The sequence below is a fragment of the Mya arenaria genome, chromosome 6 (assembly GCF_026914265.1).
Source record: "Mya arenaria isolate MELC-2E11 chromosome 6, ASM2691426v1".
Lineage (NCBI taxonomy): Eukaryota > Metazoa > Mollusca > Bivalvia > Myida > Myidae > Mya > Mya arenaria.
Window position 1 is genome coordinate 43,181,602 of NC_069127.1, and position 72,089 is coordinate 43,253,690.

The following is a 72,089-nucleotide window of genomic DNA, read 5'->3' on the forward strand; positions in this document are numbered from 1 at the left end:
ATATGTTTGATTATTATGATACATCTTGCTATATGTCAGCTTATCTATAACTAGTATCAATGGCTATCTAATAAGGTTTGATTCTCGTTGCCCGAGCAATGTGACAGTTCTTGTGAGAAGATAAGAAGCCTGCCTAAATTTTACATTAATCAAAGTTTATGGATATTGATTCAATTTCAAACTATGCAAATTATTACAATTAAGGAAATAAAAGGTTTTGTGTTTTTACTTAAATGAAACGGGGATTTCAGAAAATCCACTTTCATTACGTCACCTGTTGCAATGAAAAAAGCAAACGCGTCTATGCGGTGCTGGTCATGCGAAATAAATCCTTGATCTTATCTTATAAACGTTTATTACAGACGATGGAGAAAGTTTTCCTCTTTGGGCGACAGTCGTATTCGCAGTTTTCGGGGCAACATTAGTTATAGCATTCTTGCTGTTGGTTCTATTAATTAGGTAAATAAAAAATTACTTAATTACTGATCTATTTCCGTAATGCTTACAACACTATCACTGCCATTATTCCTATATCTGTACAAGACCTTTAGATAAGTTCTAATATCACCAGTTACTACGAAGTGATAATGGTTATATCCACAATACTGAGACGTGTTTGCCTGTATATTATTAAGATCTGGCGATGTACGCTCGTTTCAACTTTATATAGTTTTTGATATACCGCGGAATACTTTACGTTGAACGCCCTGTCACTGAACTATTTGTGTGGTTAAAATATATGATCTCCTTTGTCGGACATTACTTGCTTGTGTATGTGTTTACAGGGGCAAGAAGACTAGGGAGAGGACCGAAAATGTCGAGGAGAAGTTCACTTTCAACAGTGGAAGTTTATCTCCATTACAGTTCTACGATCTACGGCACTCGCAACCACGGGGGACAGTTGATACCTTTATACCAAGGACCGACCATCGTTACGATTACAGGAGATATAGTAACAGAAAGCCGAACTTTAATTATTGTTAGATTATTTTACAATCGTATGTGTATATGAGTGATTTGACCGCGGTGACATCTGACTGAAATATGAACGATTGCATATACTATATTTCATTACAAATATGGTTTTGCAAACGATCAAAATAGTTACAACATGAACTATAATTATGTATGTGGAATCATGCAGCTGTATATACGATACATGAGTTTACTTTATACCATATTCGTTGACTTTTCCCACATAGTACTCTCATCTGTCATGACATTTTCCTGGACTATCATTAGTAAAGGTCGCCTCATACAATTATTTCCTAGACCTCATTTGTTGGTTCATTTATATCTTTAACAAAATCAGTACGAACGATAGAATAGAAACTATTTTGTTCCTTTGTTGATTGATTTAATAAATGGACAACAATTGTGTGACAAGACAAAATCATCGAACATTTGCGTGATTTTGCAATACTTGCTATATTGAAGAGGTAATAACTGAGATCCACATAGAGGTAACATGTGTTTCCGTTAAGTAATTATTATAAATTATAAGCATAGCATTTGCTTTCTTTTGTAAATATAACTTTCTTAAAGGAGTTTCGTTGGAATTTTCTGGAATGTGACTTCAGCCTCACTCAGTTAAATAATATGTACCGATAAGTAATGAGTTCAGTTTTTAAGTTGTACTGTGGCAATAGAAGATTGGTAATATGAAAATCCTGTCCAAGGATGTATTGTTAATTCTTTGCCAAGCTTGAAGTTAAACGCATATCTTTCAAAACATTAACATAGAGCTCAATATATCATAAGTATATTAATCACAAAGGTTGAAAGGATTTTTAAAATTACATAATTTTCAATCATGTCCATAATCTGTCAGGGAATAATGGAATCCTTCAAATAAATTCAATTTATTTAGATTAGGAGCTCTAGTAACTGAGCTAACCTGGTAGAGTATTCTTATCCATCAGGGCTTTCAATTGACCCGAGCTCCCGGGTTTTGACACACAAAAATAGAAAAATAACTCGAAATTGACACAACTTACTGTCAATTCTAATGAAAGTGAGAGGAGAACTGCGTAAATCATTGTCAGTGTACAGTAAATTTCTATAACATATTAGTTGTTATTAATTGTTATGCCTTTTATGAAAAATAAAAACAATGTTGCAATATTGACGTTGAATTTTTTTTACTTCCGTAAAAAAGAAAAACGTGAAAACTGAAAGTAAAAGTGAGAAATATGTTGTTGCAACTCAACAATCGTTGGTGCATATAGGATTCTGACAAGGATGCATAGGGTTACATAATGAATACTACATGCATAATACCTGTTTCACTGAACATGCATTAAATAAATAATACATTCATAGGAGTCAGAACATATTTTTCAAGTTTTGACCCCTCGAATTGTTTAACCACCTAAGAGCAGGAAATAAGATGTTTGTAGCAAGTTATTCTATTAAGTTATATTGATCAATTTTCTCCTGACTTGAGATTTTTCTAGAATGAAAAGTGGATTAAAACAGCTGATCTTTATAAAACACTGGATTTTTTGTTATATATATACATGGGTAAAAGTTTTCCGGATTTATCCGGAAATTCCGGATTTTCGTATTCCCGGAGGGTCGAATTTCCAATTCGTCGAGATCCGTTGAGAAAATTGGGGGGGGAGGGGGTTAGGCTGGGACCTTGAAATATATTTTCCATCGCTTATTTGATGCTTCGACGTTTGTATAGATCTGCGATAACTTATGTTATTATTGTCTTATCCGAACACTGCGGTATTTTGAAACGACGCTGTGACGTATTTTTCACGGAAATAGGCGGGAAAACACGACTTGCTGCTCGACTAATCGAATCGATCGGAAGATTAACGTCATTTAGGAGAACCACGAAAGTTTCCATATATGGCAGACGCGGTCCTTAGTCACAATTATATTTTAAAAAAAGGCGCGAGTAGAATTTTGTTTGGTCAGCGATGATATCTAAGCAAGCTTAAATCTCAGTTTCAATCTCAAGAAATTCGAATTGAATCTCTCTCATGAGCTTTCCGTGACAGAAAGCATCAGTTTCCGGGTCATTTCTCCAGAAGTGTGTGTAGATCGTAACCTTTGCAATACGTTATGTGCTATTTTAAGCATTTTCCATATAACGTAATCCTCTACTTCCGATACCGAAAAACTTACAATAGGCCTCTCAAAAATAACCGCAAACTTGCTGAGTTTACTTTCGCAATGACAGAGAGGTAGATTTAGGTCTCAATAGTGGTAGTTTGTGTTCAAAAGCGGTAGAATTTCTAATTTCTTAAATTTTCAGACAAAAACAATGATGGAAACAATGTAAACAAAAACTTGATATTTGTTACTATTTTTAGATTTTCGGAAAATACGCATTAAATACGTCATGGTTGAGACTTGTCAAGTGCCAGTGTTTTTGATTGAGAAACAGAAGAAATATTACCTCTGACTTGTAAAAACAAGTTTATTATCAGAAGTGCTGCTAAAAAAATCAAACCAGACTGCCAAAACAGGTCGGAGTGTAAGTGCAGACGACTGCAGTACTGTATATGTCAAATTTCCCCCCAAAATGTCGTAAAATTTTATACACTGTAGATAATTTATAACACCTTAGTAATGTTGTTTTCTTTATGCTTTGACAGTTTTATTATGTCTTTGATATTTACAAAAATGCTGATTAGTAGGATGCCAATTAACAAGAATGATTAATGGTCTTTTGTACCGTACCGGTAACTTAGCAACGATCTCGGCCGAAGTGCGAAGTGATTTGACAAGTTGCTTATTGCACCATGTTCTTTAAAGTGACAGATTAATATGGTATTTTAGCATGGTTAATTTTGAGGTTTTTAAAATAAAATTAGTAAATCATGATTACTGGCTTGCTTATGCAGGATATTCTCTAGTATGTAGTGTCATATGTATATCACTTATCAGTATACTTATTCATAGTCATATTTGTCTGAAAAACCTTATTCCAATACTCCTTATTATTTAAAATTAAAGCCTGGAAAAGGCATTTCATATCCACTAAAATGGCTATGTTCAAGGAGCTTCCGGGGGCCTCTGGCCCCCTGGACCCCTGGTCAAGACTTCGCCCTGGACCTGACCGGGGGCCCTGCGACCCCAAGCATTTTTCAGGATTTTCAAAATTCTCAACTTTTACCCATGTGTATATGTTTTGGAAAGTATTCAACTAAGTGTAGATAATCATGTACCTTGCAATGCCACCTTACTATGTATGACAGATGACAACTATCATTTATGAAGAAAGACCAAGAATTTACCAAAAAACCCAAACTAAATCAGATCTCAAGAGTCATTGACTCTTGCGTTTTATACTCTGTTGAAAGCCCTGACCATGCACATATAACACATCCCATCATTTATCTTCTGTACTATCCTAGCACTCAATCATTTTACTGCTGGAATCAGTAAATTAACTATGGAGAAAATATTTGCATGATAAAAAGCTCTTAACCCACTACTGCCAGAATGCTATGACAGTGCGTTAGCCATTACCAACTGAGCAAAATCAGATACACTATGTACACTTAGCATACTGGACTTGATCGGATATTCCTTTGCAAAGCATAGCTTTCATAAAACATAATGCCGAAATGAATAAAGTATTACATCTGTTTGTTTTTGACATCAACTGTCCTAAATTCAGATACTAATTTTCAATTATGATTATCAAAATATCGTGGTTGTTAATGGGAAATTATTTACACCAGCAATTTGTTTTATTTCTTGCTTTAGTTTCAGTGAATGCAAATTTTTTGGACATGCTGGACATTTTTTTTTGTCTGATGTCTGTAGTTTATGCAGGACATTTTCATGTCAGTTGGACATTTTTCAGTAAACATTTAAAAACTCAAATTTGTTGTATAGTAGGTTAATTGTATAACAGGATATGACTTCAACTTAATACATTCATTGACATACAAATAAACAGTTCTGACCTGTCACATGATCAATTAGACATCATTTAAATAACAAGGAATAATTGAACAAATGCTGGTTTTGTCTTAATACAAATTCCAATGGTGATTATGAATTGGGACTTCTCAGAGTTTGGACTAAAGATGTCCATTTTGTTGATAGGAGTGTATTGAAGTTGTACATTTTCTGAAAAATCAGACACATGCCAGTTATTTGAAGACAATTGGTTGAATAATAAGTTTTTTAAATATTTTGTTTTAGGTAACCCGACCCTCCCTAATAAAAGCTGCCGACCCTAGTGATTTAAGAAACAACAACAAAATAATTCTTCCCACCATAAACACATTTGGAAGAAAAAATCCCTCTTCCCTACCTAGTAATTTTGGTGATGTTACCCTTTTTATAGCCCCTACAGCTTAACCAAATCATCAAAAATGTTTTGATTTTGGGGAAGGGCTGCATTTAAGGTGGATGTTTTCAATGTTATTGCTGCCTGTGATTGAAATCAGATCATTTTCACTTATTGCATTCACTTCTATGAGATTGTACTTTTCTATGAGATTGTCGCAATCTTTTAAAAAGGCATTGTTACTTTGGCAAGTCCATTTGTTTATATTTAGGAATAGAAAAATAGAATCTCAGTACAAAACAACTTGTACAAGCAGACAGTTTTGACATCATTGTTTTAAGCACCTTCCAACCACTGGCAAGAGTTTTTAAAACTAATAATAAAGTTCAAACATTAAGATGTTAACTTTCATCTCAATGTTGACATTTTTAACTTGTGTTTATATTTTTGAAAAAACTCATCAAAAGCATATTTCTATCATGGTCTAATGAATAAAAATGACCGTTCAAAAATAATTTAGTTTGCATTTTTTATGGGATTTTGTTTGTTGGTTGTATCACATTATTTAATCTTGGGATGAACACATTTCCAGTGCGATGTTTCTGTAGCAGGCAACAAGAAGTGTTACAATCCAATACATCAATTCATTTAAGAAGTCTTTCTTTTTATTTCAAGCCTATACAAGAAAATCATATAAAATAATATTAAATTAAAACAATATATGTATATCTCAAAAGGTGTAGGTGTTCCGTTTCAAGAAAGTTATAGGTATTAAATGGACGATATGACGTGTTAATCCTCTTTTATTTGCCAACCTGTTTTGCTTCATTTATGGCCATCAGGGCAAATCCCAATGATACAATGTGATTTATTACGCCCTTTATTCAACATATGAAAACAGACAAGCGTTGGCCCTCTTCTTAACATTTATATATTCAATCTGTGAGAATGCTTTTATTAAAGTGGAATGTGTTATGGAACCAATTGCTTAAAAGCACTTTAAAAAAAAGTGTACTGAAGATTTGTCCTGTAAAAAAATTTAAAGTTAAAGGCCTTGGACGATTAAAATGTGACCATAATATGACTTTTTCAAGGTGATTAATATCAAGGGCCCATTTTCTCTAAATATCTTAACAGGTTTGTCATATTTACTTGATTCAAGTTACTTAGGTAAGTTGATTTTATAAACTAAAACAAAGTTTTTCATGTTTATCTTAGTGACACTCTTATTCAAAATCATTGTCTTACAAACATAAATTTTGAGTGATAAACCTTTAACTACTTACTAAATAATGCATTTATGAAAAATATTAATTACTGATAAAGATTGTAACCGTGAATTTAATTACTGAGAATGCACAAATATTAAATGATTAGTGAGTGCTATAAGATTTACAGTGATCAACAGGACTCATAAGGTAGAAATATTGTGTTTTCTGCACCTTTCTTTCAAATTAAACACAGTATCCTACACAAGAACCACTGTTTTTGATATGTATTCATCCTTTTGGGTGTATTAATTGTGGTCCATCTTATTTGGGAGTAAGAGTGCATCTTTAAAAATTATTTCCTAAAACAGTGATTTTTTAGGTAATTTTCTGCCTTCTAAAGGCTGTTTCCTCTTGCGAAAAAATGTCCATTTTTCCCAAAATTTTATATATTTTTCCCAATTCGATAAATGCAGATTATGTTAATGAATAAAAAAGCAATGAATTTCTTGAAATATAAACAAAATATTGACAAGACTTACTCTTTCACAGCATAATGTATGCATAAAAAAAGTTAAAACATGTATATTTTTCATTAGATTTGCTAATTTTGCCTAATTTTGTATTTTCGACCTTTTTTCCAATTTGCAAGGCACAAGCAGTAAAAATAATTTTAAAAAAATCACTGTTAAATGGTTTTCTTAAAAGTTTGAAATTACATCAAACAAAGATAGTTACAAGATATTATGGACCAGACCCACAGAGAAACATTCCAAATCTTAGGCCACACCAAATGACTCTTTGTTGGTCAGATTTGCAACTACTTTTCATTAAACTATTTTTCACCAAAATGTTTAACTAAAGAATTTTGAGGTTAAATGCTATTAAAGTATTATATTAAATGCTTTTTTTCAAGCTATGTTGCATCATATAACCCCATTTTTCATTGTATGTTTGCAAAATTCAGACAGATTGAAGCATTGTCAGCAGTTGTATGAAACAAGTACTTCATGAAGGTATTTGCATTTATCCGGACTGTGGAGTGACTATTTAATTCATATTGTATCAGGAACAATAATATTATGCTATTAATTTGCACATCTATCTTGAAATATAAATGTACAAGGATACTGTCCTCTGTCCGTTTTTTTTTATCAAGCACATGTTCTTTATTTCATAACTGACCTTAGAATGTATTATAAGAGATATTTTAGGTAAAGTCAGCAATAAAGAATTGTTTTTTATTGCCTAGTTATGATTTTGGTGTAGTAAGAAAGCCAGTTTTGTCACTGTGGGTGACAGAATGTCCACAAAAATCATCAATAGTGACAGGCAAAGTGCTTTGCTGGTAAGGTGAATGATTGAACCTTTTCTATTTCCTTCTTACATGATGGTCAATATGGTAGATTTGAACTGATTGTATATTTTAAGTAGCCTATGTGCTCAACTTTCTTTTGATCCCCTTGAATTTAAATGGGCAGCATGGAAGCCTACATTTAGCCTGCCTGCATAGTGTAAGACCCATGCAGCAAACTTAGGAGCCTTTATGTAATGTAATTTGTCTCATTAAACTAATATGAAGACAAAGAGTGGATTGGATTAGGAGAATGGTGCAACTGACTTGTTTTCTTCATGAAGTAATACAAAGAAGGGAACCCTGCTTTTAAGATTTGATTGGTTACCAAATAGCAGCCTCAGCTTGTTTCTCTTTTACAGTAAACATGTACATGTTTGACATTACTAGTCCTTAAGAATGTGTTTATTGTTGTTCACAATACAATCATTATATGTGACGCTATAGCTGTGTGCATGTCTTTAATTGCATGAAATTTATGACGACTAAGCATAACACAAAGAGAAGATGTTTAAAGTGACTTATGACAAGTTTTGTCAGAAATCAATTTTTATTATATCACTGGAAATGTGAACAAATGCTAGTTTAAATTATAACCATCATCAATTTTTTTTCTGAAAACTGATTCATTTCGGGTCTGGATTTACACATTTTCAGGTTGTGTTTATAAAAATACATAAAATCACTCAGTCAATATTGTTGCAAACGTAAAATCTTTGAGTGGGTCTCTAATTCTTTCCTTGTATTGAAATAATTAAACTGAACAAAAAAGTCAATTCACAGTGACACTGGGAGCAGTTTTGATTTGATAGAGGCTGTTTGTAAGCCCAACGCTAATGCCCCCTAGGGAGGTGAGAGTGGTGGGAGGTGAGAGTGGTCTAGTGGTATAGGTGTCCTCCTCTCACCCAAGAGGTTGTGGGTTCGATCCCCATCAGGGGTACTTTCTCATGGCCTCTCAAAAAAGGACACAGTACTGGTTTCTGCCCAGGAAACGGACTCGAGAGTGATTCTATAAGCTTAGCTTTCGTCACAATCGAGCTAAAATGAATTTGTATATACTAATGCCCCCTAGCTCAAGCGTTTTGTTCCGCTAAAGGTCTTGAAACTAAGTTGTTTGCTTTTGAATTTGGACTCTCATTCAGATTTAGGCTATCTGCTTAATGTTATGACAACTTAAGAATACAGTATGCTCATCTACGATGATTTTTTACTGATTAAGTTAATCAGTAAAGCCTTATTTACTTTAAAAGTACATCTTTTACTCCATTAAATCTATCATTGAACATACGGTACATGAACATGTATGTGTGCTTTAACCACATTTTGAGATGATAGCTAATTTATTTATTTGGTTCTTAAGCCACACTGTCAAGTAAAACATAACTATCTTTGAAAATGTAAATAAATATTTATTTGGAACAAAATAAATATGACAAACAAAATCAATATGTAAAAGCAAAAACACAAATAAATAGTTCACAAAAAGGCAGTCATGTTAAAATTAATGTCTTTTGTGCTTGTAACCTTGATTCTTCATATTGATAATGTTTCTGTAATGTTGGATGTGATTGGTTCTTCTCCATCCAATGAGAGTCCTCCTCTGTGGTGATGACTTTGTAAGCCTGGATTTGGTTAACAGACAGTTTGCCATGTGGTTCTTACATGAGACTAAGGCACATATAAATAGGCATGCCCATTGCCTGGCAAGTTATCATTTCACGCATACGCTCATTGCCTGAAAAACAGAGAAAAAAATGTGTTTTTTTATTCATTTCATAAAAAATATCAAAATGATACAACTTTTCTTCGGCAAAGTTAAGGTTTCATTTTATACTCCTACTTAGCTGATTCTTAACATTTTTTTTTATAATAGTGATGCTATGAAGTGAACTGAAAAAGAAAGCTTTCTTTTTTTAAAAGTATGTGTCCAAGACTATTATCACAAACAATTGTAACACAATTTTCAACCTCTTTGATCATCAAGAAAAAAACATTTACACTCAGTCTTGCCAAATTGTTAAAATGGACCTTAACACTTTGTGATTGCCATGACTATACGAAAAGAAAACAATAAAAATAATAATGCAAATATGACATAGCACCTACCTCCCATTGCCTGCATCATGAGGATATTTCTCATTCCTCCGCCAGCGCCTAGCAGGGCAGCGAGCCCACCCATACCGCCGGCAGACTGTCCTGCCATCGGGTTCTGTCAAATGTGCAAGAACATTGTTAAGATTATGTTTCAGACTCAAGTAAAAGCAGAAAAATCAATATTTTGCTTTATTTATATAACTCAAGAAAAGTTTATGATGAGAAAACTGTTAGTTATATGCAATGTTTCAGAAAGACAAGTGTGTTTGAGAAATGAAATGAATTATTTTTCTTGCAAAGGTAAGGGCCACTTGTATAAGCCTTTTTTAGAACAAGGCATTAAAGTGTATTATATTTCATAGAATTTTATGAATGTTGCAAAAATGATCAAGCTTCTGCATATCAGAAAAAAATGATCTTGTAAAGCTAATAACTAAATGGGTAAAAAGAATCCTGTTTTGTTAGTGTCCCTATCTGTTTTCAAAAACGTTAAGATAGAAAAGTAATACACAAAATGAAGGACAACCCTCCTGTTTTTAACAAATCTCTTAGTTGTTTGGAGTGAAAAAAACAACACTTTAGCAACAGGAAGATGAATTTTACAAAAGAACGTAAGAAAGTAGCAAAAATTATTCAAAATGTCCGCAATACATAGAAAATGAATTAGAAAAAAGTAATACAAAAAAACAGATATTCAGAAGAAATTCAAGCTTTCATGATTATTTAGAATGATGAAGAAAGTACAAAATGACATATAAAAGATGAAGTATTAAAAAGAAGAAATAAAAAAACTTACACTTTGAGCAGACTGAGCTGTTGCCAAGGCAACCAGGCAAGCCAGAAGAACACAGCAGATAACAGCCTTCATGTTGGTAGAAGATGGAGGTTTTGTGGAAACTAAATCCAAGTTAACACTGCTCAGGCCAAGTTGCAACTGTGACAATAGGTCAGAACTGGCCAGTTTATATAGGTGGGATGGGTGAAAGGTCATAAAAATCACACCAGTCCTGTCAGCTGTTGTCTAAGAACATGCACGGAAATTTGCAAAATTTGTCTGGGTTTGTGCATTATTAGCATAGAATGTATTTGGTTTGACACATAAATCACTCAGGGTGTTGATTAAGATGTAAATATTATTATATGTTGACATTGTTGACAGCTCATTAGTGTTTTCAAAATTGTCAAGTCGTCAAGGATGTGGAACTTTATATATTTGATTGACAGTGACTGTTACTGTATCGTGATCTTGTGTAAGTGCAGGTAACGAGGTAAGCTTCATCCATGGAAATCACTCATATTATTTTCCATTATTTCAGTATTTGATGAAATTTATATTCATGTACAGGGAGAAAGTATATTGTTATTTGTACAACATAATTATCTGTCCTTTCCAAATCTAAAATAGCTGATTTACATTGTCGTTTCAGCACAATTAGCATTGAAAAAACTCTTTAATTTCTTGTCTTGAATTCTTCACAGTAATGTTAAAATGCCTTTTGTACACATATATGGCTTTAATTGGTTTCCTTAAATAAACTATAAACTGAAGTTTTTAACACAATAAATTCTTATTTATTTTCATTGCTTTGTTGAAATGCACATTAGTAAATAGTTATATCTTCTGGAAGTGCAGACTTCTGTATTGCCCAAACAAGTGAAGATTTCAGAATCTTTTCTAGCTGTTGAATCCTTATTCCTCATTAATGTCAGAAGCATGCTTCAATGTCATCTCCAGATGTTAGTAAACAGGACAGGGGGACATAACATCATATCTAGTTGTAGGAACCATGAGAGCTTCTGTGTGTGTGACTCCATTTTCAATTGCAGATATCTGATGATGAGGATGACACCCACCCAAATATTGACACGCCCAGCTTGTTCAGGTGGCGCCACCAGGCTCGGGTTGAGAGGATGGAGGAACAGAAGAAAGAGAAGGAAACCTTTAAGTCCGAGTTGACCAGGTATGGTGACATATTACACTTGTTGAGTTATGTTTTGGCGCTGTGGGCCTATAGAACAGAATGCATATTTTTTAGACTAAATTATTTTTAAGTAGAACATCACCCAGGTTAAGGATGTAATATTTATACTTTCCTAAGAAAACAATTGTTTCTTTTGCATGGTGTTTAGTTCATGTTTTTCTTCGTCAAAAAAATATTTTGCTTTAAAGTTTAATTTCTTCAGGAAGTTTATTTTCTTTGTTTCAGTCACCAGCAGAAAATTCAAGATATGAAACAGAAATTGAAAGAAGCCGAAGAAAAGGTAAGTCTTATGACAGAAGAAACAATGTTAATTAACTAGATTTTATCCACCATTCTCTCTGAAGGATTGCAATTATGCCAAATGGAAAGTAATGGAGAAGTGTTGGCATCTGAATGTATGTCACAAATTGAGCTTCTTGGTCTTTATATTAGTATGGCTTTGTTTCCTTTTCATGACAACATTGTACTCATTGTGCAAATGTCACATTATGTGGATATAATTTACAATCAATTATTACATTTAAATTTGAAACTGTTCAGTTTGAACATTTTATTAACTGGGAAAAACTGAGTTGTGTACCCACTCTTGGGCTCTTGTTGTTTTGAGTGTATACATGTAGGTGTCCTTCAAGGTTCCATTCTCAGACCTTTTCTATTTAATAATTTCTGTCTGTGTAAACAATATTACTTCAAAAATAGTTGAGGAACTGTTGCACCTTCAAGTCCTGGACCATCTTAGAATATACATACTGGCTTTGATATCAGGCTCCAAAATCACAAAAATAATTTCTCAATATTAACTCTTTTTTTCCACCTAACAGCTGACTTCAACATAATGTTTGTTATTTCTTATTTTCTTACATAATGGGTTGATAAGCATAATTGTTCAACATTTGTATTAGAAGAGTTATTGCAGAAAGAAATATACTTGAGTATAATCATCAAATGTTATATGCATTAGTAGCTTTATTTAGATATAATAATAGGACTTCAAACAATCAGAATTGATTTCTGTTTCTTTTTTCTTTTTCTATTATAAACAAGATGTAAATATTAAACTCAATTTAGTCATAACCTTAGTATCATGCTGTTTGGGGCCTGGTAGCTGTGTTCTTATGTATATCACATATCCCTGTGTATACTTGCAGAAGGCTCTTGAGGACCTTGATGCCCTGAAGAAAGAGTTGAAAGAAATGGAGCAACAGGAGACGGAGTTTAGGAGGAAGGAGGATGAGTTGAAGAAGAAAGAACGGGTAAGGCACACAGTAGGGCTAGTTCACATTCATGCCCAACTTGTCGGATCTTTATACCCCACTAAAATGGGGGAGGGGTATATAAATTTGCCCTTGTCCGTCCGGAACTTGTGTCGCTCATACCTCCCAAACTGTATCACCTTCAATCAAGAAACCTTAGTGGAATTGTATTATTGATGAAGCTTTGCACCTGGGTTTTGTTTCCCGCTGCACTCAGTAAAACCAGAGATATAGCCCATGCATTATCAAAATTTGGCATTTCTGGACTTGTGTTGCTCAAAAGTCCAAACCCATATTACCTAGAGCCCTGAAACCTTAAGGGAATGTTTATGGGGTGATGAAGTTTGGACCTTGGGTTTAGTGTCCTGCAGCACCTCGTTAAACCAGAGTTATGCCCCTTGATTTAGCAAAAATTGGCATTTCTAAACTTGTGTTGCTCAAAATCTAATACTATATTACCTAGTCATAAAACCGAGTGATGAAGTCGGAGTTATGGCCCTTACATTTGTAAATATTGGCACTTCTGGCTCTCAAAATTTTATCTCTTTTCATGCTTTGTTTTCAGCTTACACCATGGAATGTAGACACTCTTTGCCATGATGGAAAATCCAAAACCGTGAGTACATAATTATTATGTGAAGTGCATACAGCAGAGGGGATGTTAAAGTGTTCAATCTACTGATATGTGTCATATCACTTAAAACCTTCTTTATACATACATTTTTCTTTGATGTTTGCATATAATAATTTTGATGTCACCTGTCAATCATACACGGTACGACCTACTGTCACAGCTGTACTAACCTGGTTTCGGTGATGTCATAAATCATGCAATTAGTATCAGCTGCACTTTTTATACCCTGTCAAGTAAGAGATGTTTTTAAGGAAGATGCAATTTATCATCAGAGCATGTTCTGAATATTAATGATTTCAGTGTGAGGCAGTGTTGGGAAGGTGGTGACCACATAAACGTACATGTTTACATGCTTTGTCAGTGAATTACTCATTAGTTGAAAGTGAAATGATGGTGCCTTTTTAATTTCAAATAGGATGTTTTTTCTTTTTATTCTTCGACTTAACCCCACCAATAATATTTTTCTTATTCTGTAAAGGAAATAAATGAAACGTTTTGCCTCAATAAATGAATTAGACTAAAAATGGAATTGCCGCTAATTTTGAGTTAAAGAATAAAAAGTATGTATTTCATTAAGTATAGGCAGTATAAAGTGACATAAATACATGGAGAAACATTATCATAACAGGAACATGCTTTTATTTTGAAATACATTTCTTCAATAAAAAAACTGTTTTCATTCCCTTTAAATGATAAGAATCTTGTATGAATAGCAGTTCAAAGAAACAGAAGCTCTTTTAACATTATGTAAACTTCCAGCAGTCAGTACTTTCTATCTTCATCTTTTCCCTTTAGTTATCATGATTTTCAAGTGTGGATTTGTCTGCTTTCTTATTACAGATTATCAACAAATATGAAAAAACAGAGGAAGAACTGACGGAAGATGAAAAGGCTGAAAAACAGGTATAAAAGTAAATTCCAAGGATCATACAGAATGAAGCGATACAAACTACTTTTGAAAAGGGTTCTTTTGTGCACATCAGCTAAATATCTAGTAGATAAAGTCTTCCTTTAGCTCTATTATCAAAGGGTTTTACTAAAAAGTATGTGGCTGTTCTATCTGCAAGCTGCAGTAACACACTTCCATGAGAACTGCTGCATCACTTAATCATCAGCTAAATACATGGTAAAGAGAAAAGAAATTAACAGTTTCATTTTTTGTGATGATTTTAAAAAGGTCTTAGAATAATGTAACAAAAGAAACATTTGAAATAAGTGGTGGAATTATATCCTCACAAAACTGTTCTAAAGGGCACCATACAGTTGGTTGATGCCCTGCCAGTCAGACGTTCTTTTGCCGTTTTTGGTGTGAAGTTCTCCAAATATTCAGTACCTTTAACATGACTTTTACTGATAGCCATTTTGGAATAAGTGGAGCGAACCTTTTCAACTGTTATAGAGATTCAACTCTGATGCTTGGTGCACATTATCACCATGATGTGCAGTAGTGCCCGACATAACTTTCATGACTAACAGCTGACTCATCTTAGAGTTACATGCCCTTACACATGATTTTTACGTTTTTTTGCCATTTTGGACATTGTGGAGTGAACTTATCCCAGAGTTTCAGATATATCACTGCTCTATTTGGTTCCATATTATCATAAAGATTGTTCGTACTGCCAAATATTTCATTATCTAAGGTCATTTTGGCTTAGGGTTATGCCCTTGAATATGATTTATGGCTATATTGGAGATTATTGAGCAAATAACTTTCACAGTTTGAGAGGTATCATTCTTCAAGTTGGTACTTTGTACACATTGCCACCATGATGGCAGTGATACTGTTTGGGGTTTTCTATAACATTCACACCAAAATAGCTGATATAATAGCAAACATTCATGTTTCAACATCTTTTTTGCATATACTTGTCAAAGTGTTAACTGGCGGGTTTTGTACAGATGTTTTATGTTTATGCCTACTGTTAACAGTTACTTGTCAATGCGTTAAAGTTAAGTCATTTTTGTTTATATCTAAATCAAACTTTTACATTAGTTTGATATTCATAAGAGCTTTGTTCCTTTCTAAAACCAGCCAAATCCTACAATGAATCACATTTTTACTTTTTCAGTTGAATTTCAACAAAAACCACAAGGCTGACATGAAAAAGTTTGGAATGTTCAGCAAATATGATGACAGCCAGGAGTTCTTGATGAGCCACCCTGAACTGGCCTGTGAGGAGACGGCTAACTACCTCGTCCTCTGGTGTATTGACCTGGAGATTGAAGAGGTAATTTGTTTTAAATTATGATATATTTTTAGCTCGACTATTCGAAGAATATGGTGAGCTATACTACTCACCCAAGCGTCGCGTCACACCTTGGTTAAGGTTTTGCGTGCAAGCACACATAGGTTAATATCTCAGCAACTTCTTGAGGTTTTGCATTGAGACTTGATACAATGGTACTCAACCATCCAACCTACTTAATTAACCAAGTTAGATAACTCTAGTTTGCATTTAATGTAAATAATTGCCCTTTATTATTCAACTAAGATATTCTGGTTAAGGTTTTGCGAGCAAGCACACAAAGGTTAATATCTCAACAACTACTTGAGGTGTTGCATTAAGACTTTATACAATGGTACTCAACCATCCAACCTACTTAATTAAGCAAGTTAGATAAATCTAGTTTGCATTATATTCAAATAATGGCCCCTTTTTTAGACATTGAAATTCTGGTTAAAGTTTTGCTTGTTACCACTTTTAAGTCAATACCTCAGCGAATACATCATGTATTGCATTGAAACTTTACACACATGCTCCCAACCATTTAACCTTCTTCTTTAATCAAGTAAGATAACTCTATCTTTCATATTAAATAATTGTTTACCCCTTTATTATGTGACTTAATTCTGGTTAAGGTCTTGCATGTTAACACACATAGGATAATATCTCAGCAACGACTTGATGTATTGCATTGAGACTTTATACAAATGGTATTCAACCACCCAACGTAATTGAATAACCAAGTTAGATAACTGTATTTTGCAAATAATGGCCCTTTATTATTAGACTAAAATTTCTGGTTAAAATGTTCCATGTAACCACATTTATGTTAATATCTCAGCACATCATGAATTGCATTGAAATCTAATCTGACAGTGATCCATGCATGTTTCGCCAAAAAAATTCAATCCTTACACTGAAAAGCGGTGGAATAGTCGAGCGCGCTTTCTCTGAGACAGCTCTTGTTAATTTCATTTTATGTTAAGAAGATTTTTTGCAGAACACTTTTGAAACAACCTTCACCGAGCTTGTGTGTTAGATGACTGCCAACTACCCTGTTTTCTGCCACGTTGATCATTAAAGTAAAGAGGAATGTGGTGTTCATTTCTTTTTGTGGATTTGGTAGAAAGGAAAAGCTTTAAACGATTCAAACATCCTTTTATAAATACATGAATAGACTGCTAACTACCATGTTTCCGATGCACTGTTCTGGAAATTGAGAAGATAATGGACATCAAAAACATATTAACAGGGTCACAATAGTAGTATGTGAGTTGATGGCTATCATTTGAATCTTCTGACCTGAAATCATGAAACCTGATGGTGAAATATGGGAGGTAAATTCTTTTCAGGGTGTTTAGCATAAAGAAATTTTGAATGCTTAGTGTGTGTGTACAAATCTATTTAAGTACAGGTAGCCTCTGGTTCATTGACAATCAGATTGAGGAGGTAAGCGGTTGGTTATCTTATGTGAGAAACTCTTTTTTAAACGCATGGAATGTTATACACAGCCAAGTAAGTGCATGATGGTGTATAAGTATAAGAGCTGTTTTTTATGACGCCTTTAATGCAAAGTTATTTTGCATAGTTTATAATCTTTAATTTCTTCTGACTTATGTTTTTTTATTTTTTCAAATCGGTCCAAAAATTCTCCATTCCAGAAACATGCGTTGATGGCACAGGTGGCTCACCAGACCATTGTGATGCAGTTTATCTTGGAGCTAGCCAGGACAATGAAGATTGACCCTCGCGGATGTATTAAACCTTTCTTTACTAGGTGGGACACCAAGGAGTTAGCTTCTTTGTTTTTCAAAATGATAAGAGTTGAGGTGTTGTCATAGACATTATTGTTCAGAAACTTGGCCATTTAGGAAATCTTCAAGATATTTACATGAAACTTATAACACATATCACATATGATAAAATCTATTAGTGAAGGCAAACAATTCTGGCTTAAATGATTGTTGAATTAAGGGTCTTGACCAAATGGGGAAAATTGACATGTGTTGGGATCTGCTTTGTTCCAAAGGAAACAGTCAAGAGTATTGTCAAACCTGTAGTCCAGGTATTGTCATGGTAAGTTGCATCCACCTTGTAGTCATACAAAACCCTGACTATAGCACCATCACTGTTCTTGCTAGTCAAATAAAACTTGAAGCTTATGATAACTAAAAAAATATGCAGATCTTAAGCTTGTCTCTTCACCCAAGATAAAATTGATTGATTATCGAGTATGCCTCTTCTTCAACCTAGAGACAAAAGATGACTTAGTTCCCTTGTTGTGCTCATGTCTGAAAGATGTTACTGATGTAAGTTCAAATATTTCATTGATGCAATTTCTGTAACTTACTGATTCTATAGAAGAGACCTTATATTAACCACTGCTATACTACTAATGTTCCAGAATCAAGCAGGCTCAGAAGGAGTACATGGACGCATTCAATGACGAGCTGAACGGCTTCAAGGAGCGGATACGGACACGGGCAAAACAAAAGATAGAGGAGGCCATCAAAGAACATGAAGAGGTAGGCTGGCAATACAGGGTGATATCATTTGTTTGAAGTTTAGTATTTGGATTGGAGAAATATAAAGTGAGATTGTTGTAATTTATACATTTAAAAATAAAAGACAATGATATGGCTTCAAATGTTAGGTCACTTAAATGGCTTACAGTGTAATGTCATATTGATAGAGAACAATGTAATGTCACTTGAAAGGCAGTGAAAGGATTACAATGTTATGTCACTTAAAAAGATTGCATTGTAATGTCACTAAAAAGGCAGAAAAAGGATTACAATGTTATGTCACTCAAAGGGCTAACAATGTAATGTCACTTAAATGGCTTTAAATGTAATGTCACTGATTCTGATGACCAATGTTTATAGTACTCACTCCTGGCAAATGATGCAGACAGGAGCAGCATGATAGAAAGCCCCGCTCATCTTCATTCAAATCATGCACCATAGTAGCACCATAGTAATAATAACATCAGGATTTGGAAATTTGTGGCTAAATAAAGAAAATGTTAATTACTATATTTTTAATAGAAAGACTTCCCTTGCATAACAGACAAGTGTTTCTTTATTTTTACCGTACCTGGAAATTTCTGTCTTCCCTATTCTGGGTAAGACAACTCTCGTGCCTAAATGCGCCATTTTAGATTAGGGCTATTCCATTTAAACATATAACCCCCGGGGAGAAGGCACTTTTAAATTATGCCACCCCACTACAGAAGCAAATTTACCCTAGATGGCACCAAATTAGGGAAAAAGGGCACCCACCTATATACCATTTAAAAAATTGCCTTCCCTCTGTGGGTTATATGTTTTACTGGAATAACCCTTAATATATAAATGGATAATGATGCTCAATTGATGTTTTAGATGGGGCACAGTCAAAATGATATTGTTAAAAATATATGAAGAAGATTTTTTAAAACCTTAAAACAGTATTGTCTCCGGAAATATATGATGTTAAAATTATAGCTTGTCATGACATTGACATCAGTAAACAACTATGCACACACACTTTACAGTATAAAACAGTATTCCATGTCCAATACTCGTCAAACCTCATGCATATGAAAGATACTATTACTCTATGTTTTGAACAAAAACTGAATAATGTTCCTTGTTTCACAGGAGGAGAGGCAGAAGCGGCTTGGTCCGGGAGGTCTGGATCCTGTGGAGGTGTTTGAGTCTCTGCCTGATGTAAGTAGTGGAGGCGTATGTAACCACTCAGTAGTGTGTCTGTGTGGGTATGACATGTTTGATAGGGATAAATTTCTCATTTTGGGTTTCACATACTCTTGAATAAAGTTGTTTTTTTTGTAGATCATATTTGGATTTTTATGCCCCCACAAAGTGGCGGCATATAGGGTTGCCCTTGTCCGTACGTACGTCTGTCCGTCTGTCTGTCTGTCTGTCTGTCTGTACGTACGTACGTCCCGAAGATTGTTTCCGATCTAATTCTTGAAAACCGTTTGTCCAATCCTCACCAAACTTTAAACACATGTTTGTGACCATAATATCTTGATCAAGTTCGATAGTCATGGAAATCGCTTTAGTCATTTAGGAGTTACGGCCCTTTTTTGCCAAAAATACTTCAAAAATATATGTTCCCAATCTAATTCTTGAAAACTGTTTGTCCAATCCTCACCAAACTTTAAACACATGTTTGTGACCATAATATCTTGATCAAGTTCGATAGTCATGGAAATCGCTTTAGTCATTTAGGAGTTACGGCCCTTTTTTGCCAAAAATACTTCAAAAATATATGTTTCCAATCTAATTCTTGAAAACTGTTTGTCCAATCCTCACCAAACTTTAAACACATGTTTGAGACCATAATATCTTGATCAAGTTCGATAGTCATGGAAATCGCTTTAGTCATTTAGGAGTTACAGCCCTTTTTTGCCAAAAATACTTCAAAAATATATGTTTCCACTAATTCTTGAAAAGTATGTGTCCAATGTGGATCCAACAAGTTTTTTCCTGCCTGAATGGCGCCATATAACCTATACAGTCTTGCGATGCCGTAAAACCCAACTCAACTCAACTTATCCTATATGTGCAGTCTCCTGAATAATCATTATGGCTTATTTTCTGTGACAAAAAATCGAAGTGGGGGCATCCGTGTCCTATGGACACATTTCTAGTCATTCCAATATTTCTTAAATTTTGACTTTTTTCATGTGTGTTTTGTTTTTAAAAATGAAATTCAAATTATAAATAATCCTTACAGTGTCTGTTGTGAGATCCTAAATCATATATTTCATAGAACATATCATATGGTAGTGTTAAACAATTATTCCACTTCGGTGAGGTTGATATGGTGATCTATCGCCCTATATGGTAGTTTAAACAATTATTCCACTTCAGTGAGGTTGATATGGTGATCTATCGCCCTATATGGTAGTTTAAACAATTATTCCACTTCAGTGAGGTTGATATGGTGATCTATCGCCCTATACTGGAAGTGCAACATTTGTTTCATAATTAAAGATGCACTCATACTCCCAAATAAGATTTACCATAATTAACACTATTGTTTAAAAATACCAAAAAGGATGAATGAATGTCACAAACAATGATTGTAATGAAGGCTACCGAGTTAAGCTGCGTTTAATGAGACAATAGTAAATCACAGTAAATCTTTTAGCATTAACCAATCATTTAATATTTTCGTGTTTTCAGCTATTAAAAAAACTGTTACAATCTTGCTATCAGTAATTAATATTTTTCTTAAATGCATTATTCAGTAAGTAGTTAAAGGTTTATAATTCAAAAATTGAGTTTGTTATGTATGTAATTGATTTTGAATAAGAGTTTCACTTTAAATACAATGATAAGAACCTTTTATCATTTTAGATGAAAATCAAATTTTTAAACAAAACAAATTTAACTTTCATGTTGAAATCCCTGTTAACTATAAAAGAAATATTTACTCCCATCTATTTGCTGTATGATGGCTCTCCACTATTGAGAATGATACCCTCCAAAGAAAAATCATTTCGAGAAAATTTCTCGCTTGGTTTACAAGTTATTTTGATGCATATTCTAAGGTTTAGCGGCATTCGGTTTATCCACTTGGCTGTTTTCTTTATCAGTTGACAGCAAAATAGTATTATGCCACCATGTTATTTAAATCAAGATGTGACACATTCTCATTAAAATCATATCGTGACATTCACTTCATTTCATTATGGTATGTACACATAGCGTACTGTTGTGAAGTTTTTGGGGATCTGATTTTAAAGAGATTGTATGTGACATACATGTAGTAACAATTTATACTCAGACAAGTGATTTCAAATGAGGGCAGTTTCATTGAAGTCAATACATGCTTTAGGATTAGCCCTTGATTCAATAGGACTATTTATAGGAAATTATGTGACCATGTTTAATCAAATAAGAATCACAACCAGTATGATTAAATAATAAAACATAATTAAATAGTTAAACATTCCTTCCAAATTTCTTATGCAAGACATGAAGGATTGCTTTTGGGGTACATTTATATTGCAGTTCATGAGGAATTGCTTTGAGAGTACATTTATATTGCAGGTCATGAAGGATTGCTTTGAGGGTACATTTCTATTGCAGGTCATGAATGATTGCTTTGAGAGTACATTTCTATTGCAGGTCATGAATAGTGAACATTTATATTGCATGTCATGAAGGATTGCTTTGGGGGTACATTTATATTGCAGGTCATGAAGGATTGCTTTGAGGGTACATTTCTATTGCAGGTCATGAAGGATTGCTTTGAGAGTACATTTTTATTGCAGGTCATGAATAGTGAACATTTAAAATGCATGTCATGAAGGATTGCTTTGGGGGGTACATTTAAATTGCAGGTCATGAGGAATTGCTTTGAGAGTACATTTATAATGCAGGTCATGAAGGATTGCTTTGAGGGTACATTTCTATTGCAGGTCATGAAGGATTGCTTTGAGAGTACATTTTTATTGCAGGTCATGAATAGTGAACATTTATATTGCAGGTCCTGAAGGATTGCTTTGGGGGTACATTTAAATTGCAGGTCATGAGGAATTGCTATGAGAGTACATTTCTAATGCAGGTCATGAAGGATTGCTTTGAGAGTACATTTATATTGAGGTCATGAGGAATTGCTTTGAGAGTACATTTATATTGCACGTCATGAATAATTTCTTTAAGGGTACATTTCTATTGCAGTTCATGAAGGATTGCTTTGAGGGTACATTTATATTGCATGTCATGAAGGATTGCTTTGAGGGTACATTTCTATTGCAGGTCATGAAGGATTGCTTTGAGGGTACATTTATATTGCATGTCATGAAGGATTGCTTTGAGAGTACATTTATATTGCAGGTCATGAAGGATTGCTTTGAGGGTACATTTCTATTGCAGGTCATGAAGGATTGCTTTGAGAGTACATTTCTATTGCATGTCATGAAGGATTGCTTTGAGTGTACATTTCTATTGCAGGTCATGAAGGATTGCTTTGAGGGTACATTTATATTGCATGTCATAAGGGATTGCTTTGAGAGTACATTTCTATTGCATGTCATGAAGGATTGCTTTGAGGGTACATTTCTATTGCAGGTCATGAAGGATTGCTTTGAGAAGAAGGACATTGAGATGTTGAAGAAGGTTGTGGTTGAGATGCCGAAGGAGGACGCTGAATATCACATAAAACGGTGTGTTGACTCTGGACTCTGGGTGCCAGGAGGAGCGGAGGGGGAAGGGGAGGAGGGAGCAGAAGAGGAGGGAGCAAAGGAGGAGGGGGAGGGGAAAGAGAAAGATGAGATTTATGAAGAAGTAAAGTGAATTGAGAAGAGAAATGTTGCAAATTTCTGAATGTGATGTTTGGTAGCTATATCATGTACTATGTTAAGAAATATTTTGCGTCTTAAATGTCAAACGAAAAAATTCAGAGAAATTGATTGTCAGGATTATGGTTTAAAAATCACTGAATCCTAAGACTTATTGGAAAAAATGTTGTCATTTCAATATAAGTATCTATCATGTGTTTCCGGTACGGATAAAAAATCGGACCTGAGGGTACGCGTGTAAGCCGGTTAAGAGGCTTGCCGAGTTACCGGTCACGCAGCGTGCCCGAGGGTCCGATTTTTCGATCCGAACCGGAAAAACATGATTGATATTTTTTCTTGCATACCTAAGATTATGAATTTGTGGAAAAAATGACGTAAAAATTGCACTTTTGTACATTTCACCAAAAAGTGTGTGCGATGTTGTGACACACAGTGTACTGACGTCATAAAACGCAGTAATTTTAAATAACTAAAAATTGTGTGTTTTACGATTATTTTCAATTTTAGTTTAAAGACTTGCATACATATATATTTGATTGCGTTTTTTTGAAATTGCATACTATTATTTTCATAAACCATGCAATAAAAGAAATAAGAAGTGGCGCGTTGTTTCGCATGACTCATCTTACATGGGGTATGTAAGATGGGCTTTTCCAGCACTGGCCACATGACCGGAAACACACGTCCGGTATGCAAGAGTTTACAATATGACATGGACAAACATGTAGGATAATAACATTGAAATTCTTTTACCATAGAATACCATTATATTCTTTTTGCCAGTTTCACATAAAATTATTATACTTTTTAATTCTACAAAAAGTTTGCAATTTTCGTTAGATTTTGCAGTTGGTGAGAACCTTATACAAGTGTTATCTCATGTCATATCACTAGATATAAGTATTTACAGTGTTGATATCACATTATTACAACTATTCAACATTTTGCATGAGTTTTTGTTTGTGTTGTATTGGAAGTTAAGGAAGTCAACCATAACACACTTTCATGTCCTTCCATATGTCATTGGTGTTAAATTGGCCTAGGAATATGGAATATTGCTTTGTTGTAGCTTTGATGTTGATAATAAATAGTAAAAAATAGATATAAGTTGTATAAGGAGATGTATTTTGATATGGTGTTTATGGAACGCAGATGAGATCAAGCGTTGCATGTTAGTAGATCTATAGTATGCATGAGTTACACATCTTGCATGCCATAATACTTGCTACTGTTGATGATTGTTGTTAAGTCTGTACAAATGTCACAAATGGCAACCAGTTAGAAAAAAAATATTCCCTCATCTTTGTATTTATTTATTTATCATACTGGTTAAACTTCAATTCACTGATTTCCCTTTATGACCAACATTGACTAGGATCTTGGTTGATAGGTTCCCAGACTTCTCAACCAATCATAAAATCACTAAATCAGCAAATCCAATTAAAAGGATTAAGCCTTATCCCACTATTTGACATTTATTGTCTAATCTTTGAAGAGTTTCAAGTCAAATTATTTGAATTACCACAAAATCCAGTAAAATCATGTTTTAATAAGGTTTCTTAAGCTAATTTATGTCTCTTGCCTTTATTTTAGAAATTTTGATAGAAATAACACTAAGAAAAATCCCTTTGTTTGCCTGATCTTAGATTTTTGCTATCTATTACAGCAATTTTGATCTTGAAAAGTGTATTGACTATTCATAATGCAGGTTGAGCCATGTTCCATTCATAAACTTTGTATCATTTTTTTGTTTATATGTTGCTGTTCTCAAATCCTATCATTTAAGGACATTATCGTTGATGGTTGATGATTGTATAGCATGTTGTTTAAGAATGTTTTGTTTCTGTTTAAATTGAATTGTACATAAATATGTTAACAGTGATGTGCTGAATCAATGAAGTCATATTTACATGTTTATTGTACAAATTTCATATTCTTAAATGTTTCATCACTCTTGAATAAATTTCATTACAAATGTTTGATTGTGTTGCTATCATATACTTATAATCCCATTCTGTTGTTTCTTCACAACATTTTGAAGAGAAGGATAAATAACACATGAACCACCAGAAGCAATAATCCAATATCAATTGAATGACATTTTTTTTAGAATGGAAGTCATTCTTTAATCGAGATAAAAAAAATCTGTGAAAAAAGACACTAAAATGCTAAATGGAAGAGTGCGGAAGGCGTGTCTCTGTGTAGAGACATTTAAGCGTATTGAATAACTGCATTCCAGGTTAATTTAGTTATAAACCTATTAGATCTTGTGTGAATGAACACTTAAGTAAGGAATTTTCCGCATTTTATGTCTTAATGGTAGTACTTTCAAAACTGAGCTATCTATTTGGGGAAAAAACATTGCTGTATCCGTTTTTTCATAGCTGAGCAAGAAAATATGTTAATCACAAGATGGTTGTGATGGGATAAACAAGAAAATCGTACCTAGTAAGTCGTACCTCTATGAAGTTGTACCATACTTGGGGAACTGGTCACATGTGTATTTTTTTCTTTAGATACTAAGTGTTAACAATATGGTGGAATGGAACAATATTTGGTTTTGGACTTTTAGTGAATGTTTATTACACTAAATGTCTAAACTTTAAAAATTGTGTGCCATTATACTAAATTTTCTTAACTTAAAAAACCTTGGAATAGATATATTTTATTCTTATCTTTCATAAAGTTTTAATATGTAACATAAAATAATCAGAAGACTTCTCCAAAAATGATGCAACTTCGAAATGGTGTATCTTTGTGTTATTACGACTTCTCTTGTAATCATTATGAGAGTGGAATTGGTCTATAGGTTAAGGTTGGCGCCTCCTAGTTTAATATAGAAGAAGGATAATATTGTTCTTTTTCTAAGTACTCACACATATTTATTTGTGCACTTGTTCCAAACCTCTTATCACATGTAATATAAATGTCTCATTTTTTTTGTGAAAATCTGGAGAACAACAACAGGGAAATTAACATAAATATGCTCAACAGGTGTATGTACACAGCATTATTTGGAAAACACAATTAATAAATGTCTGATGAATGTACAGACCTGATCATGGGCATAATCAAAATAATAGTTCAATTATCGAAATTCAAATGCTTTTTAAATTTTATATTGACAATTTTGTGGTAGCGATTTTATATTGGGTACGAATAAAGAACGGAACGAATTATTTTGAGTACGATTGATCAAGGGAAGTAACCAGGGTCAAACTGTAAACAGGTGCCATCCGATTGTTTACCTGTAACTAAGCTGTAAGTGTTAAGTTTTAGGCCGATTTAATTTATGACACTTTTTCTGCTTAAGGTAAACCACTTCAAAGACCCATAAATCTGGCCTGAATGTCAACAGAATGTTGAAATTGGTCATAAATTAAGTATTCATATCTAGCCGTTTCGTACACAGACCTTTTCACTCCATTCTGAACGTTTGAAGCTGGAAGTGATTTATTGCATCTTGATTATTGTCCATCACATTGTTATTAAAATAACTGAAGAACGTTAATAGAAAATGCAGAGTTTGATATTTCGGTAAATAATTTTGCAAATTTGGTCTAGATTTATGACAAGTTATGACAATATCATATATATGTTTATATTATACAACTGTTGTAGGTCTGTGACATAACTAATGAATAAGCTCTAGTCCAAGCTTCTTAGACTCCTTCACTGGCATAAGTCTCCCATCTTGTCCAAGATTGTTGACAGTCATTTCATACCTTAGCCATTTTAAAACCACATTTTTTCAGTCACTTCTCACACTTTAGGCAGTCCTTTTGAAATTTGTAACCGACCAAAAGTGATTCCATAACCGCAGTGGTCGAAATTAGCACAAGCCTGCAAGCCCTGCACTGGTAAAATGTCTTCCGGGCTTGCTCAAATTCTGAAGTTTATATAGCAGGGCTTGTTCAAAACATGATTCCATGCAATAGTATAAGAATTCGGGCTTGTTTATCTGAATGTCTAATTTCAATGACTGTAACCGTTATCTACTTATGTCTTAAATGTTATTATTCAGGTACAATAGACTCATTTAATGTATATATAATACTTGTATGAATCTGAAATTTGAGTTAAATCAACAGCAAGATCTTAATCTGCTTTTTTAAGTTTTTTAATTATAGTTGGGATGATATTATATATAATATTATTTACTCTGTATAGCGATGACTATTTATATTTTATAGCAGGGGCTTTTAATGAGTGTCTTTGCAATTTGCAGATTCTTCAAAACTCTTGAGTTTTCTCCCTAAGGCGACTATAAATCAATTGCTAGATTTTCATCCCTGCCCGCCTGCCCCCTCTTTTTTCCAATATCCCTTATATTTTTTTTTACTCGTAAAAAAATGTTGAACTAGGGTCTGTATTGGTAAGGTATTTACGATCATGTTTAAGTTTTGTCTTGAACACACATATATAGACCCTTATGCAATATGAAAGAGCATGAACACATAATCAACGGTGAAACAGTCATCTAAGAAAAAAATAAGAATAAAATCTCACTTCCCGCCCCAATTTAAAAAAAAAATGGATGAAGATCTAACAATTAATTTACCGTATATTGGCCGTACTGTCTTCATGCTTTTATGCCTTGTTCAATTAAAACTGTTTATAGCACTTAAGTTTTTTTTAACTACAATTGTTTTAAGATAATTAATTGTACATATTTTTTTTTACAAAAATGTAAAATATGCTTAGTGTTGAAATTTGGGTGTTGAGTCTGGTGCCAACTTGATTGTTTAGAAGATCAAAATAAGTTGTCTTAGTGACTGCGTTAATTTTTCTTGGCTAGTCATTTTAAATGCACAAACTTTCAAAATTTTCCTTTTTAATAATAAACCAATAAATGACCAAAGGATTTTTGTTGGTCATTATCATATGAGGCCTTCAGAATGATAAAATAAGAATCCACTCAGCAGTCCAGTCGGCGGAAAGATACCGTAAGCTAAACAATAAAACTCTAAAACAATTGAATATTCATTTGGTTTAAGCAAAAAACTGCTAGTTATTTTATGTTATTATTCAAATTTTGGCATGTATACAAATGCCTGTTACACCCCAAGGGATGCAATACTTGAACACTCTCTTGTGTTATCTAGGAGGGACTTAATCTTGTGGACCCTTGTAAGGTTCTCTAATTCAATTTAAACAAATTATTTCACAACTATTGTGAAAGTTTTTACAACATTATATTAATCACTCTTTATTGGCACGATGTTACATGAGAGTCTGGTCTTGTATTGTGAGGGAAACCGGAGTAACCGGAGGGAACCCACTTGTCAACCTTGGTGACTACAAACCAAAAAGGAGTTATTTACTTAACAGAAAAGCAAATAACAAATTAAAAGCCATGATGGAATATATGATTTTCTACGTTTGGAAACTTGTATGAAAAAGATGGAAATTATTTTCCATCATTTGATGAAATAACCAGTAGGTGGCGTGTTGTTAGTTGTACATGTGTGGTTTTGTGCGCTAAATAGTCATTCTGTTTCGCAACGTTTGACTGAATTGATCAAAGTTCATAAAATAATTTGATAAATTATATTATTGTAGTAATTTTGATATGGAAAATTGTACCAGCAATTAGTATTATTTAAGATTATGCTTTTATCTATGTGTGTGAATTTAAGTGCAGGCAAATATTATTTGCTTCTTGAATTGATTATATCACAGAATATGATTTCTGGAAGACCATGTAGATGTTAATTTACTCAATTATTTATTTGATATGTTTGAATGTTATATACTAGTATGATAACCAGTAGTGTATATTGACATGTATGATTGTATGTCTAAGTCAACCTCTACTCAATTCAATATTTGAATAAAAAAAATTTGAATTGTAAGTGTGTTTGTCTATTAAACTTAAGAGAGATGGGAGTCCTTGAAGAAAGATAGCTGCTAAACAAGCTTTAACTAGCTTTTCACAGTGAGTGTCCTGAATGTATAAAAACTTGCCTGTCACTCAGTTAAACAATGCTTTTTCACAAAGCCATTTTGCGCCAAGGAGATGGTCAGTTTGTACCACCCCAGTCACATAGTTTCTGTTACAACGCAGTGCTTGCCAGCTTCATTTAAATCTATGATTTAATTAGCTGAAGTGAAAACAATGCAAACTGTACATGCTTTGGGGGGTAATGAGCCCGCCTCTTCAGAAGTAAGATCCAATGGTAATAAATAGGGATGGCAACGAGTAGTAAAATTGGTAGAGTACTCTGACAATCTTTCGATCGAGTACTCGGGTACTCGATTTCTCGGAAAAAATGAATTTGTTTTTGGGAAAGACAAGATGGTGTATACATGTATCGCTATGGCGTATATTATGCGTTGGTCGTATAATTGGTCATTTTCATCTTTAAATTAGACTTTCATTAAATACTTTAACATAAAATTAAATAAAAGGAAAACAAATGCTGTTTCATGCTTTTAATTGTCTTTTTTCATTTCACTTTAATGATTTTACATATGAGAATGCACTGCAAATTAGCTACAATAAAGCTGGAAAGTTAAACCAGGATTTTATTCAAGCATCTAGATAGTCGAGATTTTTTATGAACATCAATCTGAGTTACAATAAACATAAATTAATAGCTTACATAAAAATAAAGAACGAATTACTTCGTACTGTGTTATTGTTGTTTATCTCATTAATATTCATAATTCTTGATTTAAGATATCAACCAATCAACTGTGATAATCATTGCAAAAATAGTTAAAATAGGCCCATTAAGAAATCAATGCTCGTAACGGTCGCTACTCTTTCGCTCGTTAGCGTCCATTGTTTGGTGAATGGATTATAATTTGTAAACAAAAGAATTGTGTAAGTGAAAGTTCCACTATCAAAACTTCGCTAATTGACATCAGTGCTAATTGGAAATAGGGGTCCTTTGCTGACAGTTTGCAACTCTCAACTAATTTATTAGGGTCAATTGTGTCACACAGCGCGGATTAGAGGGACCATCAATTGTCCTCTTGGCAACTAACCAGATCCGTTACTTCGTCTGTAAATCGTGTATTTTGTGATCTTTATAGACTTTTTCCGAGTACTCGAGTAGTGATTTGGTACTCGAGTACTCGGACGTTCGATCAAGTACTCGGGTACTCATTGCCATCCCTAGAAATAAAATAGGCACATATCACAGTCTGCGTTTCTTCGATGTGTGAAGATTGTGATTGACATGCCATAGAATGATGTTCATCTTGATTCTTGACCTGGTGGTTTGGGGTGGATTCAAAAGCCACATACATTCAATGCTTTAAGATCTTGAAATGCTGAGTTCATTTTTGAACAGTAGTTTCCATGCATAAGAATTGTAGTTTTCAATTAAAAGATTGATGAAAAGTCTGGATATTCAAAGACAGTATTCATTGTATTAATTTATGTATCAATATTATTCCACAGTGTTGCATAGTTTAATCCCATGTATTTATTGTACTTTGTATTTCTATGTATTAATGCATGGGGATTAAAGATCTACTGGAAGAATGGCAACTACCAAACGCCTTTTAACCCAGTGTGTTAAACCATATGGTCTTATTGAATATATTAATACCATGATTGATCATCTTTGTTTTGAGACAAATGTATAACTTATGGATTTGAATTTGTCATCATGTATACTTTGATATAAGATGTATGGATAGCGACTAGATGTGATTTTTTTGTGTGACTGTTCAAAGTACAGGATTTTTTTTTAAGTGGAGGGATATTTTATTTGCATTTTCAGTTTTCCTGACCAGAACTTTCATTTTTCTTTAAACATTATCTGTTTTATTTATAGTTTTCAAAGTTACTTTTATTATGTCAATCCTTTGACATGATTCAAAACTGTCATCTTAAAATTACCTAGCATTTTTTATAAATAAACTAAAAGTATTTTTTCTACTTTTATGATAATTAATTATTTCATGTTTTCAAGAGGGAAATCATAATTTGCATAAACTTTGGATACCTTTCATTCAAAAGGTAATTTATAAAGTTAACAATATTGTCACCGGGCGGGTTTCTCGTCCCCAAACTATAGCTTATTAACACGTAACTCCAAATACATTCTCCATATTTTATTCATATATAATACACTCGCTAAGTTGTGAGAGGTCTCTTAACCTTCTCTATCCACTCCCTAACAAGAACTCCTTTAAAACTTACAATACAACATACAATTTCTCATTAGGCCACGCCCATATAATTATAAACCAACCATACAAAAACACTTATCAAACTTCATTCATACCAGCCCCTAATGTAACCTACTATTGTCTTTACCTTCAGACCAGAACTCATAAGAATCTAATTCACACCTTCATGTTATATGCTTTGATCTAAGTAATGACAACTGCTTACCAAGTTTCCTTCAATTAATTATGGAAGATACAGTATGTCCAGTAATTAAGAACAAGACTAGCAGATGTCTGTAACTAATATTTCAAAGACTATGAATTAGTACTAGACCATAACAAACTATAGTAATTAGTAACTATGATTTCCTCATGTGGACTTGTAGAGAAATCCTCATTCAATCAATTTGAGAAAAATAGAAATAATCAATTTTGATATTTTAAATAATGAACTGTTTTATAACTCTGTGACAATATATGCATTTTTGTAAGACAAATTATTTTTAAGAATAAATATTCAGGCAGTTATCTTCAAATATCTTGTTATTATCATATCAGCACAATTTTGAAACCAAAATCTGTTAAGAAGACAATTTATCTTGTATCATAACATTTTTGGAGTGTTTTATCTTTAAATATTTTTGTAGCATATGATGAAATCAATTCAGATGTGCTAAACCTAGGGTTTAAATTTAACAATGGTTGCTAGATTGTGCAAATCCTGAACAAATGCGACCATCAATTCTATTGTGAAAAAAATGGTTATAAATGAGTACTTGTAATTTATCATGGAACTATTAGCTTAATTTATGTTGCAAACTGAAATATCTTGAACATTCAGGCTTTCATAAATAAAGAAATAACTGTTTTCAGATGTTTAATTGTTGAATTTGTTTAGTAAGGGAAATCATACTGAATGTAGCTGATGGTCTAAACTGCTTATATCAAGAAAATCTATCTTAAATAAGAACTGAGTTGTGAGTTAATCTGTTGTATTGACTCACATGAAGGTCTTGTATATGTTGGAAATGTACTATAATCTTAAGGCCAATATTTACAAATTGCTTTAAAGCTGCAGAAGCTCTAATTGGACTTTTAAAAGTAAACAAAGATGTTTAATTTGCTTTCCATTGAAACAGAGATTTTCTTTAAACAGAAAAAAGAGTCAATATTATCTTGGAGATAGTCTGTATATTGTTTTAAACATTCTTACAATTATTGGCTTCATATGATTCGAAATTAAAGAACATGCTTGAGGATTTTATGTTGTGACATTATCAAGATTTGTAGGAAAGATCTAAATATTTGCATAATAATTGTCATTTTAAAACATGTAATCCTACACACTTGATGCTTGTACAGTTCCTGAATTGAAAATTGATCCTTGTTATTTAAAACGGAGTGAATTAAACCTCGATCTATCGATGCTTCCAGCTTTTTATGGATTTACAATTCTCGTTCATCAGTTGTGATTGATTCTGACATGAACAGGAAAGGTTGTTGAAGAAATCTATCATTTGGTTTTCTCTTTTAGCGCTGACCTATATTAGATATTGATGGGAATTGTTTCATGAGATGGAAAACTGAAAATGTCGAATAAAAACTTAATAGGTTGTGTTTAATGTGTTACTGTGAACCTTTATTATTATCATTATTATTATTATTACTACTATAATAATCAGTGTGAATTCAATAAGAAATTTTAGGATTTTCATTCATTTAGTTCTGTGATTGACAGATGTAAGAGTGATTTATTCAAGTTAATACTCTATGATTAATAGCAGTAATAAGTGACAAGAAAGACTATAAGAAGCTTTCAAGTGATAAATCATGGCGGACTTAGATTTTGACACTAACCCTCGATACAAAATGAATGGATTACCGGTAAGTCTTAACTTTACATATGGAGTAACCTTTTCTATCCGAATCATCATCTGAATATTATTAACTGACTGAAGAGACTAAATCGTACAAAGGCTGGAATTACTACTATTTGCAAACAAACATTTTTGTCTGTCGGTTAAACAATTAAGCTGATGTTCACATTTCAGTTTTGCACCTATGATAAGGTCAAGTAAAACCAGGCCGACTTAACGTTTTTGAAGTTGTATTTAAAGTTGCTGTGCCGCGTTGGCATTCACAGTTGTGTCCCTATAGGGGGCTGTCAATCTTGTTAGCGGCACACCTAAATATCTTAGATTTTAGTTCATTTGCAAAGAGTTATAACACAATCCCAAAAGCCCTTTACTTCCATGTTTACACCTGCAAGTGCTAGAATTCAGACTTGCTGATTTTATTGGGGTACCAGGTCATGAAGTTTCGTGCAAACATCGTCCATACAAGCTCTGTCAGGGTCCCCTTTTGTTATATGCAGACTATGGCCACACTACTAAGGAGATATTGTTAGGCATCTGGAGGCCATTTATGATTACTTCATAATCAAGTGTTTCTTTTATACCTCATACAAAGCTGTATTAAGGGCAATATGTAGGGGAAGGTGATGCATTTGCAAACATTTTGACCTTTAACCCCAAATTTTAGGTGAAGGTCAACTATTTGTTTGTCTTCTTAAGTATGAAATTGGAAACTGTTGGATGTGGCAGTGAGCAACTAACTGTTCACACTATTGCACATGCATAATGGACCTAGGTCATGATGACACTCTTACTACCTTCTCTCGCTCTTGTACAATAGAGAAAGTAGTCATTTTGATACATCTGCCAATTTTGATTGTGTTCACTTGCATAGTACATTCAAATATGGTAATATGACACTGTATCAGGGTTTAATAAGGACCATTTGATACTGTTAGCTTACACAGCTAAGAGTAGGTAATTGAAACTACATCATTCTGTATGAGTACTGTTATATGTATAGCTACAGTATTTAATGATTATGCTGGCAAATTTGAGGTGTAGGCCGCTCATACTATAAGTATTATATTAAGTTAATACATGTTATCCAACTCACCAGTACTACTGTTATAGTACTTTTTTATGTGAATGAAATATTACAAACCCACTAATGTATGCAGCAACCAAAACATATTCAGCTTCATTTAAGCCTTGTGGTGGGGTTGTTCATCAACACATCTGACAGATTGAGTCATCCGTCATTCACTCGTCTTACAGTTGTTTTTTGCTTTTTTATGTATGCAATATTTTAAAGTTTTGTGATTATGAAAATTGCCTTGGCATTATAAGGGGATGACTTTTAGGAATGGAACCCAAAAATGAATTAGTATAAATTAGACATTTAATAGTAATAAAGTATAAAATATAATTGTCATATTTACCGGTAGAGTGGTGAGCTAACATCAACATGTGGCGCATCATGGTGTGGTGTGGTGTGGTGTGTGTGGTGTGGTGTGGTGTGTGATGTGGTGTGGTGTGGTGTGATGTGGTGTGTGCAGGCGTCATGCATCAGCTTGCGTGTGTGTGTTTTTAAGCTGATGGTTTCTGTTATTTCCCTGTAACATGATGTGAAACAAGGTTAGGGCTCCCAAAACAACACTAACAAACATAACCAAGAAAAAGTGTGATGCTAACTAAAAGTACACAATTTTTATGAACACAATTCCAAAATTTTTCATCATGCAAATTGTCATCTGAATTGTTGCTAATTAGTGGTATTTAGATTTTCTCCTGATTTTTCTTGTATGTTTTTGCCTGCGTCCTTATATATGATAGTGTCACAATGATTTATGGTACACGATTTTTGTTAACACAAGTCCAAAAAATTTCATCATGAAATGTCATCTGAAATGTCATCTGAATTGTTGCTAATTAGTGGTATTAAAGGGGCTGTACTCCGTATGATGAAATAGCAGAAAAAAAGAAATTTGTCAAAACTGACATAAACTTGGTATCGATGTGTACAATGCATTGAAACTTACTAACTGAAATACCACATAGTTTAAAATTAATTAATTTTTCACAGTTTTTTTTGTATTTTTCAATTAAAAAAGATTACTAGGTATGTCTTCATTCCTTATGCGTGATTGGCTAGTCGATGTTATCATGTGATATTACCAAGTTAGATATATAGCTTAGATATTAAGGGTAAGCCTTGTAGCACAGTGGATACAACACTGGACTGCAATTTTGGCCACACTGGTACAAACCCGGTCTCCGACTCGATTTTTTTTTTACATTTTGGTATTTTTTTTACAATTACGATATCAAAGAGTAAAACATTTTATTAAATTATTGTCCTGAGATTTGTTACAGAAAAAACACTTTTTTTGAGCCAATCTTGTGTACAGTCCCTTTAAGGTTAATTAATTTTCTCTGGATTTTTTTCGTTTTAAATATTTTTGCTTGCATCCTTATATATGATAGGGTCCTATTAGTGATGAAACGATTATCGAGTACAATCGATAAATTGTCGCTGACAATGCTATGTCGGCGACAATCGATAGTGGTTGTCCAAAATCAATGTCGCTAATGTATTACTTCTGGTAACTACATATTTTTTTGTTTTGTGGTAAAAGTCGAGTAAATGTAAATTTTTCTTTCAGGTAAATTCTCGTTGAGTTCATTTAAATAAGAGATGTCACTCTCTTACACAAATCCGGTGAATGTAAACACTTTTGCTTTAAAACTTACAACCTCTGCCAAAATTACAAATTAATCTTAACTGTTTATATATTTCATAAAACATTCTTCAATAACCTGTCTATGATGTAGTGGGTCGGGTCTTTCCTGTAAATGCATTCTGTTTTTGAAACCATTTTTGGTTTGGTTAAATGTAATTAACTAAATAACTTTTTTGTTGAAAGTTTTATGAAATTAAGATGTTCTAATGAATTTTAAATTAAACAGGTTCACAAAAAATTAATATACATTTAAATGAATAAAATATTAAGATAACTTACATGTTCCAGTCTGCATCATTTTGCAGTATAATGTGCAATTTTCAAGTATGTGTTGTGTTGTAATGTTTTTTTTCCGTTTAGTTGTTAAAAGACAGAAAGGGGTTATGGAAATTTACTTTCTGTTGCAAAAAGCATGTCCATAATATTAAGCATCACACGTACTGAATCCATGTTTAACCATTTAAATGCTCGTGATACTATGTATTAATAATGTATTCCTTACTGATATTATGAACTTTCGATTATTGTCTGATAGTAAATCGAAATGCATGGTGCGATTCGATTCGATTATTGATAGCAAATGGAGTCCGATTTTCAAACACTAAGGTCCTATACACAATGACTGATGGTACACACTTTTTGTTAACACAAGTCGAAAATATTTCATCATGCAATGACATCTGAAATGTTGCTGATATCAGAAGAAATAATAAAATGTTTTCAACTACTTTAATTATCTCAGATTCCATATGGTGATTGCATTTTTGAATAACTAAAAGTGTAAATTATAGACCCAAGAAAGATTTTCCTTCATAATATTAATTTACATGAATGAAATGAACCATTATCTTCTTTTCAAAAGGCAAGCAAAACACCTTGGATTACAAAAACCTTGAATTTATAGTTTCACTATTGAAAAATGAAAATATGGCTGTTTGCATTGTAAAACATGTTTTGTGATTGCAATGTTCTCCTACAACAAGATTGTACCCAGTTTCAAATGCCATTTCAATATCATATATTACATGAATGAAAGCATAATTATTATTCGATGGTCTTTTTAATGCCAGAGAATGATATAGAGTGAAATCTACTGAAATAATTTTGTAAAAATTGTGATTTATCTCTTGAATAGGAATAGTTCTGTTTTCTACAGTCATTTTTACATTCTTTTATATGTTAAACTTGGAATATTTTACTTGGACATTTAAAACAAAATCATAATGGCTTCAGGTGATGAATTTGGATATGGAAACAAGAAAACAAAAAAAGTTGTGACAGTTGATGTGATGGTAATTACTTTTTTGGAATATTTTGTATGGAGCTTGTGTGACTGTAATCATAAAATTATTATGTATTAAGTAATTTTCATTACTTATATGCAGATGAAATCTCTGTATATTTTTATTATTCCGTAGCATAAGAGGACTGTTTCAATAATGAAATCTTTGCCAATTCTTAAATCAAAATTTTTTTGGTGACATAGTTTCATTATTTTTATATATATATTTGAGTGAATTGAATTAAGCCAGTTTTAAGATGGAACACAAAGTTGAGGAAATATAAAATCAGAAATGCCATTTGGGGCGTTAATATATATTTAAGATTATTGAAATCCTTTATTGAAACAGGGCCCTGTTATTTTCATAGAATCTAAGAAGGGGCGTGTACTTTGTGCATTAACATGGGGCAATTTAAAACGGGCATATAATTTTAAGGCAAATGTCCGTCTTCCTGTCTGTCGGTCAGAAGACAGGTGATCTGTCTTGACACAATTAATTATACAAGAAGGGTTTGTCACCTAGGACCATAGAACTTGTGGTAGGTTGTCCATGACCAGGTCAAAGGTCAATAATCAATGCAATTCAACCAATCATGATACAGCCTTTTGTTGAATCAAGTAAATAACATTTTTTCAAAATCCTGGACTTAAAAGACAATATTTGAGCATATATCAACATTTGTTGAAGGGTTTCAGCTGTCAGTATCTTAGTTTTAACACTCCTAATGATTTACCACACTTGATTTCATAATAGAAAAAAAATCAGTAAAAAGTGCATTTTACAAACTAGGATTGTTACAAGTCCCTTTAAAACACCTGGATTTTATAATCCTCAACATGTCTCTTACAAAGCAGGGCTGAGGGGGCACAGTCTCTTACAAAGCAGGGCTGAGGGGGCACAGTGTCTTACAAAGCAGGACTGAGGGGGCACAGTGCCTTACAAAGCAGGGCTGAGGGGGCACAGTGTCTTACAAACATCTTTTGTGTTTATATAAATCAAATAAACTATTTATATACATATTAAATATTTAGGTAATTCACTCCTTATTTTATCTATATTTCATAATTTGAACTTTAACTTAATGCTTCCCATGTTTGAGTTGTTGTAAACTGGCATGTTGAAAAGATAATTAGCTATAAACAACGATCATAAAACATTATAACAGTCAATCGTTGCAAAAATCTTTCCCTTTGTGATTTTTCTGTAAGACGCCTTTTGAGTTAACTTATTCATTTCAGCGAGTTGATTTGTTTATTAATTGAAATCTGAATAATTTTGTTGAGATATTGTTACATTAACTTAAGAATAACAATACTGATTAGAATGTGATAAAAATTCAAGTATTTTTAATGAACAAATCAAGCTAATTTAGTGCATAATGGATCTTAAGTAGAAAAGATACTTTATAATGCAAACTTGCAAATGAAATGATAATTTATGGAATATATTGGGCATTTTAATAACATTGGAAGATAAGTTACCATCAAAAAGGTTTGGAAGACATTAAATTGTGGTAATTTTTCTCATAAAAAAGCAGTGTGACTTAATGAAAAATATTTGTGATTTACTTGTGTCTAAAGAGAAGCATTTGTGATTTTCTTGTTAAAATAAAAAATCTACGCTATATTGAATAATAATTGTGATTTTTTTTCAATTGGATATACCCTGGTAGTTAAGCAACAAGAATGTCCGCTAAAACAAAGCAAACTAATTCAGCAAAAACCCACCATACAACAAGCAATGTCACAATTAAAGAGCTGCTTTCCAAGAACACCCACTCGGACGATGTGGATCTTGATGTGTCGTACGAGGACGAACCTCACAAGAGAACGCCCATTGAAGTTGTGGTAAATCACTGAGTTAGAGGGTCTGAGGTTGTTGTGTGTAAAAAGTGGGGGAAATGGGGTTTTGCATGTTGAACATATCACTCTTTCTTGTGAAATGTTACGTTTAATATAATTAGAACTGTTCTCTAAAATTGATTAAGTGTCTGGTATGTCATGGAAGTTAATGTTTGTGACTTCGGGCATTGGTTATTAAGGTTTTTCATACCAACTTCATGTTTCATTTATCAGCATATACTTTTTAAGAGACAGCTGTTAATAAACTTAACCAAAGATCATTAAATGACCAAATAAATGCCTTTGTGAAGCCATGCTGCATCTGACAACATAAAAACATATTGTTGTAATTATTTCTCTGACAACTTTTGGAAGACTTAAACAAAAATTTGAAATGAGTTCTTTATGGAGTATTTTCTTAATTTTACTAAGAAGAGAGAATAAAGTATTGTAAAGTAATTCTTATTTACTGGAGAGTTAGATTTAACAGTTCTCTTCTTTTCAATTAAGCATTATGTTTAAACTGTTAATGCCTGGTAATTCTGGTATCATTAAAAAGCATATTACTAACTAAAATTGTGAAAATGAATGACCAGAAATGCATTACAGTACAGATAAATCTATTGCAGTTTGTATGTTCGTTCTTTATTTCACCAAAATTAATTGTGAATTGACTCATAGTATTTTTCCTTTCAGTACAAATGTGTTTAGTCTTGTCATTAAACATTCTTGCTCTACATGGTTTGATTTATAAAGCCAGCCACTTTTGTTCTAGTCAAGTGAAGCACTAAGTAAGAACAAATACCGTAATAATTTAATATATGTATTTATATTTAAGTAACACATTAATATATAACCCCCAATATTGCCTTTGAAAGTACCGTAATTTTGGCAGTGCAAGTAAAGGTATATGCAGACGGCTTGTTCAAAGTTATGATCATGTCAACCCTCTTATATTGTATTGCATTGTCAAGTTTTCCCTTTGAAACAAAAATTGTCTGCAATATTTAAACGGTAAATGTATAATCTTAACTGTCAAATCACAGAAAGTTTGGAAATTTTGTAGAAACAGGTACTCTTAGACCCACCAACACCACCACCATCCTCCCCCACCCTGGGGCATCAGTGTTAATTATGTAGAAACAGGTACTCTTAGAACCACCAACACCACCACCATCCTCCCCCACCCTGGGTCATCAGTGTTATTTATGTAGAAACAGGTACTCTTAGACCCACCAACACCACCACCATCCTCCCCCACCCTGGGGCATCAGTGTTATTTATGTAGAAACAGGTACTCTTAGACCCAACAACACCACAACCATCCTCCCCCACCCTGGGGCATCAGTGTTATTTATGTAGAAACAGGTACTCTTAGACCCACCAACACCACCACCATCCTCCCCCACCCTGGGGCATCAGTGTTATTTGTGTAGAAACAGGTACTCTTGGAGTGCCAGTGTTGTTTTCTCATCATTATTGCATAATTAAGATAACTAAAGGATTTTGTAATTGTAAGTGTTTGATGCATGAAACCTTTCTTTTCAGAATCTCAGCCAGAGGAATGATGGCGGCTATAATGCCTTATGTTTCTGTAATATATGTATAGAATTTTGATCGATGTTGGGGAAATCAATATTTCTTATTATAGAGTTCTGATTGAGATCAGAGTATTATAAAATTTTCATATTTCTATCTTACTTTTATCTTCCATACTTTGTGCGGTTATTGTCATGGTATTTTTTTGGTGCATTTTCATCAGATTCTCAATAGTTTTAAATTATACACCATACTTTTTGGAAGAAGCCTTCTCTTTTCTTTTCTTGTATTTTTTTGATAATGAAAGGTTGGTGACTGTATTATTACTTTAATAACAATTTGTTGGAGATTATTTATGTAGCAATTTGGTTTTTACACTGTTTTGAATGTTGTTTATCAGAATTATTTTTTTTGAAAGAAGCTAAATTGTCTTTGATTAAATTTCATTCATTCAACGTGAGGGAATTAGTAGGTTATGGGGTTCAGTTTCCCATGGTTTTGGACATTTTAATTTGAAGGTGATGGAACATTAAAGAAGCATTCTAAAAGGATATTGAAATAATTTAAAAATGAAATATAATTCATTAAATGTATGTAATTCCATTTTTGAAAGAAAATTACTTGTAAATTTTGCTGGAAAGTACAGGAAAATAGAACTGGTTACGTATATTATGTCAGTAAGCTGTTGGGTGCAATTCATTTCTCCAACAGTAAAACTAGAAAATGTAAGCAATGTTGTAAATATTCCAGGATGCTGTGAAGATGAATCAGCTACAGAACCTGCTCCACGATGCCCTGATTTCCACGGAGCATGTTCAGCAGTGTGCCATCGTTCGCAGGAAGGATTGCTCTGTGAGGGCTAGCTCTGTGGGGTTTAATGTAAGTAAATCTGTGTGAATACTTGGTGCAAGTCTGTATGAATAGGTCTAGTCTGTGTGAATAAATGTAAGTCAGTGTCAATAGGTGCAAGTCAGTGTGAATAGGTGCAAGTCTGTGTAAATAGGTTTAAGTCTGTGTGAATAGGTGTAAGTCTGTGTAAATAGGTGTCAGTCTGTGTAAGTCTGTGTGAATAGGTGTAAGTCTGTGTAAATAGGTGTAAGTCTCACTCAGTGTGAATTGGTGTAAGTCTGTGTGAATCGGTGTAAGTCTGTGTGGATATTCTTAAGCTTATGTAGACATGTGTAAACCTGTGTAGATAAGTGTAAACCTGTGTAGATAAGTGTAAACCTGTGTAGAAAAGTGTAAGCTTGTGTAGATAAGTGTAAGCTTGTGTAAGATTGTGTGTTTGCCAATGTATGTAAGTTTAAACCTGTGTAAATAAATGTAAGCTTGTGTAAATATGTATACGATTTTGTGTTAGCCAATGTATGTAAGTTTAAACCTGTGTATTTAAGTGTAAGCTTGTGTAAATATGTGTAAGATTGTGTGTCAGCCAATGTAAGTAAGTTTAAACCTGTGTATTTAAGTGTAAGCTTGTGAAGATATGTGTTAACTTGTATAGATTAGAGTAAACCTGGGTCAATTTGTATAAGATTGTGTATAAATGTGTATGCCTGCGTACATACATGTTTATGCCTGTGTAGGTATGTGTAAGCCCATGTAGATATGTGTTTACTTGTTGATGTATGTAAGCATGTGTAGATATGAGTAAGGTTGTGTATATTATGTAAGCATCAGTAGATATGTTAACATGTGAAGATATATGTTAGCCTGTTTAGGTATGTGTAAGTGTGGGTGTATATATGTAAGCCCGTGTATATATGTGTAAGCCTGTGAATAATTTAAGTAATGAATTGCCAGATTTATATCATTATCGGGGTATGAAGGCATGATTTCATTCAAGTATTGTTAGGGTAATACTTGATTTCCTTTAAGAAAACCTTACAGTAATCCTGTCTCACCCATTCTGTTAATAGAACGACCTGAAATATTTTATCAAATAAAGTCACATAACATGGGAAAAGATCAACCACTTGAAATCACTTTTAAAATTGAAACACTTATGACAACAATACATTAAACATATCATAAATTAACAATTTCTAAAATGTTTGACCTGCTGACAAATTACAAACAACAACAAGATAAACAATTTTCATGTATATTGTTATGCGATGATACGCGATCCAAACATATTCAAAGATGTTGCATTCATCGGATGATAACGGCAATTGCCCAAAGGCAGTTCATTTATGGAATAGAAGTGAAGGTGAAAATATATATGTATGTGAAGATAGGTTCTGTTATGTGTAGATAAGTGTAAGCCTTTGTAAATATGTGTAGATAGGTGTAGACATGTGATGATATGTGTAAGCCAATATGTGTAGATAGGTGTAGGCATGTGACGATATGTGTAAGCCAACATGTGTAGATAGTCGTAGGCATGTGACGATATGTGTTAGCAAATATGTGTAGATAGTCGTAGGCATGTGACGATATATGTAAGCCAAAATGTGTAGATAGTCGTAGGCATGTGACTATATGTGTAAGCCAATATGTGTAGATAGTCGTAGGCATGTGACGATATGTGTTAGCCAATATGTGTAGGCATGTAAAGATACGTATAAACCTTTGTCAATAAATTTTCAGATCTTTTTAAACAAAAATGTATACATAAATGAAAATGTTGTTGACTTTTAAAGATTTTTGAAAATCCATTCTTGACTGAGCCAACTTCTCAGTAAAGTTGAATCTGTAACAATCAACTAGAGTCAAATATTGTCTCTCAGATCAAAATTTATTGTGTGTGAAAGTAACCAATATTTTTTTATTCCATTTAAATACATCTACCTTCTATTTTCCAGCTGTACCATGATCAGGTCCAAATTCTATTGGACTCCTTCAAGAATCCGCCACAGACCCGGGAGGAGGGTATCTACTTTGACGACCGCCAGTTTAAATGTGTTCGTGCTGACAAAACTTCCATATATGGCAAATGTGTATGTAGCCTTAACATATTAAGTTATAAAGACCAGTTTTTTCCTGTAGTTTCATTTCTTTAAGGATTTGTTCCTCAAACATATGAACATATATTTATTTATAATACATTGACAGAAGGAACACCAATGTTTTATGAAGCATATTGCTTTGCCTTGTTTCACATTGTTAAGATGATATTCCATGGAAGTTGCAACTAATTTTGACTGCCTAGAGAATGGAGGCCTTATCCTGGTAAAGACACTCACATTGCTCATCATTGCCACTATCAGTGACTTCATATTTCATAGCATGTATGGACATCATGTTTTGCATTCCATAGCTAACTTATACTTATTACTCCCATACAGGAGAACCGAGGCCTCATTCTGGTGAAGACGCTAACACTGCTTGTCATTGCCACCTACAGCGACTCCATGTATCCCAGTGTGTGTGTGGAGGCTGTCGAAAAACTTGGTAACCACCTTAAAATACTTATTCATTTTAGCTAAATTGTGAAACTTCTATAAGCCGATGTGTTTGTAACTTTCCTGGGTGGAAACCAGTTTTAGATGCCCATTTACTATGAGGACCTTGGGCCATGATTACAAATAGTCTAGTCCAGTTCTAGACTCAGACTAAGATAAGCACTTCCATTACAGCCGTTATCTTTACCTGTATTCCATTTGTTTTACAAAAATAAATGCGAATAATTGTACAATTTCTAATAGTTCTACAAGCCAGAGAGGTTCATCATCAAAACTTGACTGAAAAAAAGACTTAGTAATCATGGCCCCTGGTCCTGATCAAGCTTGATATCGTGGTACCCAAGTTGGGAGCAGACACCTATTAGGATTTATCACAATGTAACCCTCATTTGCATTATCTATATTGTAAGGCTCTAAATGAAACTTGGTACAAATGTTGTTGTAGAAAATATGCACATATACAGTAAGGTCAATGAGTCTGGCTTTAATTATTGTCATATTATGCACCATGCTAGTTTGAATAGGTCATGCAAAAACTGTAACTTAGCCATAACTTAATAACCATTCAAGCTATTCACATGAAACTTAATACACATGTTTCCAATGGCAATATGTAGCAAGGTTGATTACTCAGGTTTTAATGACTGTCAAGTTATGCCTCTTGATAGTTGAAAGACGTCATTTGAAACTGAACATGGCCATAATTAGCTGTTCAAGATAGTGACATGAAGCTTTGTTCACATATTACCAGTGACAAGATGCACATGTGCAGCAAAGCTCCTTAACTCATTGTCCTTGCATCTGTGTCCCACTATTCAGGTCTGGACTTTTTCTCGACAACCACCCGCTTGTGTTCAATGAAACTTTATGGCAACTTAACTAACAGGTGATGCGCATATTTACAGCACATTCCGGTCTGATGATTTTTCATAGAGTTGATGCCCTTTTAACTTCTATTTAGTCTAATAATTAAAGGACATATTTTTCATCAACTATTGGCTTGAACTCATTGAAACATTATGAGGAGTTTTACATACAGTAGGAGATGGGCATGTCATCAGCAGCTTTCAGTTCAATGATTTTTCAGGGAGTTGTGGCTTTATAATTTCTATTAAGTATGATATAGGAGCAGTCCATCCTGCTATTTATGTCTGTGCTAATTCTCAGCAACTACCATTTTGAATTGAATATAACTTTATGGGAAGCTTTACTTTGAGATTTTCATCAGCTCTCCCCGGTTTAATTTTTTTCACAGAGTTATGGCCCTTTTAATTTCATTATACTGTGGGATAGGTCCAACAACAACCTTGTTTATATAATATTGTTAACTTGTATCACAATTAAATTGTTAATGGCAACATTAATAATGGAAAATTCAACATTTGACTTGCTTGAAGGTCACACACCAGTAAATAATGACATAAACCCATTTATAATTCTTACATTTTAGTTGCTCATCTGAATGAGTTTAGTATAACACTAGTAATTCTACAAACTGTTATGTGTTTCAGCTGACTACTTCAAAGAGAAAGGAAAATGAGAATTCAGGACTTCAACAATGGAAACTGCAGGTGTCAATTGTGCCAAGGATATTCATTCAATTTTTTGATCTAGTAATAAGCAAATAAGTTACACACATTTTTAAATGAACTGTGAAGTTTTAAGCTTCAGCTTTAAAATGGAAATTACTTATTTATTTAGAATTTGTTTACCTTTTCAAGCTAAGCATGTGAAAGCTAAAAGGCAAATGAAGAAATATGTTTGCAGTGTTCCTAATTTGATAAAACTTAAGTCTTAAAATGTTTTAACATAAAAATAAATGACTTCATCAGTGAATTATATGTATATGTAATAATATATATGAAAATATGGATATTGCTGAAATGACTAGACCGTGTATAGAACAAAGTTTTCTCAACATGATGATAGCGTTACATTCTGTTATACATACACACAATTGCAAGTCCCATAGTTTCTCAAGCATTTAGTATTCCATTATCTATTTGTTTTCCTATGAATTCATGTTTTGTCTTTATACAGTTTTAACCTTTATACCAGGTTGAACATTAGTTATGCTTTTGTTACTTTGTGTTGTGAATGTTTAAATCCGTCCATGAATAAAGATATCTACATTATTATTACATTTATGAGTTTCTTTTGTTCCATCATATGTTCAGTCATCAAAATAAGACAATTGGATTAACATGCTTGCGTTCTTACACTAGTGCTTGGTATGAAGCTGTTATCAAGTTCGGAAACCATTTTACCACTGCAGGGCTCGTTCTAATTTGGGTCACCAAGTATTTGTATAATAACTAACCACTTGCTTAATTGATGATGTCATGATCCTGCATTGTACAGGTCGTCGGCAAGGTTGTCATAACCTTGAGATTAAACTTCCTATTCACCTAAAATCAAGTGGCTGGACCATAATGTCATTTTAAAAAAACTGACCTTCCAGGGCTTAACCTTGACCTCATTTCCTGCTGAAAAAAGGCAGATGTAAAATAGTAAATGACCTTGACCTTAAAACCTAGTCGAAGGGCTTCCTAACAAGTTATTTTGCTGGTGATGTTTCGAAGATGATTTGCTATCAGTACCGTCATCTTTCACTTTGTTTTATAGCATTACTGAATGCTGATGGGCATATTTCGTGCAACTTGATATGACGGATAAATTCTTGAGAACCTGCAGGGCAATTGATCACTCGCCCCACCCCTTGACTTGGGACCTTCAACTGAACCATTTGGTCATCATAATTTCTTATGACTTAATAACCATTGACATACTGTCCAAAATTACAGGTTTAGGACAATCTGCTTACAGCGTTCAATTAATAACTAATTGTGAAACAAATATTCAACATTGACCAGGATCTTTAAATATCTTACATACAGGAATCAACATGAAACAAAATAATTTTTCCGATTTCATATTTTATTGGCAATACAATGTTATATTTGACATTGGTACCATATTATAATATATATTCAGATACATGTATAAAAGCTTGTCTTATAAATGTTCTGCCCAATACAAGTAATCATTATTTAGGTCTATTTAATTACAAATGTGATGCATTTCATTACTCAAAACATGTCCCGATTTCAAGTGTATACAAATATAAACATCTTTCTTCTTCACCAAATACATACAAAAAGCATCTCGAAAATAAAGGTTGAACTATGGCACTCCGAAGCACATTGTTTAAGCAATAGACGTTATTCAGAACTTATTCAGGGGTTTAATGAATATTCCAGCAGGTACAGAGAAAACTTTTGTTTTTTATTTAATGTAAATTAGCACTCATTAGAATGTTTGTTAATTTCTAATTTTTCACGATGGTGTTACTTAACAATACTGTATTAATAATCTTTTGAAAAGCGACATCAAAATGATAATTCATTTTAGCTTAATGCTAAAATACAGGATTGTATATACCACATGACGCATGAAGGAATTCTGGAAGATTACCCAATGATGTTGAATTACGAATATCGTCTATTCCTTTAATTTTTAGATTAATGAAATGCAGAACATTGACCAAGGTTTTATCTAAGCTACATCACTCATGTACATTTTCAGGAACTTCACACTTTATAATGATTTACACTGATGTTTTATGGAATGATATTGATGGTAAAACACCTACAGATTACTTTAATGGTATATTACCTTCAATACAAACAATACATTTTTTTGTTACTTAAAATCATACATTTCCTACCAACCGACATTCACATAGCAGCTGGAAACTGTTGTAACATTCTGGGATAACATCTCATTTAAACTTATTAATTCTTTATAATTTCAGGTTGTAAAAACAGTTTAAGTCAGTCCGACCATGGTACACTAATATATATATATATATTTATTCATTTATAAACTAAATAACAATATTAATAAAATAATACACTAGAACTTGTAAATCACAAAGAAACTGTAGGCATTTTGATTTCCCTATTTATGAATATGCATGTTCTAATTATACATCAGTTTTATAGTAACTTTACACAGCTGTATATGTATATTACTTGTACTTTTTAAAGGCTGTATTCAATATTAAGGCTGTATACCGTATAACAGTAACTTTCATGTGATAAAAATGAGAAACAAGCTTTTGAGAAACCTTAACCTTTGACAATAAATAAATACTTTTAGGAAACTCTAATATTTGACAGTAATTTATCATTTGTGTATTTTATATTCAAATTTTGAGCAATATAACAATGTATGTACATTTGAATGGGAAAAAATCAAGCAAAGCCGACTATACATACTATAAATCTATACTTGTAATTTTGTGATTTTCAGAACTTATCCTTTTAAGACATTCTCAGTTATTCAATTGTAAGCACAAGTTGGTGTAAGATTTTCTAGTGCAACGCTGTCATTAAATATCCAACAAACTAAAAACAAGACTGAAATGGAATGTTTAACACACACTTTTCTTTTTCTGTAACAAACTGCAACATTATAATGGTTATTACTGTTATATTCTACAAAGAAAATAATTAACATCAAATCCTTTTTCAGTTTGAAAAAATCAAAATAGCAAAATACTGAACAACTTCAAGCAGCATGCAAAGTTGAATCTACAATAAATTTCAAAGCAGGTAAAAATTTGATTTGAACACAATTTTCTGTATAAACATCTATCATAACAAAACTTAACAGCCTCTTAAGTAAAACATGATTTGGGTATGACACCAAACTTGAAGGCTTCCATTACCACTAACAGGGGAAAATACACCAAATGGACAGATTCTAGTGGCAAGACTGGGACAAAATTTTCATATAAAATGTTCAACAGTTCTGCCTACGAATGTGTACTGTTAACTTAAAAACTGCAGTGTTTTCACCAAACAGAAAAGCTCTTGGAATTCAAAGCACAGGCTCATTACATTTGCGTAGAGTTAGCCAAAAAATGAACATTTTAAGCCACACACAACCTTAGAGGGGGTAATTTTTGGCCAGACTTTTAGGTATTATGAAACATTCTTTAGCACAAAAATCTTATTTACATTAAAATTAGTTCAAAGCCTTTGTAACTATGTACATGGTTATTAATGTGGCATGGTAAATATGGTTACATTCAATTCTTTGGCATTTATTAGATCATTGACCATGATGCTGTTGAAAAGGGCACAACTGATAGACAAGGAAAGAGAAATCATTGTAATGATACGCATATATTTTTTAAACAATCACCAAAATTTAAAGACATCACATTAAACAATGAAAACATTGTGTGATATCATACAATAATCCAATCATATGACCCACCCAAGTATAACAGTTGTAAGATAAAAATGTAAAGATTAATTATGTAATAACAAGCAAGGCACATAGGGTAGACAATGAAAAACAGAACAGATGTATATACAGCTATTAAAAGAATACACAACTGGTACAGCTTGCTTTTGTGCATCAAACAAAATACATAAAAAGAAATAGAATAGATTTGTTGTTAAATTAACAGTTTAGTATATTGACAGTTTGAAATACATGTACAATGTATTGTACAACCAGATAATTACGTCCTAAAACTTTTCCTCAGATAAAACTCCAGGAATTTCTAGCAGGGTTTAACTATATAATATCAGATTAATACCTCAGTAGCACTATGTATGGGAAATTGTTTATTGTTGATAAAAGAAAATATGTCTTATCTGCTTAAATGACTATTTACATGAATACTGTAAGTTAGAACTCGAGACATTACCATCAATCAACAACAGAAATTAACCCCCCTACATGTAATCAGCTTTTGTAGAAAGTCAATCACTTCCATTTAAATTATTTGAAAAATAAATGGTTGCTGTTCATCAAATTGCAAATCCATGAAACACAAGGTCACCTATATATTAAAGGTAAAACTGCATTGCAAGATAATTAAGTATCAAAACCATTCACTAACAACATTTTAACACGAGGCACTACCATCCTTGAAGCCATACAAACCAAATACATGTCAATTTTATAATAAAAGCCACGCTATTTTTCGAGCAAGTGAAACATACAAGACAGATTACATTACAAAGACTCCGCATATTATAAATATACATGTAATATCTCTAAATCTATGACAGAGTGTAAAGCTGTGGCTTTGAATAATGGAAAATTGCAAACATGAATTCTATCATTTCAGGACACATTCTAAAATTAATTAAATATCCAAATTTACGTGACATACCAGGTAGTTATAATGTCAACAATATTATATAATAATAATATATATTCATAGATTTCAAAATATTATTTCAATTGAACTAAAATATATGCACCTCTAGCGTAAAATATATAATAGGTGTGTTGATTAATCATGTTAACAATTACAAAGTCATTATTTTAAGTTACAGATTTACAGCACATGTCATAGACATAAATACTTCAAACTAAAGTGACAGCTTGCATATATTGAAATAAAATTCCACATGAATACTTTGTGTACTAAACATTATCATGGTAGTCAAGAAAACAGTGATAGGAAAATAAACATTGGGCCTTTATTCGTAATTGGCATCACAATGCTAATCTGAGAAGAAAAAAAACAGAGATGATTTATAAGAGAACTGATGATGTATGCTTAGCTATGAAGTGCACTTATGATCACTATCTTACTACTAGCCTGTACAATTCCTCAGAACTATCATTATATGAGCACCAGTGGATTTTCGCAATAAACTAACTATAAGGGGTCACACTATACAATGATACACAACCCTTGTAACTCATATCACAAAAATGTTCTACTTATCTCCATAAGGGGTGTAAGTGCATAACACTATGATATGTCAAACCAACAATCCAAATTCTCTTTACAATTGATATTTTACAGTCTGGAATGAAAATCTTGCATTGGTGATACTCAAGTACAATTTCATCTTACATTTCCTCATCGTTATATCATTTTGAAGAGCTATTACATACACCATAGTTATTATCACAGCACTATACTTCAGTAATTCCTGAATTCAGTGATAGACAAATTAATTAAATGATTTATCTTAAATGAACTTCAAGGTAGTTTTATTTTTGATATTCATGTTTGCCAATAAAAACCTTTTACAATCAACATAACATCCAAGAAATGCTTTTATAAAAACAAACAACAGATATAATCTTGGCAAAAGTCTGTACAAAAACTCGGTAACAAATAATACATTCAGTAACATTCTTTGTTCTGCTTGCTTGGTTACAAACAATTATGACAACAACAGCGATGATGCGTCACCGCGCAACAGCACAGTGGACTGGTGGTTTGCTAAGCAATATAACAGCATGATCATCGTGGTGCCCGAGAGTTGGGGTGTCTATTCCATACTTTGCTCCTGTTCCTCCTCCTCATCATCATCATCATCATCATGACCACCGTTGCTGGCGCTGTCCAAACTTTTTGCAATCTTTTCTGGGATCTTGTTAGTTTTGTGAGTAGGTGATTCCACTCCAAACACACCTTGATAAAAATATGGAACAACACTTAAAAACAATTTATATCCCCCCATTTTGTTCAGTTATATATAATATAGTTAACACCATAACAAACTTTTATGTAATGTTGCCAGTTTTACTTGCAAGGCTACATAAAACAGGGCTTTAGCTAGGAATTTCCAGCTCATGGTGGACAAATTTGGGTTTCTGGTAATCTTATGAGGTCCCAATATAACTGTCTGTACTTGGATAAGTTTATTTTGGGGGTTCAAGAGATGAACAGCAAATTGACAATAAGAGTTCCCAGCCAGAAAATGCACAAGGAAATCTGGTTTCTGCAGCACACAACATGTTTATACCATGAAAGACGCTTAAGTTTATGGAGTTAAACACTAGGAAATGCATTTACTTTATTTTGTTATTAGCCAAAAGGTGTCAGGATACGTGTTTAAAGTTAAGAATATGAAGCAACAATATATCATGAATTTCAAAGTGAAGTTCTAAATTATTAATTAAAATTTCTGCATATACATTTCCATTCCATCTGAAATTTGTGTATCAGTTTTTTCATAGCCTTAAATGAGTTAAGACATGCATTAAGGATTTCAAGTATACATTTGTGGCTTGTGGCGCACGTACCTTTAATTTTATTTTTCCTGAACTCGGTGATTAAGTTGTCGGGTAATCTTGTCCAGTGAAATTTACACAAGTCTTCATCGGCTGGCAAGGTTTCAGAGAAGGCTGGGGAGTCATACGCATCACGCATGTATCGCCACAAATGTTTCATATCTGATGAAATTTCATAGCCTCTGAAGTACTGTATAAAAGTAATGTTGTCAACACAGTTTGAATAATTCATAATATTGAATAAGTGCTTTTTAAGAGTTTGGCAAGTTCACAATGTTTGATTTATGGCAGAAACATAATAACATGATTTAATAACTGCTTTTGATGTACAAGGAATCATAATTCCTCTATGTGGAAGAGTTAGACATAAATGGTTTGTCTGACTCTGAAATAATCAAACTAATCCTCTGTTTCATCAATAAAAGAAATCTTCATGTCCAAGGAAAAACAGATCTTATTTAAAAATATGGCCCTTGATAAATGTGTGTAATCAAAATGTCCCCTGATTGACCTGATCCAACATACACTTTTATTGCCTTGGAATGAATTCATCGATTAGTAACACTGTCACATGAACTATAACACTTTGAAATCAGATCACAGAAACAAAACCTTTTACACACACCGACTTGCAACTATTCAGGGGTGAGAATGGCAGAAGGCAAAAATCTCTGAACTACAAATGCATACACTGGGGGTCCAGGGGGTCCTGTAAAGCTCTTGGTTTGAATAATTTTAAGTTAACAAGATACTTGCATTCAAACAGATGACTTTTTTTGCTTAGGAGAAAAAGACATCAACATTTTGCATAAAACCCCTGTTTATTTTCACATGATAATTTCACTTAGCCCAAAATAGATGAACAGCATACCTCTCCAGCTACGATGATGTGCTGGAGGCGTGGCAACAGAAAGCAGTCAGTGTACGACAGCTGGTCTCCCTCCAAGAACGTTGTGCCATTCGATGCCAAGTGATCATCTACCTTTTGTAGGGTGTTTGTCAACACAGCCTCTGACTTCAAACCTTTCAGGAATCCATTGAATTGCTAAAAGTGTATGAACATACAGGAATGTAAGAATTAAAAGTACAAAAGATTAGCATCCTATCACAACCATAGAAACCATTTTGTGTGTAACTCAAGACACAATTTTAAAACATGGGCTGTCGCGTGCTTGACTATTAGACACGGCTTTAGACATTAGGCTTGTCTACTAGACACAGCTTTTAAGTTGAAAGATTGCAAAGTTTTGGTGAAACATGCATGGATCAAAGTAAAATTAGATAACATGCAAAACCGTAACAGTCCAAAAATAAAGGACAATAATTTGCATTATATGCAAGATAATGTTATCTTACTTGATTAATCAAGTAGGTTTGATACTTGGGAACACATGTCTAAAGTTTCAAATGCAATTCATGCTGTATTTGCTGAGATATTGACTTAAATGTGGTTACATGCAAAACCTTAACCAAGGTGTGGTGCAAATGCCACCACTGACGCAAGGGTGAGTAGTATAGCTCTCCTTATTTGTCCAATAGCCTAGCTCATGAAGGATAAACAAACAGTCACAATGAACAGCAAGGGCTAAGAAATGACAAATTCAATAATGACACAATTTTGAACAGAATGCCTGTAAGCGATACCTGACAGAGCATCGAAAATGCATGATTCACATGGCATATTTGATGAAACTTTAACTCTGTAACAGCAAATGCACAGTCACAAAGATATATATATATATATATATATATATATATATATATATATATATATATATATATATATATATATATTATATATCATAAAATAGTTGATACTTACTGTTGTAATACCATCAACTTTTCCTAAGATGTGGTCTTTTAAATTTTTGGGTCTTTTCAAGTGTGGGCAGTCAAAATTCACAGAATCAAAGAAGTCTTCCACTTTATCAGCTGACTCTGGCATAACACCGGCTATTGACTGTCCATTGGTGTCTTTTCCACTAATACCCTCAACAAATGGGTAAATCTTAGCTCTGTTTTTATCTTTAAAGTCTGCTGGAGGATTAACTTGGCTGACAGTCCACACTTTGAAATCCACATTTTTCTCTTGAGCTAGAATGTAGGACAGCATAAATCCCTGTTGACTCATCGGACACGCCCCTTGTGTCTCATTGTCAATAAGTGATGCCTGCAAAACACATACAAGTCAATTAGACTATAGAGTTAATATATATATATATATATATATATATATATATGGGATTTGGGGCTTGCTCAAATTCTAGATTCTATACAGCAGGGATTGTTGATTTTTTTATGTCAAGCACTTGTGTTAGAATAGGGGCTTGTTGACCTACATTGTATAAGTTAATGACTGGAATACAGTTTAAAAGTGAATACATTCATTTTTCATTTAATAAAACCTTACCAATCAAACAGTCTCTAAAAACCTTATTAGCTTAACTGGGAATTTTTCTATATGGTTTATACTTGACTGACTTTAAGAGTATTTTCTAACCACATCTTCGGGCAACATTAATTTCACTGTATATCTATAAAAGTTGGACAGGTTTGGACAATTTGGTATTAATCCTTCTGCAAACAAACTTCCAGGTTACAAGCTTATATAACCCTGACTCAGTATAAAAATAATTGGAACAATTGAATTTACTTTTCCCTCCAGTTAAATTAGGTTTTTAATTTTACCTCTAGCTTGTGGGATTTAGGACCATTTTTTTTGCTTCAATCATGTTATCAACTCTGATCAAGATATTTTGCACATACACATTCTGACCAAATAAGGTGATGATTGCACAAAAGGCTTCTTGAGTTATTGTTTGGACAAAACCAACTTTACGTAATTGCGAAAATTAAAGGGCCATTACTCTAGAATGACTCAAGCGATACAACTTGTTATCAAACATGTCCAAGATATTATGTCAAAACCTATTCTGACCAAATTTGGTGATGTTTGGACAAGAGATTCTTAAATTATTGATTGGACAAGACCAATGTTAGGTAATTTCTATAATTAAAGGGTGATAACCTCTTGAGTGACTAGAACAATATGGCTGGTTATTGAACTTTTCCAAGATAGTTACAGAAATTCAATCTTGATGATTTTGAGTGGCGACAAGTTGATCAAATCCATAACATGGTCCAGTCCATCTCAGTTGTTTTGTCCCAAAGATACACGAAAGAAGGCCCCACCCACAAATACCGACCACCACTGCTGACAGCAGTTACTGTTACTAGTCTAAAATATTAGATGTGTTATACGGGATTCTTCCAATCCCTAACGTCTAAACAGGAATGTGCAAAAAACGGGGGTGTTTTAAAAATATTGAAATTGTTTTAAGTGAAGTATTTTATGGTTGAAATTGATCATAAAGAGTTATATTCATATTTTACCATGTAAGTGAAATGCTATTTTGCACTAAACAAGCATTTAATGCATTAAAACAAGTTGTTTACCTTTCCAATAAAACGAAAGTTGACTGACACAGAAAACAATTATGCAAAGGGGAACAACTCGATACAATCATAATAACTCGGCCTCCTCCGACAAAGCTTCGAGATAGACCTCGTTATACAATCGTAACAACTCGGCCATGGCCGAAATGTTCCGAGCGATTTAAAACTGTGCCCTGAAGCCTTGCAGGTGCCCTTCATGTATATATCGTTATGTTTTGACAGAATGAAATGAAGAAAAGGCGTCAAACTCATATTTATAAGTTGGATATTTATTTTTTGTGTACGGAACTAATATAAAATAACATTATCTGGTAATATTTCTTGTTTTTATGATATTTTATAGACGCTATATGCTTAAACCCGGAATCCTGATCGGAACAACTACCCCTTTTGATACTAAACAATTTGTACGTGAAGGATTTGCCATATCAAAAATCTAAAAAAAATCTGTCAACGTACAATTATTTGGACTATTACTGTTACCTGATCGATGATGATCCACTTTACTTTTAAAACAGATATGCAACTGATAAATTCATTCAGAACTTATTATATGTTTCAACTTGAATAACTACAACGTTTGGTCAATGCACTCTATACAAATGGTTAAAACTGGGTCAGGAGACTCAAGAAGACAAAATTTTCAATTTCAAGAAACCCTTAAGTTCAAAAGCACATACCCGAATGTACAGGTCATATTTAGGGATGTCACTGGTCTCGTCGGGAGCCTGAGTCCCATTGGCAACATCTGTGCCGTCGCCACTCATTTTCAAGCGTAAATCACACTAATAAACAACAAAAATAGTTTGTTTTTAAAAGTAACGGCCTCGCCCCAAAAGTTATGGTAGCTGCGCATGCGTGAATAAGCGGAAACACTTCTACGTCACACGCAGGTGAAAATCTCACAAGTCTATGCAGGTTATAAACCACTAATTGTGATTCAATCTTATTTAATGAAGGGCCGCGGATGGGGTGGGATCGGGAGGGAATTCCCCACACGTTGAGAATGCGTTTGCTGGCCCGGTTTGCTAGCGGACTACGGGTACATTCTACCATGCTATTTTTAATGCAGGATTCGCATAGGTGCGTTTTCCTCTATATCTTTGAATTAATTTTAGCAACAACAACAACAACAACAACAACAACAACAACACGCACGCACGCACGCACGCACGCACGCACGCACGCACGCACGCACGCACGCACGCACGCACGCACGCACACACACACACACACATCAATAATAAAATAATAATACTATAAAATCGCTCGAAAGAATTTATGGCTTTTATTCTAAGCTGAAAACTCTACCCATTCAGTTTAAAATGCATTTTTGGATTTTTTAATACCATTGTCGAAACTTCCGGCGTGCGTTAGTAGCAGGCACCATGCAGTATTGGTCATCGTCAGCGCCTCTCTCGATGAAGTTACAATGTATCGTTAACATCTAGGCTGGGATACTAGTCGTGGTCACGAGTTAAAAACAACAACAACACACACTTGTCACCTCTCTGCCATCGTTGTTATACTAAAGTTATACGGTTAGAGCTAAACCTATAAGGATAGAACATGCTGTAGTTGGGGTCGAATGAAGGGCCCAAGATACTCGGTAAACCTCGTTTCCGCAAATAATCCTACACTCGGTTTAGGATAAGCCTATCTTACACGAGCGACCATGGGAGAAACTCTGTGTGTGTGTGTGTGTGTGCGTGCGTGCGTGCGTGCGTATATATATATATATATATATATATATATATATATATATATATATATATATATATATATATATATATATATATATATACATATTGAGCAATAGGACTCACTTTAACAACTTTACATACAAGGGGCTCCCGATATATAAATTGTTGCTAAAATGCATTACCGTTAGATAGGCTTATAATTGTAGAATTTAGGTGGTTAACGGGTTTCTATAAAATTAATTTGGAAGTTAGTAAATGTACACCAATATTCAAGCAAATCTGATTAGCACTGATCGACGGCTTAAGGGGGCGTCCAGTTTTAAATCTAGAGGGAGCATCTGCAGTATTGTGACGTATGTGTAGTAAATTGTGTTCTTGCCAGCTGCGCATAAGCGGCAATTTACTCTTAACCCAATATCGTTTCTAACGCAGTTCAAAATCGACGACTTCAAACGCAAGATTTGAACATTTATAGACATTTCTTGCAACTTGCAAATGCTCAAGATTTCAGTATTTGACGTAGTTTTACTAAATCCATCATTCTGTATAACGCGATGATACATTTTATGTGTATGGGAATGCATACCGGTACTATCAAATTTGTCTGCAGACATAACTACGTGTACAGCAATTGTATCGCGGTTATTTAAGACAATCACATGCAGGTGCCTGCTGCAACCACACAGGCGGATGAACACTCATCCGTTGGCAATGTCATGGTCTCATAGGTATCCACACGGGTCGGAATGTATCATGAAGCAAGAAATACCGTTAAAAGGATAAATGGAATGAATATTGCAGTATGTTAAATATAAAAACAAACGCAAAACAACACATCAGAAATGCATGACTGACAGAAAATATGTGTATATACATTTATCACGTATTTTGTTTTCATCGTAGTGTAGAAATTCGCTATAAATTAAAAATCACCTTAGTTACTATCATTAAATCTAAGCTTTAAAAGACCTAGATGTTCCGATTGGATATCAACTCAACTGAATTCAACTCAACTAAAACAACATTTATAGTAGTATGTCCAGTTTGCATACAATTGCAAATACACCGACGATTAAAACGCATACGACATTCCACTGGTAATCAAACAAAGCAATGTATAAAACAAACATGTTTCATTTTAAGTCAAAATGAGCAATAATGTAAGGGTTTATGTTTTAATATAATTATTAATTGTGCCAATGAATATTTTTTAAGACTGTAAGAAAACTGAATAATAATCTATAACACATTTCTTTCAACTATCCTTATCTTTGTTGTAAAGGAACAGTTTTAATGTCCAGTTAAACAATCGATATATTTTTATAAGGAATCGTTAGCCAGACGGTATAACGCTAATTTACAAAAATTCTCGCTGCCTTTTCATTTAGACTGGTCGCTGGTCAGACACAGTGGTTATTTCTCTTGACAAAGAGAAAGCATTGCGCTTGAAAAATCGCTTCACATTCACGCGCATATATACCGTTAAGAAACACAGGCTACTAGTATTCGGTTTATTACTGAAATAGCCGATTCATTCCAGGCTATAGGCTATACGCACTTTAAGCTATAGGGCGAGGGAACTTTGTGTTTTTTTTACTATGACAGGGATACATAAGAAATGTCAAAATAATAAAAGAAGTATCCATGATCGCTCATTATTGTAGCTATGGTGAGTTTATGTTTTATTTAATCTTGAACGTAATCCCTGCTAATTTTAATCACTTATAAGAATGTTTAAACTTTTGTTTACCCTTTTTTCAAATCATGATCAAAAATACATATTCACACTTAAACCTATCAAGCCACGTCTCTGATGTCTTGCATCAACATTAGTCTATATGGATACATGTTTGCAATTGTCAATGGGGAAGTGTATACGGATAAATTTTAGTTTTGAAAAAAGAAAAAGATTAGTTAATGATATTCAACTTTACTTAAAATCTGTCGTCAATAACCGTTTTGATACGTGTAAAACTTCCAAAACGTCATATAAAACGAATAAGCCTAATGTTTAAAACAGGAAATTAAAAAAAAGTTATTCTCTTCGTTTTTGTATTGACTGGTCGCCGGTCATACGAGGTCGTTTTTTTAGAAATTTCCTTTTGTGAAAACGATTTATATACATGATGTGGTAGTAAATAAGCATGTGAGAATTTACGGGCATATTGTGAATAATAGTTTAAATTATGCATTTGTGAATAATAGTTTAAATTATGCATTTGATAACAAATATAAGTGCCTTAACACGACATTAAATGACTATTTTAAATTTAAGTGCTATAAAATGGAAGTACAAAGCTTAATTCACACGATTTTACTAACAAATATAAGTCGCAGTAACGAAATTAACACAATTTAAATTTAACTGATATAAAATGAAAGTTCAAAGCGTAATTCACATGATTTAAAACAAACATTAATGAATAAAAGTAGGCCGAAAAGGATCAGACTGAAATGATATCTCGACCCGACACCAATAATTTTATCGGTGATAATGCAAGGTACCATTCTAAATAATTTACGCATGCCAAAGACGACCGAGTAACTACGATCTAGAAAGTTGATTAAACCGTCATAGTTCGGCTATGTCCGTGATTATTTGGAATGTTAACAATTGTATATATTGTCCCGTGACTTTATTGAGCCAATTGGGTATCGATATTTTTCACGTATTATACATTAAATAAAACCCATTCAGCCGCGTCTTTGATGCCTAGCATCAACTTTCGTCTTTTTCACATCTTGAATGCTGCACATATCTTAGCTACACACGATTTATTATAGGCTTGTGAGATAGCCTAAACATAACTTTAATAGCGAAATAAAGAATCGTTATCAGATGCAAAAACACAACAAAAATTGTAATATTAAATCAAATAATTAGTTTGAATCTCTCAGGAATCCATCTTACCACAAATAGTCAGTTGCAAATGATGCATTGTCATTATGGTATTTGAACACCTTATTTCATACGCATATCTTTGCTTCTACATTTCTGTCGCACATGAGATAAGGGCATACAAAAGATGATTGAAAAGTGCCCAATATATCATAGAAGTCGAGTAGGCTTTTGTTTACTGAACAGTTCTCCTAAATCACTTAACTACTCCCACATGAATAAATATGACAACAATTTCTTATCTTAATTTCTTAAGTTCAATGCGCCAACATGATCGCTATACATTTACAGATTGCATTGTATACTGGCTTTGCGAACCGTTGTTTTGCTTGAAATGTCACATTTATCCAAACATGTGAAAGCAATTTAAACTACTTATTTGTGTATAAAGTCCCCCCTTTTTCGGTAAAATGTTCCCATTCTTACAGCTATGATCAGTTATGAGTTGAAATAGGAATGATGCAGTGATGAAACTAGGTTTGCAGGCAGCTCGTGTCAAGATTGTGCAAAAACATTTTTTACCTCATGACGTAAATCATGAAAGATAGCAATTATGTAACTTAGCAAGCAAGTAACTCATACACAGCAAGCTCATGTGGAGATAAACCTTGGGATTGTATTTGGTTTTGGGGTGGCAATACAAAATCTACCATGATTACTGTTTTTTTTTAATTTATTTCCTGATTCATTGTTGTTTTTACAGTGTTGGCTCCAACACCTGTTTTTCTGTAGTACGTGTGCTTATTTGTTGTTTACTATTATAAAAATAACATGCTATTTTATCTTCCGAAATATTTCTTGTAAAACAACTGTTGGAAATTAAATATTGAACACATCAATAGTTTAATATAAAATACAAATTCAATATCGCAAAACCTTTATCAAGACGGTGTTAGTTTAGCGATAAGCCCTCATCAGATCCTGAAGCACACCAAATTCCGTGATCCGAAGACTCAGTGTTGGTGTGTGGTAATTGTTTCATGACAATAAGGTCGACCTCCCCTGCACCGCCTGAAGTGGTATTCTATTTTCACAAATCATTATTTATTTAAGATATATCCAATCATTCCAAAAGACCGACATGGTTGCATGGTTTAGCCATTGTAAGATCATAATACGCACTACTGGGTACACTGTTAGTGTCCGTGTACTTGTAGAGTAGTTTCTCGTATTGGGACTCCCCTGTACTACCAATTGCGTGTTCTTCAGCTTACACAGTGGGCTTAAGCTCGCAAGATGTATCATCTAATGGACGAGTTACAATTCCATTCGCATTCGCATGACTCGTTTCAATGTTGTAATATGCCCCAGCCGGCTCGGGTTCATCTTTCTTTGGTGCGTTGTAATATATCTGTCCTGTTGAATGTTCTTAACTGGTGCCAATTCGTTTCGGTTTAATTACGTCAAAAAGTATGTGTTCAAGTTTGCGAATGTTCATGGGTTGTTTCACCAAACACATAAAGGCTAGTATAAGAAATTAAAACAATCCACTGACTCAATGCCATTACCGGGATAGTTATTCTAGGCTCTGAATATCTTGAAAAAGAATAGAAATATTATATCTTCTAATATAAAAATAGTCACTTCGATTTTGTTTTCAATTGTTCTTTTCCAGGCAGTTATATCTAATTCGAACAGATCTTTATACTCATTAATGATATTTGAGATGAAGTCATTTGGTGTAAAACGTTTACTCAATAATATACAGAGATTTTTCAAAGTCAAGTTTAGCTGATCGCGACCGGCAATTATGTTTTATCATGAGTTATATATCTTCATAGATGTTTTGTATTTAAGGGATATTAACATTGCAAAAACACTTTAGATAAGTACATACATAATTACAACCCAAACTAGCTCAGTCTGGTAGTCTGTGTCAGGTTTTCCAGTTTCACTGTCTGTCATCCAAGCACCTGTGTGTCTGTAATTTTAAGGCGTTATGGCTAAGAGGGTTTTCAACTGAACCTGACCTCAATTGGCATTTTAAACATTTTAAAATGGTGCAGTTCTACACATATTTGCACACATTTCAAGTTCTCGTAGTCAAATTTTCACCAAATTTGACATTTTGCCGGAAATTGTGGAAACCAGGAAATTGGCGTATTTCGATCAACTGGACATGATAAATGCATTCAATAGAGATAATTTCCCAGAAAAAAAGGTGAAATGCAATACTAAGTACATTTTTTTTGCCCAAAAGACTTTTTAAACAAAGCATCATCATCATAATCATCATGCTTTATGCGTTGAGCGTCGCCGCATAAACGTGTTCGCCCTGTTTATGCGGTGAAAATCACCGCATAAACACGTAAAACACGTTTATGCGGCGATGCTGCTATGCGGCGTTACACAGCATGAGCACCGCGGCCTCCCTTACGCCCTTCCATAATATGGTTTCTTATAGCCCCTGTCTATATCATGCGTCGTCATTTTTATCCCGATCTTATTTTCTTGTTTATGATAATTGTAAACAAACTGATTTAAGCGCAATCATCATACGTACCGGTCTCTGAAATTGAGTCAAGATATGTTATAACATATGGCGTTTGGCTATAACTGGCCCTTTTTCCGAGTATGGACTGCCATACAACGTCACGTACAGGGGTTTAACGGCGGTATTCCTGCAAGCATAACCAAATAACAACACTTGCGATGTTTCTCTCGTTGAGGCGTTCGAATAAAAAAAATCATATTGATAGGAAGTTCTGACAAGCCACCAACAAACAAAACCTTGTTGCTCAGTATAGTGTGCTCTAATTCCATGAAATTTGCACTGATAATTTACATTGTTTTGTATCCGTGCATCTTGGTTGTATTGTTTTATTGGCGCCGCACTGAAGTGCGCGCCTATTATGGAATGGGAATTTATTTTAGTTAGTGGTAGGAGCGGTTTTTAAGTTGGTTGACTGTTGGGTTTTACTGTTATTTTACAATGATTAAAAAATGCAAATGGGTGGCGATTGCATGGGTGTTAAAAACGCTTTTTGTGGTTGAATAGATAGTCTTCAATTTATCTTCAAAAAATTATTTCGGAAGAACGAAAAATAAGTTTAATAACTGTTCCCGATTCGTTTACGTTTTCCGATTGGTTACTTGGAATATCTGAAATATCATGTGCCGGAAATGTAAAATGTTTGGACCGGTAATTATGTGAATGGGAATAATTATGTTTTATGTTGTTTTGTTATGTTTACTGCATTGATAAACCATGACGTAATCTTTTTTCTTTAATCTAATCGATATTGGAATTAAATGTTCACCTAGCTTTATTTGTTAATGTGTTGAAGGTGACATTGAAAATTTTATTACGATTGTCCCCGAGTTGTAACACATACCGGATGTTGCTATTTTAGAACCAGAAGGTATTTCATAGGTCAATAATGGAATTTCTACATCGTAGTAGTTGGAAACTCGGGTGATGATTTTATCATGAATATACGTTTAAAATAAGTAAACACTTAAAGTGCACACTGACAGTTGATTACGATACACCTAACAATTTGAGTCATTACAGTAAAACATGGATTATAAGTGAATTATACGCGTAAGAGAAGATTTTTTGTTGAAAAAACGAATGTCAACAATCGGCATGGAACTGGGATATTTGTATCAAAGGGCTATGTATGTAAGTATCTTTGAGTAGTTTTGTACGTTGATGTGTTCAAAAATGTTTGTTTTTTAATTTATCTTTGGAATTCTTAAAATCATTTTTATTTGCTAAATGTTAAGACAGCGTGTTAATATTTTTACATACATGTACTATAATTATATATTATTATAAATATAAATGTTACACAGATCTACTTATGCACCAGTCAATTGTAACCACGCCCTCCCCCCCGGTCGGGGGTATACCGGGGGAAAAGGACCGTGTTTTTACCTTCGAGGTGTCCGGTGTGTCGGGTGAATGCGGTGGTGGGGCGTGGTTACAATTGACTGGTCAATTATTTTTAACATACCATAATAAATGAACATACACATTATTTGTTTACAAACTGCATATTTTCAAAATAAACCTGTGAGAAAAGACGTACATGGTTTCGGGCTGGAAGCCACGACAGCTTTGACACTAGTGACATTCATTTGCTTGGTGTAGGTCTCGTTAAAACCCCGTACTGTTGTGAATTATTATCAACCATATGCACAACAACTACACATTTGTGCTTAACCAACTTAGTCTTGGCTAAAACGGATATTAGTGCAGAATGTATAATTGATACATGTGCTTTTGTCTTTCACAGTTGTAGTTTCTGCCGGTTGATAATCAGAAGTCTAATTTCTTTCAGGTAGGAAAATGACTGAATATTACTAAGTCAACAAATTGGGGTTATGAAGAATTCCAGCCTGCATTAAATACTATGTTGGATCATTGAGACAGATTTGACATCCATGTCATCCACAAGGCAATCACATCTGCTAGAGATGATGCGAGTATTTCATATAAAACATATTTGAGTTGGTGTTTGTTGTTTTATAAACTTACTGTATTCAATAATCAAGTGGTTGTGGTGGTTGTGGTGGTGGTGATGATGATGATGATGATGATGATGTTGATGATGAATTTTATTGATAAATTTAGTAATTTTCTTTATATATATATATATATATATATATATATATATATATATATATATATATATATTATCTACATGTATGTATCAGCTAGTTTTTTTTTTTTAAATAATGTCGAGAAATATTAAACTGTTAATATTTTATTTTGTATATGTACTGTATGGCAGTATTAATATCTACACTAATAAGTTAGAAAGGCTTTTAAAGTACATTTTTTTTCCTTTACAGCACTAAACATTCTAGATGGGTAAAGACAGGGGCATGGAAACCAAATCAGCATTGACTCAGCATTGAGTAATTATCATCTGTGCACACACTACAAGTACAAACGCATGGGAACAGACCAAACTTCAAATGTTGAAGAGTGAAGACTTATTGTGAAAAATTCTAAATGTAAGAATACCATTGACAAAATAAAACAAATAGACATTGATTACCTACAGAGACTGTTTACATGTTATAATCATAAAAAGACAAATTAGTTGAGAACTTTCAATCTGACATTTTTGGAGGGGCATTACAGCCTACATGTACATAGTGTTCTTGTTTCTTTACATATTTTAATTTGAAAGTACATTCATTGTTTTTAAATCTGAATTCTGAGTTAGTATCATACGAAAATTCATTTATTTGAATGATTGCATTTTATGAATAAGTCCAATAAAGCTTTATCAATTTTTACAAGAAAAGGGTTGATTTTTTAAGCATTTTATTAGCTATAAAAATGTATGGTTACATGACATTATGTATATTTTCTTCAAAATTGAACGGTAAACTATCATAAATTGTCTTTTAAATTGTTCATTAGACATCATAGAAAATATTTAAAATGATTTCAGCAGGTTGTCTTATTATTAATTATTTTTTATGAATTTATAAAACTGCTTTATATTTTCAAACATCGAAATACTGCTCTGTTCAGAAGACTCACAAGATCAATCAAAAAGATTTTTTTTTGCATGTGTGTCATTAATGCTGTTCGGTTGAACTTATGTTTTCTGTTAACTGAAGCTTATTTCACCAGAAACTGTTGTGTTTATGTCATATAAAGCTCTGATAATGTGAAGCAGAAATCTAATATAGACAAAATATTTACTTGTCGCTCTTTGTAGCCCTTGGAGTTTGGGGTTGGGTGTAATGAAACTTAAATAACTATTTTAATTCACGGTAAAATATCTTCAAAATTTGGATTAAAGTCCCATAGTGTACCTTGATAAACACTATGTTGTCGGTGAAAGCTTTTTTTAAAGTGTGTATTACTTAAATACCTTAATTCAGTTTAAATAATTATGACCTTTAATGATTTTTGTTTTCATATAGATTTCCTGTTATATTGAGCTTTGTCAATTTTGTTGTTGTTTTGTATTATGTACAATTACCACTTCTATTTCCTAACTTAAATTTTTTGTCTCATTTGTCAAATTGAATTGGTACATATTTCATATAAAGTGAAAAAAAAACACACACACTATTCTAAAAGATGCACTCTTACTCCCAAACAAGACTTATCACAATTAATATTATTGTTTTGATTTTTTTAAAATGGGTTGATAGATGTCAACAACAATGTTTCCAATGAAGGATTTTGAGTTCGATTTGCTAATAAGAATGAACATAAAACATGGTATTTCTGCCTTGTGATACTATAGTAGACCACAGTCAATCTTTTAGCAATCACCAATCATTTAATATTTGTCATGCTTTCTGCTGTTATAAACAGGGTCACAAGCTTGTTATAAATCAGTAAACAATATTTCAGTAAATGCATTATTTAGTAAGTAGTTATTGTTTTATCAGTCAATTTGATATGTGTTATAAATACAATTATATGCAGGGCTTCCATAAAGGAAGTTTGGAAGTATATTACTCCTTAGAAATGGGTTAAAACTTTCAAAATTGATTTCTAGGAAGTACAAAAACTTCCATAATTTTGAAGAAAACCACCAAAGTAGAAGGCTTGGAAGTTCAAAATATTCAAACCTTGTGTCAATATTACTTTTATGGTCACAATTTCAATCAGTCTTAAGATAAAATGATTTATTATAATATAAGAATGAATTTGGCAAGTTAAAGTTACAAATTACTTGATTTTTAACATTATAATTGAAAAATAGTGGAAAAAGATATTGTATTCGGGAGATTTTAACATCCATATTTCAGTGTAAAACTTCCAAAATTGATGGACAGGAAGTTGATACTTCCAGTTTCAAATTCTTAATGGAAGCCCTGTTATATGTATTGATTTCAAATAAGAGTTTCATGTTAAGATGCTCATTTAAAGATAATGAACAGACACACAAAAACTAGACACATATGATACTAATTGTATGAAAGATTATTGTTTAGGTGACCTCTGATTTGTTTTGGAGATATTCATAAATGGGTGTTATTCTTTGTTGTCTTCAGTTTCTTATACATTTAAGGATTTTTATAATTACTTTTCTGGTATATATTAATTTAATGCAAATGAAAACACACTTTAAAGTAGATACATTTGATACTAATTATATAAATGAGTATTGTTTACATGTACTCTGATTTGTTATGAAGATATTCATAAAGGGGTGTTCTTCATGTTATTATACATTTTGGACTTGATTTAGTATTGCTTTTCTGGTATATATTCATTTAATGCACAAAGAAATTATTTTAAGTGTTCAGCATCACTTTCACACATTGTTTACTATTATTTTGTGCATATTTGGCCTATTTATGCTTATATGTGCATTGTTTTATTTCAAAACCTTTGTGAAAAATAGAAACAATATTATTTCTTTCATGCATAGTCTGATACATATTCAGTTTGTATGCATTACTTTTATCATATTTGAAAAATTTGCTATTGTCACACATGCTATTTTTGTGTTAATATCACTATCAACTAAAAACATCCATTTTCATCTCTTCTTTACCATTCTTTAACATATAACAAATGCATTACAAACTATTAAACGGCGCCCTTTGATGCTTTGCATCAATGGTCTTTCTTGTTATCTATATGGATACATGTTTGCAATTGTCAATGGGGAAGTGTATACGGATAAATTTTATTTATGAAAAAAAGAAGATTTGTTAATGATATCAAATCTTATTCAACTTTAGTTAAAATTTATCGTCAATAACCGTTTTGATGCGTGTAAAACTTCCAAACGTCATATAAAACGAATAAGCCTAATGTTTAAAACAGGAAATTAAAAAAAAAGTTATTCTCTTCGTTTTTGTATTGACTGGTCGCCGGTCATACGAGGTCGTTTTTTTAGAAATTTCCTTTTGTGAAAACGATTTATATACATGATGTGGTAGTAAATAAGCATGTGAGAATTTACGGGCATATTGTGAATAATAGTTTAAATTATGCAATTGATAACAAATATAAGTGCCTTAACACGACATTGAATGACTATTTTAAATTTAAGTGCTATAAAATGGAAGTACAAAGCTTAATTCACACGATTTTACTAACAAATATAAGTCGCAGTAACGAAATTAACACAATTTAAATTTAACTGATATAAAATGAAAGTTCAAAGCGTAATTCACATGATTTAAAACAAACATTAATGAATAAAAGTAGGCCGAAAAGTATCAGACCGAAAAGATATCTCGGCCGAATCGGCCCGACACCAATAATTTTATCGGTGATAATGCAAGGTACCATTCTAAATAATTTACGCATGCCAAAGACGACCGAGTAACTACGATCTAGAAAGTTGATTAAACTGTCATAGTTCGGCTATGTCCGTGTTTATTCGGAATGTTAACAATTGTATATATTGTCCCATGACTTTATTGAGCCAATTGGGTATCGATATTTTTCACGTATTATATTCAATAAAACCCATTCAGCTGCGTCTTTGATGCCTAGCATCAACATTCGTCTTGTATATGATTGAGTTCAATATTCCATTCGTCCCTTAACATGCCAATGTAACAGTTTGTTTCAGGTATTCGTGACATTTGTTTAAACAGTACATAATGGTTGAATTTTGTTTCCATCGATCATAACTACAATGACGACGACGGTGCTGACGACAACGACGGTGCTGATGACAACGACGATGCTGACGAAAACGACGGTGCTGACGACAACGACGGTGATTGCGGTGAGAAGTAGGATGTTGATCGTCGGGTAACACGAAACGATTTTGTAGGATTTTAATACCTTTATACAGTGTTAGTTGGTGGTTTTCCTTGTTTATGCATGTAGGCTTGATAGAAGTTTAACAAACCAACTGTTTTCCTCAACATTAGGGTACATGCTTGTTAAATGATTTTAATCTCAATCGGTCGAAGGAATAATGAAGGCAGTGGTTTTCTTTATGTTATCATTTTTCGCAGGTAAGTGTTTTATTACATAACTTCATTACTGTCTATATAGAAATTGTTATGTAACTCTTTGTAATTTGGCATACACATCATGGAACAATAGCTCTAAAATATATTTTCCAGTAATATAATATAACAAAATCACTATCGACTTTGGAGTGTTAAGTTTTCCGCTTCAAATCACAAAATACATTTTTTACATGTGTTTAGTTACTTTGGTGGAAAATCAGTACCTCGATGTTTATCAGAAATATATATACTGTTATCCAGAAACGTAAGTTATGATGTTTAATATATCATCATTTCCCTGTATTTCCAATACATTGCGTCTATTTTTTCTCCAGTATGACTTATATTGAATAAATCTACTAGCATGAGGTTAGCAATTGTATTGTACATTATAAGAGATGAGAACTAACTATTAAGATGAAAATGAAGTGTGTACGATAAAAACACGCTCCTATTTACAGAAATTATTCACTAAATATTTCATGAGACATTCAAACGAAAGCAGGAAGTTGAAATAGCAAACGCATACGCCTTTACTAGATATAATCAACCAAGTAAAAATGAGGGACTTGGGGAATGGTATTAAAGGTGTCGAGACTGATTTTGAGGAATTAAGGAGGTGATTGCGAGATCATCAATTGAAATGACGTCAATAGTGAACATGGCTTATGCGTTAAAACTTAGATCGAACAGTTGATGTTTGTTATGTGCAAGAAGTGTGGTTTTAACAGAAACAATTATTATTACTATTATTATTAGAGTGTATTATATCGTTACGAAAGAAAAGAAACCCGGTTGGTCTGTAATTCTGCAAACAATAAGTCACTAACAATCTGTTTATTAATGTCTCAAGTATTAAGTGGTGAATGAAGCTTGATGTGAAGGCAATACTACAGTATTGAAGAAGTTGTTGCAACATGTATTGACTTACTAATACTATATACATCATCCATTCGTACAAACTATAAACCATGCTTTCCATCGTTATACACTTCTCAATTCATAGATATTGACCAGCCAAGTGGAAAAAATAGTGGAAAAAACAAACAAACATATTTTGAGCAGGTGTGATTAAAAAGTTGCCTCTTATATTTTGAGTTATATAGTACTTTTGTTCTAATAGGCTATTTATGTTTCACAATGTCTCATATTCATCGACAGAAAATAACCAAAAATTACCTATCTTCCGACAAAAGCACGATTAACGAAAGGTAATGTTGCTGGTTGCAATAAATGTGGATTTCCTTATATAGAGTAAGCCCCACAAATAGGGGATTTACTGAAATAAACATATATTTTTAATACACATTACACAATTTATCCAAATGTAAAAAATATTTTTTACATTTAAGTGTGTTTGTCATTCGAATTCAATAGTTTATACAACACTTAAGATAAAATCAAGCATTTAAACCAGAATGACAATTACCGCAAATGTAAAGCCTGTCCTTGTAAAGCACACACAAGAGCTGTATATTGTATTGTAACATTATTATGTGTGATGCAAATCTGTCTTGATTTTGGGGCCTGTTGTTCCTATTGGTGAAACACTTATACTTTTTTAAGTTTAATTTAGTTGAGTGTGTTTGAATTAAGTCACTTATCCATAACATGTAAAATAACGTAACTAAAAAAAAAGAAACAAAAGAAACATACAGTTTATATTTAACCACGTGTACACTATTAGCAATGCTTCTTTGGTAATTAATAAGTCTTCAGGTACGCAGGCTCATTTATTATAATGACAACATTATATATATCTGTTTACTACAACTTCCAGTCCGCGCGTTGCTGTCATGTTCTGTCGTGCAATAACACATTGATGTGTGTTTTATTTTGTGTAATGGAAAAGCGAGCGCTATCAAATTAGAACAAGCAACATACGATGAGGGAATTATTGAGTTTAAACCCCACTTTTAGTGTTGTCCATGCAAGGAAGTTTCCTCCGTATTAATCATTATACTTTGAATTTTAAATGCGCTTTACGCTTATGAAGTCAACGACTTGTTTTGCAGAAACAGCTTCGACATCTTCTAGAAAATCGACAAGCGTTTCCATATCTGCGGTCACTTCGTCAGTTTCTGCTTTAACAACTGAAACACAAAGTTCAACACAGTCCGAGAGGAAATTCGAGACCATTATCAGTTGTGCGCACAAATTACTATTATTACATTTAAGTATTTTTGAAAGTAGAATTCCATTTTTATACAACACCTTATATAAAATCAAACATTAAAACATACAACAAGGAATGCTGATTTAATTTTAGGGCCTGATGTTCTAATTGGTACAACAATTAAATGTTTCATAAATTTTATTATTCAGTTTAATTAAGTGTGTTTGATTTTGAGTGACCTACCCATAACAAGTAAAACAGCACATTTAAGAGTCCAGGAGGTAAAACATACACTTATCAAATTATAATGTACTACGTGTACACTATTTGTAGTGTTTTCGAGGCTATAAATAGCACTTCAGGTACGCAGGCTTATTTATAATAACGTTAGCAGTATATATCTGTTTAGTGCATCAACCATAATGTTGCACTTTCATCCTTGAACAGCAACAGGACATGATATCACAAGTAAACAGAAGGTTGCGTTATAATGTGCTCTCACTCCAGTCAGTGCGTTGCCATCAAGTTATGCCGTGCTATAACGAAACAGCGACCGCTATCAAGTTAGAATTTGCAATATATCAGTTAAAACTTAAGGTTTATCGCCTATGTAAGCATTGTCCATGCAAGGAAGTTTCCTCCGTATTAATCATCAATCTGTGAATTTTAAATGCACTTTACGCTTAAAACGTCCACGTCATGTATTCCAGCAACATCTTCGATTACTTCTGATGAATCGACAGGCGTATCTACGTCTGTGGTCACTCCAACAGTTTCGGCTGTAACATTTTCTACGTCTGTGGTCACTCCAACAGTTTCGGCTGT

At 33.2% G+C, this 72,089-nt stretch overlaps 5 protein-coding genes across 11 annotated transcripts in view; 4 read left to right on the forward strand and 1 right to left on the reverse strand.

Moving 5' to 3' along the window:
- The window catches only part of LOC128237823 (histone-lysine N-methyltransferase, H3 lysine-79 specific-like), a 4,015-nt gene extending 3,031 nt beyond the window's left edge, over window positions 1–984 (forward strand). Inside the window, exons 2-3 of the mRNA XM_052953406.1 lie at window positions 363–459; window positions 786–984. Coding sequence (XP_052809366.1) covers window positions 363–459; window positions 786–984 — 296 coding nt within the window. The remainder of the gene's footprint in view (window positions 1–362; window positions 460–785) is intronic.
- Window positions 985–11,720: 10,736 nt separating this feature from the next.
- LOC128238135 (hsp90 co-chaperone Cdc37-like) lies at window positions 11,721–25,310 on the forward strand. 2 transcript variants are annotated; one of them, XM_052953712.1, is made up of 10 exons: window positions 11,721–11,877; window positions 12,124–12,178; window positions 13,047–13,151; window positions 13,717–13,767; window positions 14,626–14,688; window positions 15,858–16,016; window positions 17,675–17,790; window positions 18,418–18,538; window positions 19,655–19,723; window positions 22,079–22,320. In XM_052953712.1, the coding sequence occupies exons 1-10, from the start codon at window positions 11,828–11,830 to the stop codon at window positions 22,190–22,192; spliced, it is 903 nt and encodes a 300-aa protein (XP_052809672.1). In that variant the 5' UTR covers window positions 11,721–11,827; the 3' UTR covers window positions 22,193–22,320. The 2 variants fall into 2 exon arrangements, with proteins under 2 accessions (XP_052809672.1, XP_052809671.1); XM_052953711.1 differs by lacking the exon at window positions 22,079–22,320 and adding an exon at window positions 23,102–25,310 and having other exon boundaries at window positions 11,723–11,877.
- A 1,229-nt stretch (window positions 25,311–26,539) lies between these two features.
- LOC128238139 (profilin-4-like) lies at window positions 26,540–46,265 on the forward strand. Of its 6 annotated transcripts, none has more exons than XM_052953715.1 (6): window positions 36,016–36,033; window positions 39,011–39,185; window positions 41,469–41,597; window positions 43,523–43,657; window positions 44,006–44,111; window positions 45,634–46,265. In XM_052953715.1, exons 2-6 carry the CDS (start codon window positions 39,024–39,026, stop codon window positions 45,660–45,662), a joined length of 561 nt encoding a protein of 186 aa, XP_052809675.1. In that variant the 5' UTR covers window positions 36,016–36,033; window positions 39,011–39,023; the 3' UTR covers window positions 45,663–46,265. The 6 variants fall into 6 exon arrangements, with proteins under 6 accessions (XP_052809681.1, XP_052809680.1, XP_052809675.1 ...); XM_052953717.1 differs by having other exon boundaries at window positions 36,018–36,039; XM_052953721.1 differs by lacking the exons at window positions 36,016–36,033; window positions 39,011–39,185 and adding an exon at window positions 26,540–26,592.
- A 776-nt stretch (window positions 46,266–47,041) lies between these two features.
- Window positions 47,042–56,497, reverse strand: LOC128238138 (chloride intracellular channel protein 5-like). Its single transcript, XM_052953714.1, has 5 exons — window positions 56,320–56,497; window positions 54,006–54,353; window positions 53,055–53,228; window positions 52,196–52,373; window positions 47,042–51,581 (listed from the first exon to the last, which is right to left on the reverse strand). The coding sequence occupies exons 1-5, from the start codon at window positions 56,404–56,406 to the stop codon at window positions 51,439–51,441; spliced, it is 930 nt and encodes a 309-aa protein (XP_052809674.1). The 5' UTR covers window positions 56,407–56,497; the 3' UTR covers window positions 47,042–51,438.
- A 12,621-nt stretch (window positions 56,498–69,118) lies between these two features.
- Window positions 69,119–72,089, forward strand: part of LOC128238134 (uncharacterized) — a 6,635-nt gene continuing 3,664 nt past the window's right edge. Inside the window, exons 1-3 of the mRNA XM_052953710.1 lie at window positions 69,119–69,151; window positions 71,164–71,295; window positions 71,975–72,089. The exon at window positions 71,975–72,089 is cut by the window's right edge and continues 71 nt beyond it. Coding sequence (XP_052809670.1) covers window positions 69,133–69,151; window positions 71,164–71,295; window positions 71,975–72,089 — 266 coding nt within the window. The 5' untranslated portion in view covers window positions 69,119–69,132. The remainder of the gene's footprint in view (window positions 69,152–71,163; window positions 71,296–71,974) is intronic.

What these genes read in the sequence shown, in the direction of transcription:
- LOC128238139 (XM_052953715.1), top strand. Translation starts at nt 39,024, where the DNA reads ATGTCCGCTAAAACAAAGCAAACTAATTCAGCAAAAACCCACCATACA. An exon ending in CTTCCATATATGGCAAATGT is followed by an intron (nt 43,658 to 44,005) that starts GTATGTAGCCTT and finishes ACTCCCATACAG; the next exon opens with GAGAACCGAGGCCTCATTCT. An exon ending in GGAGGCTGTCGAAAAACTTG is followed by an intron (nt 44,112 to 45,633) that starts GTAACCACCTTA and finishes TATGTGTTTCAG; the next exon opens with CTGACTACTTCAAAGAGAAA.
- LOC128238138 (XM_052953714.1), bottom strand. Translation starts at nt 56,406, where the DNA reads ATGAGTGGCGACGGCACAGATGTTGCCAATGGGACTCAGGCTCCCGAC. An exon ending in AATATGACCTGTACATTCGG is followed by an intron (nt 54,354 to 56,319) that starts GTATGTGCTTTT and finishes TGTGTTTTGCAG; the next exon opens with GCATCACTTATTGACAATGA. An exon ending in AAGTTGATGGTATTACAACA is followed by an intron (nt 53,229 to 54,005) that starts GTAAGTATCAAC and finishes ATACACTTTTAG; the next exon opens with CAATTCAATGGATTCCTGAA.
- LOC128238135 (XM_052953711.1), top strand. Translation starts at nt 11,828, where the DNA reads ATGGAGGAACAGAAGAAAGAGAAGGAAACCTTTAAGTCCGAGTTGACC. An exon ending in ATGAAAAGGCTGAAAAACAG is followed by an intron (nt 14,689 to 15,857) that starts GTATAAAAGTAA and finishes TTACTTTTTCAG; the next exon opens with TTGAATTTCAACAAAAACCA. An exon ending in CCATCAAAGAACATGAAGAG is followed by an intron (nt 18,539 to 19,654) that starts GTAGGCTGGCAA and finishes CTTGTTTCACAG; the next exon opens with GAGGAGAGGCAGAAGCGGCT.